Source organism: Impatiens glandulifera, chromosome 3 (genome assembly GCF_907164915.1).
Source record: "Impatiens glandulifera chromosome 3, dImpGla2.1, whole genome shotgun sequence".
Taxonomy (NCBI): Eukaryota; Viridiplantae; Streptophyta; class Magnoliopsida; order Ericales; family Balsaminaceae; genus Impatiens; species Impatiens glandulifera.
The window spans coordinates 58,636,731-58,708,512 of NC_061864.1; the positions used below are offsets into that span (position 1 = coordinate 58,636,731).

At 29.7% G+C, this 71,782-nt stretch overlaps 4 protein-coding genes across 4 annotated transcripts; 3 read left to right on the plus strand and 1 right to left on the minus strand.

Annotated features, from left to right (window-relative positions):
* The first annotated feature begins 24,927 nt into the window (after nucleotides 1-24,927).
* Nucleotides 24,928-28,724, plus strand: LOC124931516. The gene is made up of 4 exons (XM_047471998.1): nucleotides 24,928-27,250; nucleotides 27,824-27,884; nucleotides 27,975-28,198; nucleotides 28,350-28,724. Exons 1-4 carry the CDS (start codon nucleotides 25,368-25,370, stop codon nucleotides 28,405-28,407), a joined length of 2,226 nt encoding a protein of 741 aa, XP_047327954.1. The 5' UTR covers nucleotides 24,928-25,367; the 3' UTR covers nucleotides 28,408-28,724.
* Nucleotides 28,725-34,164: 5,440 nt separating this feature from the next.
* Nucleotides 34,165-36,857, plus strand: LOC124931965 (protein trichome birefringence-like 23). Its single transcript, XM_047472557.1, has 3 exons — nucleotides 34,165-34,670; nucleotides 34,793-35,070; nucleotides 35,997-36,857. The coding sequence occupies exons 1-3, from the start codon at nucleotides 34,202-34,204 to the stop codon at nucleotides 36,771-36,773; spliced, it is 1,524 nt and encodes a 507-aa protein (XP_047328513.1). The 5' UTR covers nucleotides 34,165-34,201; the 3' UTR covers nucleotides 36,774-36,857.
* Nucleotides 36,858-52,903: 16,046 nt separating this feature from the next.
* LOC124930483 lies at nucleotides 52,904-53,368 on the plus strand. The gene has a single exon (XM_047470822.1). It carries the CDS (start codon nucleotides 52,904-52,906, stop codon nucleotides 53,366-53,368), a length of 465 nt encoding a protein of 154 aa, XP_047326778.1.
* A 15,910-nt stretch (nucleotides 53,369-69,278) lies between these two features.
* LOC124932513 (probable WRKY transcription factor 53) lies at nucleotides 69,279-70,804 on the minus strand. Its single transcript, XM_047473159.1, has 2 exons — nucleotides 70,097-70,804; nucleotides 69,279-70,003 (listed from the first exon to the last, which is right to left on the minus strand). Exons 1-2 carry the CDS (start codon nucleotides 70,582-70,584, stop codon nucleotides 69,427-69,429), a joined length of 1,065 nt encoding a protein of 354 aa, XP_047329115.1. The 5' UTR covers nucleotides 70,585-70,804; the 3' UTR covers nucleotides 69,279-69,426.
* Between the last annotated feature and the right edge of the window lie 978 nt (nucleotides 70,805-71,782).

Sequence of the window (71,782 nt, forward strand, 5' to 3'; positions counted from 1 at the left end):
TTATTTGATTATAGGTTTAATTTTACCGAAAATAATTTTTTAACTAAAATTAGGGTATTTAATTTTTTTCCACATTTTTCTACATGGGGTGGGGTAGTCACTAAGGAGACACTAGTGTGATTGATGAATTCAATTTATAATTTAGTATGTAAATATATATTTTGTAACTTTTAACCCACAAACTGACCGTACATTGACCACCATGTTACTATAATACTCATTTACATTATATGTCCGTGTAAACTAATTTATTTATTTTGATTTTTTAGTTTAGACCTATCATTTTATGAATATAAACTACAAATATTTTGAATTTAATTTTTTTTATATATTTCACAATAGAACTTCAATCTATAGGAATATGTTACATTTTTTTTCAAATATAAAATAAATTATTTATTCATTATCGTGTCAAATAATATATATATATATATATATATATATATATATATATATATATATATGCAGGGGCAGAACCATGATGAAAAATTACATGGAATTGACTCTAACTTACAACTCAGATTTAACTTTCTATGTTCCGTTTTTTTCCCTGTAATTGATACAATAAATTAATAAATTCAAACATATAAAATAAAAGATGTATGAACATTTACTTTATAAAATTATGAAACAAAACAGTACATTCAAAACATTTAGCATACACATTATTGAAGTTATGCCCTTCTATTCTTTTAGAATAAAATTCTTTAATTATTGTATTATGTTGGAGAAATCGAATAATAGCACCTGTTTAGCAATTCAGAAATAAACAAGCTACAACAAGGCCTAACAATTCTTTTTCCCTTTTGTGTAATCAAATAGGCAGCCAAAACAATTGAGCATCAAACAATCAAAAACAGAGAGCAGGACACCAAAATTTTACGTGGAAAACCCAAATTAGGTAAAAACCACGGGACACTTCGGACACTTAAATCATCCACTATATCAAATGGGTATACAATGTAGTTCAATACAAGCTTAGAGGTAATCTAACAAAAGTTATCAATTGACCTCATCCTAACTTGTCATTCACATACATTATCATCATCATTAAAGATGGCTAACCAAATGGAGAAGAGATAAAGGAAATCAGAAGAAGAACCTGCTGCTTCAATGGAGGAAGAACTGCTGGAAGAGAGAGAGAAAAACCAATCTAAAACTGATGTGTTTTTTTTCTTAATTAAATATGCCCTAATGGGCTTTATTAATTTGTTAGGCCCAGCTGCCAAATGAGCTGACCCAACAAATCTCCCCCGTCAGCGCAACTTCGCGGGCTCCAATAAACCCGCTCTCTCCCGACAATCTTCAAACTTGTCCTTAGGCAAGGATTTCATAAACATATCGGCACCATTCTCACTTGTATGAATCTTCTCCAAGTTCAGCTCTTTTGCCTCAAGCACATCACGTATCCAATGATATCTCACGTCGATGTGTTTGGATCTCGAATGAAAAGCTGAATTCTTTGAGAGATGAATGGCACTTTGACTGTCGCAAAACAAAGTAAACTTCTCTTGCTTTTGGCCCAACTCTTGTAGGAACTTCTTCATCCATAACACCTCTTTACATGCCTCAGTAGCTGCAATATACTCAGCTTCTGTAGTAGACAAAGCAACACACTTTTGTAACCTTGACTGCCACGAAACAGCACCGCCTGCAAAGGTAACCAAAAAACCTGATACAGATTTTCTTGAATCAACATCACCCGCCATATCAGAATCTGTAAAGCCTTCCAAAATAGGAGTATCACTTCCGAAACATAAACGTGTTTTCGAAGAGCCTCGAAGATATCTGAGAATCCACTTAACAGCCAGCCAATGTTCTTCTCCCGGGTTGGAGAGATACCGACTAACAACACCAACTGCGTGTGCTATGTCCGGTCTTGTACATACCATGGCATACATAAGACTACCAACTGCAGAGGCATAAGGTACATTCTTCATTTCATCTTTATCTTTCTCACTTGTAGGACATTGTTTAGAACTTAACTTGAAATGACCTGCAAGTGGAACTGAAACCGGTTTTGCATTTTTCATTGCAAACCTCTCAAGTACCTTCTCAATGTACTTCTCCTGTGATAGCCAAAGTGTTCTGTTCTTTGTCTCTTGTGATTTCCATGCCTAGGATCTGCTTCACTGAACCCAAATCCTTCATCGCAAAAGACTTGTTCAACTCCCTTTTGAGCTTCTCAATTTTCGCAATATTTTGCCCAACAATCAGCATATCATCAACATAGAGCAGAAGAATAACATAATCATCAACACCGTATCTCTTGATGAAAACACAATGATCAGAAGTAGTCTTACTGTACCCATTTGCTTCCATGAAGGAGTCAAATTTCCTGTACCACTGTCTAGGCGCTTGCTTGAGCCCATACAAGCTTTTCCTCAACCTGCAGACAAGATCTTCTTTACCTTTAACTTTGAAACCCTCAGGTTGTTCCATATAGATCTCTTCCTCCAAGTCACCATGGAGAAATGCAGTCTTCACATCCAGTTGTTCAATTTCCAAATCTTGACTAGCAGCCAATGCTAACACAACTCTGATAGATGACCTCTTCACAACTGGTGAGAAGATCTCTTCAAAATCAATCCCCTTTTTTTTTCCAAAGCCCTTCACAACCAGTCTTGCTTTGTATCGAGGTTGTGAGCTATTCTCTTGATACTTTAACTTGAATACCCACTTGTTCTTCAAAGTCTTCTTTCCTTTCGGAAGTTTCACCAAGTCATAAGTCTCGTTCTCTTGCAAAGAATTTATCTCTTCTTGCATTGCCACCGACCACTTGTTCTTGTTTTCATGAGATAATACTTCTTGATAGGTTTCTGGTTCTCCCCCGTCAGTCAACATCACATACTCATTGGGAGGATACCTACTAGAAGGTTGTCGCTGCCTACTAGATCTTCTAATATACTGATCATCAGGTGGCTCTAAAGAACTATCATCATCTTGTTCAGCTTCCTCTGTTGGCTCAGCATCAACTAAAGGAGTCTCATCAACCTCAACTTGGGCATTCTCCACATCATTAGGCTGTGATTGTGGTGTACGAATCCTACCATTATCAGGAAATTCATTCTCCGTAGACTTCGGCTTTTCCTTTTTCTCAAAGTCTTCAATGGTTTGATCTTCAAAGAATACCACATCTCTGCTTCTAATGAGTTTCTTGTTAACCAGATCCCAACATCGGTACCCAAATTCTCCGTGACCATACCCAATAAAGATACACTGTCTCGTCTTACTATCAAGCTTAGCTCTCTCATCTCGAGGAACATGAACAAACACTTTACAACCAAAAACTCTCAAGTGATCATAAGAGATGTCTTTACCTCTCCAAACTCTTTCTGGAACGTTGCCATCTAAAGGACTTGAGGGTGAAATGTTTATCAGATCAACCGCTGTCTTCATTGCTTCTCCCCAAAAGGATTTTGGCAACTTAGCATGAGACAACATACACAAAATCCTCTCATTGATAGACCTGTTCATCCTCTCTGCAACTCCATTCTGTTGAGGTGTTTTTGGCACAGTCTTCATAAGCTTGATCCCATGACTTTTACAGTATTCCACAAATGGTCCTCTGTATTCGCCACCATTGTCCGAACGAACACATTTCAACTTCTTCCCAGTTTCTCTCTCCACTTCAGCATGAAACAACTTGAAGTCATCCAATGCTTGATCCTTAGTCTTCAAGCAATATGCCCACACCTTCCTTGAGCAATCATCGATAAAAGTGATGTAATAATGAGCACCACCTAAAGTCAAGGAATCCATAAAACATATGTCTGTGTGAACCATATCTAGGATATTGGGCTTCCTAGATGGAGAGAAACTTTTGAAGGAAACTTTATGTTGCTTACCAACTAAGCAATCTGTGCATGTCTTCAAATCTGTGGACTTTAAGCCCTGAAGATCGATTGTCTTGGAGAGAACTCGCATTCCATTCTGACTTAAGTGACCAAGTCTCTTATGCCAAAGCTGTGCTGAACAATCATTAACTGCATTTGCTTCTCCCCCGTAAGACTTAGTCTCTGTCACATAAAGAGAACCGACCTTCTTTCCTTTAGCTATCACCAAAGATCCCTTAGTGAGTTTCCATTTTCCTTCACCAAAGTAACTATGATAACCCTCATCATCAAGAATACCAGTAGAGATCAAATTCATTCGAATATCAGGAACATGTCGAACATTCTTCAAAAGTAGCTTGCACGAAGTGTTAGTATCCAAACAGACATCTCCTTTTCCAACAATCTTACACGTAACATGGTTTCCCAACGTCACTGAACCAAACTGTCCACTAGTGTAAGAAGAAAATATATCACAACGATTGGTGACATGATAAGAAGCACCTGAGTCTACCACCCATTGTGTATCTTGAGAAACAAGGTTGATACTATCATTGTCGTAAACAATATCGATGTCGTTACCACCCACATCTGCAACCTTACTACTTCCATCTTGCTTATTCTCCTTTTGTTCCCGCTTCAAAGATCTGCACTGATACTTCTTGTGTCCTGGCTTGCCACAATGATAACATGTAATCTCTTTTCTCGAGCTGGATGTTCCCCGTGACCTGTCTGAACTGCCACTGCGATTCTTTGGAGTTTTACTTTTACTTCTACCCCTTTTCTCAGTCACGAACACCTGACTTGAAGTCGAGAAGCCCTGTTCTTTTCTTCTATCCTCTTCATTCAGCACGCTCTCTTTCATCATTTTCAAAGTGAGTTTACCTTGTGGAACAGAATTGGTAATTGAAACCACAAGTGTTTCCCAACTATCAGGCAGAGAATTAATCAAACACATAGCATGAAGCTCATCATCAAATTTCATTCTTATCGCAGCCAACTCATTTAGAATCCCCTGAAAAGCATTTAAATGCTCAGACATAGAAGACCCATCTTGATATTTCAACGAGCAAAGCTTCCTAAATAGAAATGTTCTGTTTTGAGTGTTATTCTTCTCATACAGCTCACTCAAAATAGTCCACACCTTATAAGCATTAACTTCAGTAGCCACATGCTGATACACACTGTTGTCAACCCATTGCCTGATTTTACCAACTGCCTTTCTGTTCAGCTTCTTCCAATCTCCATCTGTCATAGCCTCTGGTTTGCCTTTATCACCCAAAATAGTGTCTTCATAATCATAATTACACAATAAGTCCTCCATCCGTGACTTCCAGATTGTGTAATTGGTAGCTGTGAGTTTGATCATCGTTCCATTACTGCTCAACGATTCTTCCATTTGAATTATACAAGAATCACCACCAAACGAACTCAGCTATGATACCACTTGTTGGAGAAATCGAATAATAGCACCTGTTTAGCAATTCAGAAATAAACAAGCTACAATAAGGCCTAACAATTCTTTTTCCCTTTTGTGTAATCAAATAGGCAGCCAAAACAATTGAGCATCAAACAATCAAAAACAGAGAGCAGGACACCAAAATTTTACGTGGAAAACCCAAATTAGGTAAAAACCACGGGACACTTCGGACACTTAAATCATCCACTATATCAAATGGGTATACAATGCAGTTCAATACAAGCTTAGAGGTAATCTAACAAAAGTTATCAATTGACCTCATCCTAACTTGTCATTCACATACATTATCATCATCATTAAAGATGGCTAACCAAATGGAGAAGAGATAAAGGAAATCAGAAGAAGAACCTGCTGCTTTAATGGAGGAATTGCTGCTTCAATGGAGGAAGAACTGCTGGAAGAGAGAGAGAGAAAAACCAATCTAAAACTGATGTGTTTTTTTTTCTTAATTAAATATGCCCTAATGGGCTTTATTAATTTGTTAGGCCCAGCTGCCAAATGAGCTGACCCAACATATTATTATCAATATTTTCAGACAGCTCTCGTTTAATATAGACGATCATAAAATCTGTTAAAAACTCTTCTTCCATCTTGTTACGGAGAGTTGTTTTCACGAGCTTCATAACTGAAAAATGCGTGTTCCGTTGTTGCTGTAGAAACGGGAAGAGTTAAAACAACACGAATCAACCTGCCAATAAAATAAATATATTAGTATAAGTAAACAATATAGCTATATTTCATTAATTATAACAAATGATAAAATTACCTATCAATCAAATTGTAGGTTTTTGACTTATTTGTCTCAACTAATCTTCGACATAATTCTGAAATAGTTGATAAATTCTGAAATCTTTCATTGGCGGGCATGTCAAGCTCATAGTGAGCCAATTATGTTCTCAAGTGGTGTAAATCTTGTGCATCAAAATCTAGATGATAGAATTTCTCAGCAAGTTGATAGATGTGATCAACATTAAGAAGTTTAAAGTTGTCTTTAGGTTCCAAAGCACCACTGAGCTTAAGAAGTTCGACTACCTCGTCCTTGAATCTACTATTGAGCTCTCTTCAATTTGAAAATCTATTGCAGCAACAAATACATCAAATTGATAGTGGTGCTTAACTGTAATCAAATCCTTTTGTTGACAAGAACGACTTCTACTAGATTTGTAACGAGCTTCCTTCTGAGGTATCTCAATGTCATACTTTTCAAAAACTTATTCCATGCAACTGAGTAAAATATCAAACCCTTGCTCTCTCAAAACATGAAGCAAAGTTTTAGTAGTTGAAACATGTTCCATTGCATTTAAAATATCTAGAGATCTCTCTTGTAATACTCGTCAAAGTAGATTTGTTAATCCCATTATCTTTTTCATTAAGTGTAGAATGAATATGAAATCAAAAGACTTCATCGCAATCAACAAACCACTAGCTTCACCACGAATGGAGTTAGAAGACCCCTCATCCACCATATTTTCTAACACGGTGATCACAGAGCCATACATATCAACCATGCTACGAAGTGAGTCAAAATTAGAACTCCAACGAGTCTTCCCTGGCCGTAATAAATTTCCAATCTAATTACAACCTCTACCGGTATCACGTTCACCAGTAGCTACCATATGTGCAATTTCATTTTTTTGAGCAGAATGTAACTCGGCATGACGTTTAGGAGATGCATTAATAAGATTACATATGGAATTCAATTTCGAAAAAAATAACCAAATAGATACCTCTTTTTCGGCAGCCGCAATTAATGCTATTTGAAGCCGATGAGCAAAACAATGTACATAATATGCAAATGAACATTCTTTCAAAAAAAGAGCCTGTAATCCATTCCAAGAGCCACGCATATTGCTAGCACCATCGTATCCTTGTCTCCTCATGTTATGGATATGCAAGTTATAACGACCAAGAGCATCATATATTTCTTTCTTAAGTGTTGTAGTAGTTGTATCAGCCACATTTACAATGGCAAAGAACCGTTCTCGTAAAACTCCATCAATATCCACAAATCTTAACACAATAGTCATTTGCTCCTTGTTAGATGCATCTCTTGCTTCGTCAACTAAAATGCAGAATTTGGCATCCCCGATTTCCTGACGAATCTTTGTTCTCACTTGGTTGACAATAACATTCAATACATCTTTCTGAATATCCGGAGAAGTATACTTTGCATTTTTTTGGAGCTTTTTCTAAGATAGTGTTTCCAATACTCTAATTCAATTTTCCCATAAATTTTATCATCTCAATAAAATTTCCATGATTATTAGAAGATGGAGGCTCGTCATGCCCTCTCAATGCACACACTTACAAAGTGAGCCACCGAATGCTTTCAATAGTTGATGTAAGCCATAATCTGTTCTTTTGTTTTCATCTAAAGACTGTGCATTCAGTACTTTGTCAATATGACAAGGGATATTCATTAGATTATCAAGATATTCAACTGCCCTATTATGTGGTGAAATATTACATCCTATATGCATAACAAAAGAGCATATATCCCCATCATTAACTCGCTTCCAATATTTGAATCCATCTATTGTAAATGTAGGTTTTTGGGGTTGCTTATGTTCAAACAAGAAATATGAGAAACAAAAAGCAGCATCTTTCAAATGAGAGTATTCTAACTAATTAAATTTCTTAAACCAATGACTTTGAACCGTCGATTTTGATTTCCAAATTTGGTCGGCGGGTACTCATCCTTAATAGGTTGATATGGCCCCATCTTGATATAAGCTCGTCTAATTTCATCCATTTGATTAAAATGATATTTCCACATCGGAATACGTAATGCTGGATCAAATTCAAGAGAACTTACATCAACATCAATTCTAGGAGATTTGTTAGGTTCTTGAGCAGGAATACTTGAGATATCGATAGTTGATTGATTACCCCCTTGACTTGGACATGACTGATCTTTTGGTTTAAAAAATGAGTTAATAGTTTTTCTTTTAACTTCCATAGTTGATAGTTCCATTATAACCCTAACAAAATTTAAATAAAACACACATAACATAATTTGAAATATAACAAAACATATTACATAATACTTCGATCAGTTTGCGATTGATTGTTGATCAGAATTTGAAATATAACAGAACATATTACTGATAAAAGAGATTAAGAGAATGAAACCTGTAATGGAGGAGGAGAGTTAAGTCGATCTTGCAATGCGTAACATTAGTTCAACTTCTACTTCCTCTAGTAACGATTATCGATCATATGTGCTCAGAAGATTTGATGAATGTGTTAGACGTTTAAGAGAAATAGAATAATTGTATGCATCTTTATTCAATACAGTAAACATATTTGAGTTACATTAATAATATAAGGAAACTATAATATAATATAATATATTATAGAATATAATATATTATATTATATAATATAATAATATATTATTATTGAACTAACCAGAGGAAAGAAGTTCGATATTTGATCAAATGGATAATGTTTAAAAAGAAAAAGAGACATTTGTTTATTCACTTTGTCTTATTTTTATTTTATTTTATTGGGGCTAGAGTCCACCCTAATTTAAGGATTATTTTAATTTAGGTGGGGCTGAAGCCTACCCTAGCCTAGCCCTAGCCCTATCCCTAGCCCTAGCCCTAGCCCTAACCCATGCGTGGCTCCGCCTATATATATATATATAAACTCAAATATATATCGTTAAAATGAATTCAACTTTATAACTTTCTCAAATTCGCACCATCTATTATTTGAATCTTGTTCTCGGGTGTAAAATGCGAACATTTTAACTATTATATGCATATATATTTTGAAAACCAGTTTTTGACCATTGATTGATCTGTATATATATTAACTCACGAGTTATCCATATTTATTTACATTAGTTGCGATTACATAACCTATTGATCTTTCACTAACTATTAACAATATAACAATATAACGTAACTTATATGTCGGTGTTAAACAATGTATTTATTTTGACTTTTCAATTTAAATATACCAAACTTACATGTGAGAGATTACATTTATGCCCCCATGAGAGGGAATAGAGGGAGCAGATATAAATTGGGAGCAGAATACCTCAACCATATCGATATATAGTGATTATCGATATATAGTGATGTCATGACAAAAATAAAGTTAGAATTTATGTCAACCAAAACAAATAACTGTATCACATAAATTACATTAATGAAGATAGAACGAAACGGTCTCTCCTCTATATTTGGGTAGTGATCTCTAGTGTGACAGAAGATGAAAGTTGACTCTTTAAGAAAAATAAATAAAGTTTCTTTAATAAAAGGATTTCAAACCAAAATAGCAAGGTTGAAGCCATTGCATTTAGTGCACTCTATTTCTTTTTCTTCCTTGCATATATTATTGTACATGGGACCGAATATGTTCACACCACTTGTTAGTTGTTCCATTACATTCATATTCTCCAAAACACTTTAAAAAAAAATAAAAAAAATCTCTCTTTTGATAGAGAGTTTTTCCTTCTCTATATAATTTTGTAGTGTTTTGATAGATGAGACATATAGTGGGACAAATTGTGAGATAGCATATCTTGACCCTGATTTTTACAAATAAAAATTATTACAATTTTTTTGTTTTTCTTTTCTTTTGCAAAGTTCAATTGATTAATAAGTTGTTTTAGTTATACCCAACATTTTTTTTTTTAAAGATATCCATATTTTCATTTTATAACTATCCACTTCCTCTCTAAATTTATAAATTATTTAATTTATAATAAAATAAATATTATAATTAAAATTAAACATATAAGATTAAATAAAAATATTATATATTAAAATAAAATATATTATATAAATATTAAAATAAAATACATTACATGATAAATGACAATTTAGAGTGACTAGTCAATTTTATCTTGTTAAAATTTTGACAATTCAATTATTAAGTTAATAATTTATATTAATTTTTTACTAAGAACTCATAACTTAGTGGTAGATCACCTTAAGATTATGAGTTCGAGTTTTCTTCTCAAACCATTAAAAAAAATATTTATAACAACTTTTCAATAATATATTTTTAATTCAAATAATTAACCTAAAAGTAATTATATTTTTTTTTATTTATGTTGTCTATAGCTTTTATTTTATTTTATAATTTATCATTAATAAATTTTTTTTAACATGTGGATAATTATTTTCTCTCAATCAAATTACAAGATGAGATGAAATGCAATATATATATATATGTGTGTGAGAAGTGCGTCTTATTTTAATTTAGATTAATTTATTTTATATTAATATTTAAGTTAAATTTTATTTTAATTATTTAATTTAATATGTTTAATTTTAATTTTAATTATATATATATATATATTTATAAAATTAAATAATTTGTGAATTTGGATAGAAAAGTGTATAATTTAGAAATTAAAATGAAGTTGTATAATAAAATAAAGTGGATGAGAATGTAGTGAAAATTGGAATGAATCATGTGTCCATTTGTAAAAGACAAAATTAGTTTCCTGTTTGAAGAATGTGATCAGTTTATCCTGGGAAAGGGTAAGAATAAAGAATGGGTAAAGAAGAGAAGCCTAAGGTACTTGAAACTGTGTTGAAGGAAGCTATGGATTTGGTAATGAATCTAACCTGATTTAGAATTTTCCTGTTTTTTAAGGAGAAAGTAATGAATATGGGTTTTGAAATTTTGATTGCAAGAGAATATTTTAAGAGGTTTTTGAGAATACGATGGTCAAACTTCTAATTTGATTTGTTTTTCTTGTAATTTATATAATTATGTTTAATAAACAAATGTAAAAACTAGAAATGATGCTAAATGATTTTCTTTTTAAGTTTAATCACACAAAAATTATAAAAACTAACTTGAGTAATTAAATCTACCAAATTTAAGCCAAACATAATTGTCTAAAAAAAATTACCTGTATTATCTAATGTTATCGGCTTGTCTTTAGAAGGCGGTCAAATCACCTATAAGAAAGGTAATGACAATGAGGTTACATTCATTCTCGTATTGATATATTTTTAATTAGTGAATTAAATTTTCGAGAGATTACTAATACACTTTTTTTCTGCCTTGTTTTACCAGTCTCTTTTGATCATTTATAAGATTCTTCCAAATCTTTCCTCGTGGGAGAAGTTGAATCGGAATCTCTGTCACTCAAAGAACGCTCTTTCCTTCGCCATTTGAATCTATCTATTTCGGTCCGTCTTTGTCTGGGATTCCATACATTGGGGCTTTATGTTCATAATGATGTCATGCTTTCTTTTGGTACTCTAGAGAAACAAATCTTGTAGTCCGTTTTAGAGATTGATGACTTACCCATTCAATATTTCAAAAGGTCCTTCTATGGAGTTATTCAAATCACCGACCGATCTTGATGGAAAGTCGAATGATGCAGAGAAATGTTGACCATTTAGATTTAAAAATAAATGGTTGATCAAGAAAGGCTTTATACCGCGTGTGTAAACATGGTGAATGTGTTAGACATCGGTTGAGTCTCTGTCGAGTAACCTCTTTGTGAACTTAAGAAATCTGCGTAAGCTTTTCATAAGTTATTTTTTTGAGATTGTGCTTTTTGTGTTAAAATCAATGACTCGTGGAATGAAATTAATGTTATTGATGGAGCCAAAAGATTTCTGAACTCTCCAATGATGATGTTAGATCTCAGATTCACATTGTTAGAATGTTTTTTGATATGTGTAAGGAGGAAGAAATTGGGGCACGTCGGCGAAGTAGAGCTACATGGTTAAGAGTCGGAGATAAAAACACCAAATTTTTTCATTGGATATCTAATGCACAAACAAGAAATAATGTGCTTAATTTGATCTCGATCAATGGGGAAGTTAATGATAGTGAACTAGCTAGAAATCTCTATTAGTATTGTTAAATTTTATAATGGTTTGTTTGAGGAGACTTTAAGGTCAGACCTAAATTGAATGATATTACTTTTGATTCAATTAGTACAACTCAAAAAGATATGTTAGAGACCCTTATTTTGTTGAAGGAGGTTGAAGAGGTCATTAAGGGGTGCATAAGTGATAAAGTGTCGGGTGCGACAAGTTTACTTTGGCTTTTTTTAAGAAGGTGTGACATTCCTTAAGATTTGAATAATGGAAACAATTGATCTTTTTTATCATTTTCATCATTTGATAAGAGTTGGAACTCTATTTTGATATGTCTCATTTATAAAGTTTTAAGGACTATTGATGTGAAGGACTTTAGAACTATAGTCTCGTTTCATCTTTCTATAAGATTGTCGCAAAATGTGAACCAATAGGTTTAGGAAGGTGTTAGAGACGATTATATCTAGTAATTAGATGACGTTCATTAAATGTCGTCAAATCTATGATGTTGTATTAATAGCTAATGAGTGCATAGACTCAGCTAATTTAAGAGGTGACAAATGTATTTTGTCAAGTTAGATATCGGAAAAACTTATGATAATGTCAATTGAAATTTTTGTTTGATGTAATGGATAGAATGAGAATGAGTGCAAAATAGATTGGTTGAATTATATTTTTCCTCTCAAATGTTACGTTTTTTAGTCATAGGAGTCCTCATGGATTTTCAAGAACTCCCAAGGGATCAGACCGGGTGATCCACTCTCTCCTTTTTTGTTCATCATTGTTATGGAAGCCCTCTAAAAAATGATAACTTTTATAGAAAATTCGGGACTCATACGTGAAGTGAGTTGTGGGTCAAAAAGATATCATTTTGTCAGATCACATTAGTTTTTCCTTAATGACACCTCTCCATGGTTCAGACTATCTACATAAATTTAAAATACCTTCGAAATATTTTATGTTTATTCTATACATGCTACGATCTTTGAGTTAATCTTAATAAATCAAACATTTTTTTCCACAGAATTTGTTGAGGTTCGGAATTTATGATCTTCCATCAGCATATCTTGGTATGTCATTAGGTGCTAAATTACGATCCAAGGTCTCTTAGGACTCGATTATCACTAAAATTGAATATATAAACCATTTAGATGAAAAAGTAAATAATCTCGAAAGGGGATCGATTAATCTTCATTAAGAATGTATTGTCATTTATGCCCACATATATATGATGTCTTTATTTATTCTTCTTAAGAGTGTGACGATGAAAATGGAGAAAATGATGTGTACATTTCTATGGAAATTTTCTAACTCATTTTTTGTTATCTAGTTAGTTGTGACAAGGTTATATGTTTTAAAAATTAAGGAGCTCTAGATATTCGAGATCTTATTTCATTTAACAAATCTCTTCTATCAAAATAGTGTAGTAGATTTTGTAGCAGAGCCGAATAGTCTTTGAGCATTGATGATCAGATGTAAGTATGGTCATTATTGGTATAGTAGGTCCACCAAAATGTCTAATTATCCAGCGTGGTGTAGCATTTGGAGGGTAATTTATTTTATGTGGAAAAGTTTTCGTGAGCAGTCTAAATTTATTGTGGGAGATAATTCTTCGATCAATTTTTTGGACGACATTTGGTATAGTGTCTTAAATCTAGTTACGACATATCTTGAGTTTGCTTCCATTGCTATATGTATAAATGTCATAGTTAAGAACATGTTTGATTATCGGTCTAGTGGTTTCTCTATATAAAAGAGGATTAAATATTAGAGAAAGTTCATCCCATAATAGAGTTTATTTTTGGTAGGACGCATTAAAGTATCCATGTCTGAACAAAACGTTATGCGTTGGCAAAACATGTAGGGTGTGTTTGATGAGGGGGAATTGTAATTGGAATTGGCATTGGAATTCTAATTCCAATTCCATGAGAATTGGCATTGAATTACAATTCAATTCCTATGTTTAGAAAAATGATAGAATTGTAATTCAATTCCAATTCCTATGTTTGGGAAAATGATAGAATTGTAATTCAATTCTAATTCCAATGTTCGTAAAATAAAATATCGGTTCAAAATATTAACTTTTAAAATATGTTTTCACGTTTTGGCACATTTAATACATTTTCCACACGTTTTTCACGTTTTTCAAACGTTTTAACACGTTTCACACGTTTTTCACACGTTTTTCACGTTTTTCACGTTTTTCACGTTTTTCACGTTTTTCACGTTTTTCAAATGTTTTTCAGGTTTTCACCCGTTTTTCACATTTTTCACCCGTTTTTCACGTTTTTCACACATTTTTCACGTTTTCACGTTTTTCACACGTTTTAACACGTTTTTCACGTTTTTCACACGTTTTAACACGTTTTTCACATTTTCCACACGTTTTAACACATTTTTTACACGTTTTCACACGTTTTCACGTTTTTCACACATTTAAACACGTTTTTCACGTTTTCACACGTTTTCACATTTTTCACACATATTTCACGTTTTCACACGTTTTCACATTTTTCACACATATTTCACGTTTTTCACGTTTTTCACGTTTTTCACGTTTTCACGTTTTTCACACGTTTTAACATGTTTTTCACGTTTTACACGTTTTTCACGTTTTTCACACGTTTTTCACGTTTTCAAACGTTTCACGTTTTTTACACGTTTTAACACGTTTTTTACGTTTCTCACACGTTATAACAAGTTTTTCACATTTTCACAGATCTTTCATGTTTTTTACATGTTTTTCACACGTTTTAACACGTTTTCACGTTTTTCACACGTTTTTTTACACGTTATAACACGTTTTCACGTTTTTTCACACGTTTTCCACATTTTTGGCACATTTAACTTGTTTTTGACATTTTTAATATGTTTAACATGTTTTTCACACGTTTTGATAGGTTTAAAACGTGTTTAACCTATCAAAAACATAAAAACGTGTTAAACGTATCAAAAATGTGTTAAATGTGTCAAATAAGTGAAAAAATTATTAAACGTGCCAAAACATGAAAAACGTGTTAAACGTGTTAAAACGTGTTAAACGTGTTAAATGTGTTAAAAATGTGTCAAACGTGTCAAAAATGTAAAAACATGTGAAACGTGTCAACAACATGTTAAACGTGTTAAAAACGTTTTAAACGTGTTAAAAACATGAAAATCATGTTAAACGTGTCAAAAACGTGTTAAAATGTATTAAACTTGATAAAAACGTGTTAAAAACGTGAAAATCATGTTAAACGTGTCAAAAACGTGTTAAAAACGTGAAAATCATGTTAAACGTGTTAAAAACGTAAAAATCATGTTAAATGTGTCAAAAACGTGTTAAACATGTCAAGGACATGAAAAACGTGTTAAATACGTCAAAACGTGTTAAACGTGACAAAAACGTGTTAAACGTGCCAAAAACGTGTTAAAAACATGAAAACCATGTTAAACGTGTCAAAAACGTGTTAGACGTGTCAAGGACGTGAAAAACGTGTTAAATGTGTCAAAAACGTGTCAAACATGTCAAGGACATGAAAAACATGTTAAATGTGTTAAAACGTGTTAAACGTGCCAAAAACGTGTTAAAAACGTGAAAATCATGTTAAACGTGTCAAAAACGTGTTAAAAACGTGAAAATCATGTTAAACGTGTCAAAAACGTGTTAAAACGTGAAAATCATGTTAAACGTGTCAAAGACGTGAAAAACGTGTTAAATGTGTCAAAAACGTGTTAAACATGTCAAGGACATGAAAAACGTGCTAAATATGTCAAAATGTGTTAAACGTGACAAAAACGTGTTAAACGTGCCAAAAACGTGTTAAACGTGTTAAAAACGTGAAAATCATGTTAAACGTGTCAAAAACGTATTAGACGTATCAAAGACGTGGAAAACGTGTTAAATGTGTCAAAAACGTGTTAAGCGTGCCAAAAACGTGTTAAACGTGCCAAAAACGTGTTAAACGTGCCAAAATATGAATATATGTTAAACGTGTAAAAAACGTGTAAAACGTGTTTAATGTGTGAAAAACGTGTTAAAATGTCAAAAACATGAAAAACGTGTTAATTTGGAATTACAAATCCGACCTAAAAAGATAGGAATTGAGAACTATCAAATTACACTATATTGAATTCCATTGGAATTCTAATTCCAATTCCAATTCTTAATATTAAAGTGTCTAACAAACATAAGAATTGGAATTGGACCCTCCAATTCCAATTCCAATGCCAATTCCAGGGTTATCAAACACACCCGTATAGTTTTCATGTGGGCATTGCTATAAATTGTTCGCTAAGATGATTTATAATTTTTATTAGGAGAAAATTTGGGAGACAAAGATTCTATTTAATATCTCGTTTTTTGGATGAAGTATTATTCACAGTGAAATTCTTACGAATGAAATATGTATTAAAATGTTGTATTATGGTTAATCATTGTGTGTAACAAGAATGTTGAATCGACAACTCACTTACTTTTGCATTATCAAGAGGTGACTAGTATCTAGATCTTTTTGTGGAGTATTACTAAGATTGGGTGATATTTGAGTCTTTGGTTAATTGCTGAAAAGTTTAAATTGATGAAACTGATATGTCAGACCTACATATTTAGGTTACCATCCAAATTATTTTTTAATGGGCTATCTAATTTGAGAAAAATTATCGAATTTTCAATAATCGTAGTTATCCAATGAATATCATTTATAATACTATTATTATAATGGTTTTTAAGATTCGTTCCAAAAAATTAGTAAAGTCAGATGATTAATTATTCTTTTAGAGGAGTACGAGTTCAATAAACTATTGAATTAAGGTTTTTGAATTGCATATAATGATTTGGTGTTGTGATTAAACTTTTTTTTTTTTCATTTTTAATACACATAAACCGTTTAACAAAAAATTAAAAATATAAAATTATTTTCACTATAATTAAATCAATTTTGTCCTTAATGTAATTTCTTTCTTTGAAATTTAATGTAAATCATTTAAAATATATATAACCAAGAGTGTATCTACAAAAATATTTCACATGTAAAAAGTAAAACAACAACACATCACATATAAATAAACATAACACATCCTAAATATTACAAATAAAACACTCTACATCCTATATATAATCAACATTCTACATAAAACAATAACAAATTGATCAAGAAGTGGAGTTAAGAAATCCAAATCATTTCTCCAATGCCAGAATCATGAAATTCACTAATATTAACACTTAACAAAGTATATGATAAATTTACACCAAAGCTTATATGATATTTTATTTTGTAATTTCTTTATATTAAATGAAAAAAATATATATTTACTTATATTTGTACCTTAATTCTTAACTTTTATTTCTTTATTTATTTTTGTTAAAACAACATCATAATAAATTTATATAACATTTTATTATGTGTCCAAACTCAGCTCATACTAGTGGAACAACAAGTTACTATAAATTATGTTGTATTAATGTTTATATATACAAAATTTCAATTTTCACAACAAAATTCAATAAATATAGACTTATTTGAAGAGATAAATAAGAGTTCATTAGATTTAAAATAGAAATTAAATTTTGATTTTAAGTTAAAACATAAATAATAACATTATGTCATTTTCAAATAAGCTAATTTAAGTTTGATGATCCCTCTTCTAGCCTAGCGGCAACAAGAGATAGATATCCCCAGGCCTCCATGAGGTCCTGAATTCGAGCCCGTCAAGCGGCAAATTCTGCGTCTGATTAAATATGTTTGCGGGCTATGTACTTAACCCGCGGAGATTAGTCGCACTCTATAGAAGCAGCGGAACCCAGCGTTTTAAAAAAAATAAAAAAAAATTGATGATGATGAAACCACTCAAAATATAACATATTAAGAAACAATGGTAACAACAAGTCCTAAATTTATACCACCCTTTCTAGAGATCAAGTTCAAATATTGTTTATCTCCAAAACAAAGCTCAACCAAATTGCATGCACACACCCACATAAATTTAGCATTCGGCGAGTCAAAAGGGTAAAAACAAAAAAAGTTCTTAAGTTTTCTCACAAGACAAAAGGCGTCTCAAAGGAATGAATGAGATAGGTGAGAGCTAGTGCCACAAACATGAGTACATACGCAACCCCTTGGTCAATCGATGTTCCTGAAATCAAACACGACAAAAATATTCACTACTCTCGTAGTCTCATCCTAACTAAGTTTTGGCTAATTGCTTAGTTTAAGCAACTTTTCTTTTGTGCATTATTCAATCTAATGTCAATTGAAGGGATACACTAACTCACTAACTTGAAAGCCTATGTTTATGAATCTAATTCGAACTCCACTAGATTTCTTAGAGATCAGTCACTAAGGTAAGATTTCATATAAGAAAATAACAATAAATTGTGAATCAAAAACACATTATAATTTCAATTTTGGTAATCAAACCTACCTCAAGAAGAAATACAAAAAGGCTCAAGATTGAAGCTGTTTATATTCAATTCTTATAACTTCTATAATTGTTATGTAACAATTCCAGCCACAATCAACTATAGACACTAGCAGAAGTGACATTTCATTTCAAAGAGCAGAGGATTTGCTCTTTTACATATATTACCAACAAAATTACAAGTCAGACATTCAATGGACAGCTGTTTGAGACAATGTAGTATAAGTTAGGTCAAAAGTTGCACATATTTCCAGATCCTAAGTGAAATAACAATGAGAAAGCATTATCAAGGCAGCGTGGATCTATAGAGAGAAATCAGTGAAGATTTCGATGGAAAGAGGATCAGAAGAGTCGAGAATCGAGATGAACATATAATTAATCTCGTTCGTTCCTCCATCTCTTATTAATCTTAGCAAGTAAACTAAATATATTAGAATGACTGAAAACTTACCGTCACTGGTCGGAGAAGGAGCCGGAACGGAAACCTGAGCGTGAATCGCCGGCAAAGCAAGAGCGAAAACGAGAATGCAAACTGCGACAACGCCAGATGAAAGCCTAGAAACCTCCATTTTCGCTGCAGAAATGGTGAACGATGTGGAATTGATGAACGATCACAGAAAATATGACGAAAACTCAAAATCTCTCTCCCTCTACGAATTCCTCTCTGAAGAAATCTCCGTGAATTTGGTCTCGAATGGCTCAGGAGAGAGAGAGGGAGACTGAGGAGAGAGAGAGAGTTTTTTGCGGACTGATTCTGTTAGAAATGGCCGGAAATGTAAACAGTAACGGTTATTCCTTAGAAGTTATTTTAACCGGAATAGTCGGTATCAGGTAAAAGAAACGTGGGGCCTACGTGGCGTGCACACTTAGACCAATAAGAATTCAGCTCCCACGTGATTACTGAACTGGCAATTTGATTGATCAGCGTTTCTTCACCCACCAATATTAAAATCTTTTTTTTTTTAAATTTAAATTCAAAATATTATTTTTTTAACTTATTCTTCTTTTTATTTTATTTTTCTGATAAAAAAATGTGAATTTTGGTACAAGTAGGGTTTGAATTTATTTATTTATTTATGGTTAGACTGGTATAGTAGATTAGATAACATTATAGTGTATCCAAATGTAAGAAAAAAATATCAAATTAGTGAAGATTCTTTAACTTATTATAAAAAAATCAAAAAAAATGTCTTTTTTTTTTTTTTTTATTTTGAGTGCCATTACATCTAAATAGATTCCTAACTTTATATATATATATATAGGGCCTGACACTAGTCTAAATAGATTCGTCATTTCATATATAGGCTAGACATCGATATGTTTTTGAAAAATTTAGGGAGAAAAAAATGATAATTTTGAGGAGATAATTATTTTTGGTAAAATGATTTAAAAGGTATTCATATATATATAAATACAATAAAAAATAATATTTTAAAATATAATGTATTTTAGTATTTTGATTAATGAAATGAGTGATATGATTTTTAAGAAGTGATTGATTGGAAAATTGATTTTGTTTGAATATTTTAAAAAATCTAAAGAGAATCGGACTTAAATGATATGTTCTATTATGTATCACCTTTACGAAAATTAATTATTTTAAAGAATAAATCAAAAATAATGAAGAGAGAAGAAAAAACACACATATTTTGTGAAAATGGTACAAATTGGAACATAAATTTTGGAAAGCAGATATCAAGAGAACCGACTCGTTCTAAACTCAATATATAGCTTCAATTATTTAATCAATTTCTTTATTTATTAAAATATCAAAATTATTTTTTATATTTTTTAATATAAATTAATTATTAAACAAAATAGAGAGAAAGGATAATTTGTTTAAAAAAAATTCAAAAACCAATATTTTACAGTTTTAATAAAAAAAAGAAAAAAAAAAAGAGTTTTGGGATAAAACTAAAACGAAATCTAAAAAACCCACCTCCTCAAACAAGACCTAAACCAAGTCTAGAAATAGACTAGGGCATAAAAAATTAGTATATTTAAATGGTCAAAATTTATATTTTTTTAAATTTATTATTTAAATAACTTTTCAATCTGAGATATTTGTTAAAATAGATAAATATATAAGGCAGTCCAATATTCATGATCGTCACTATGGTGTAAACAGTTTAATTAGGTTCTTCATCAAAATAAAAATCCAAATCTTATGTGTTAGTTAACTAAATTACAAACCCTCGATTTGATCTGTTTGTTTAAATAGATTTGATAGGTTAGAATATTAATTTGGTGGATTTAATAAATAAGACAAACTCAATGAAATCTGCTCAAAGCTAACTACAAAATAAATTTATATACTAATTTAAGAAATACCTACTAATTTCAGTATGAATATAAATAGTTTATGGGTTTTAATAATTGGATGTATTTCGAAAATAATTGTTATTATTATAACATCCTTTCAATGGTTGTTAGTTGTTACTACTTGTTCAATTATAGGTTGGTTAGACTCAATATTATGCTTATTTGCATAAATATATTTTGTAATAAAAACATATTTCAGTGAAGCTTCTCATTGTGTCATTATATTTGTTTGTCCATATAGTAGAGATATTGCCAACTTAATTTAAGCATCTTTCTTAAATAATTGTTTGTAAACCCTTTCAAGTGGCGTGTACCGATCAACCTAATTATTTGAATCACTTCAACGAAAGAAAATGTAATAAATCCGGTTTCACCCATTCAGATTGATATTTTGTTTGATTTTATCGAAAATCATACACATATTCAACTTTCAACTTTAAATTTTTTTTCAAATGAACGAAATGAAAACTCGTCTTTGGGAAGACACATTAGTCGAATGAGTTAAAAAAATAAAAAAGTTTATTAACCAAACAATTGTCTTTTGTAATATAATCTAAAAATTTGTTGAAAATTATTTTTTCTTTTATATTCATTTTATATTTATATAATTTAATTGTATATTTACACTAAATAAATTTAAAAATTAGTTATAACAAAATATCTGTATAATGTAAAACTTAGCAAGAATCAATATTAAAAAATGGTGTTGATGATAAAGGCAAATAAGCAATGTACACAAGAATCAGAGAAAAAACGATAGGAATATGTAGATAATTTAATACTCGTCTACAATGAATAAAATAATCTCAAGGAAGGAGTCCCTTTGAGATACTTGACAACTTGTATAATAGCCTCAAAATGGGACTTAAATGGTTTATTAATGAATTGAATGTTGGGTTATTTTGATTGGGCTCTCAACTATGAAATAAAAAGCCTAGTACGTTTAAGAAGCCCAGAAGTTTAAAAACCCAGAAGTCCAGAAGCTCAAGAGTCCTTTTGTATTAAATTGAGGCAGGGTTGTCTTATTGGAAAAAGACTTTTGAGCTGTCCATGTTCTACTATCAAAGGAAAGGATGAGGAAGTGGCTGATCAAAATACATCTGAAAGTCATCTAGCATACACTTGTAGAGAGATAGTGAAATCTCTTCTTTGTTTAGCTCTTATCTTCATTTGTTTCGTGTTTAACATTTAATTATAGTGAAGCTTCTTTTGGACAAAAGTCACGTGGTTTTTACTCCTTGATTTGATGAGGTTTTCAACGTTAAATTCTTGGTGTTCTTGTTTCATTTATATTCCTTTTATGTTTGTTGTTTCTCGCTCCTAAAGATCCAATCAAGTGGGAATAGATTATTATCACAAGTTTGGTGATTATTCCGCTTTATTCCCAACATAGTGGTATTAGAGCTTGGTTATAAGCGAGTTTATTTTCGATTGGTTTATGGAGATTAACACAAACAAAATGATTTTGTTGAATGGTTCAAACTATCATATTTGGAAGGGTAAAATGAAAGATCTTCTATTTGTGAAGTCTTTACATTTACCTATTTTTGGTAGTGAAAAACCTATCTCCAAATCTGAGGAGGAATGGGCTTTTGAGCATGAACAGGTATGTGGTTTCATTCGACAATTTGTTGAAGAGAATGTTTATAACCAAATACAACATGAGACAAATGCACCTAGTTTGTGGGGTAAGCTTGAGAATTTGTATGCTTCAAAGACAGGAAGTAACAAATTATTTTTGCTCCAAAAGATTATTCATTTGAGATATAGTGATAGTGTTTCTATGGCTGATCACTTGAATGAGTTTCAGGGTGTTCTTGATCAGATGTCAGGAATGGGTATAAACTTTGAAGACGATGTTCAAGGGGGCTTTGATTATTGACTACTCTGCTTGATTCATGGGAGACTTTTAAAGTTTCTCTTTGTAACTCTGTTTCTAATGGTGCAGTGACATTGGAGATGGCCAAAAGTGGTGTCTTAAATAAAGAATTGAGACGAAAATCTCAATGCTCTTCATCACAGTCAAATGTGTTTGTTGCTGAAAACCGGGGAAAACAGGATAGTAGAGGCAAGAAAGATAAGTCGAAACATAAGGGTCAGAACAAGTCTAAATCAAAATACAAGTCAACTGAATGTTACCATTGTGGAAAAAGTGGACACATGAAGAAGAACTGTTATAAGCTCAAATATGAAGCGAACGAATCTAAGCAAAAGAAAGATGATTCTGAAAATTGCGTCTCAACAACTACTTATGATCTCTTCACTGTTCACGACGAGAATACAATTAACCTTGTATGCGATGAGTCAACTTGGGTGTTTGACACAGGAGCTGCCATACATGTTACATCAAAGAAAGATTACTTTAAATCTTATACTTCTGGTAATTTTGGAGTATTGAAGATGGGTAATAATGCCGTAAGTAAGATTATTGGTATTAGAGATGTTTGCCTAGAATCTAGCAATGGGTCGAAGTTGTTGCTTAAAGATGTTCGACATGCCCCATAAAAAGCTGTCAATCTCCTTCGCATTCCTCTTGCCTAAATACGTTGTAGGCCTTAGAATGTCTATCCTTGTCGGATTGAGGACTCTTACAGACGCACATTCACACTCTTGTGCAATCGTCTTCTTAAGTAACGCCACATCCTCTTCGGTGCTTATAATTTATATGTCATTACCTCGAGTTTCTCGGTCAAGGTACTGATTTCACCAAAGAGGGTCTGCTCCACGATTTGAGTTTGCTCTTGACATTTGGACAAGCCCTCGTTCAAGGCATCTTGCATTCCTTCTCGGAGCTCGTTTCTCTCTCCTTCTCAAGCTCGGTAATGCGTTTCTCTAGGTCCCCGACATTATCTTATCCGTACGCCATGGTGAGTTCTACTTTCTCCAACATTGTGATATGTCAACGATATCGTCTCTTGATCTCTCTCTTTCTTTGGTAACTTTGGATCCGCCTGTTTGAACTTTGCGAGATGTCCTACCATCTTCTCTAGTCCCGTGGGGAAGATTCTATACTTCGTCCATTACCTTTGAACTTTCATCCGATCTCTTCGTCATTTCTGCTCTGATATCAACTGTTACGGGCTTAGTCTTTCTCTTGACGATCCGTGCGGAATTAGTTATGATTTTCGTAAGAACAAGTAACTAGTCAACATTTCTCGAAGTAAACACTCGATGTTTGATTGAATGGATACAAGAATTTTAGAGAGAGAAAGTATCTCGAGTAGTATTATATTAATTGAATATTTGGTGATTTACAAAGGAATATCTCAAAGGTATTTATAGGGCTATCCCTAACTACTACATTAATTACATAACACTTAACTGTCTCATTAATAGTGTGATACCCAACTATCACATTAATAACTTACTACCAACCACCACATTAAATGGTCCATTAATGTAAGACATGCTTTCTTACAAGGTTTCTAGAATGTTCATTAGCTTGGGCTTTCATGAATAATTAAGCCTCTTGAATTAGGAAGATAAGGGAGTGTGACAATAAATATAAGTGAACATAATATATAAATACTAGTGATATTATCATTCCCTATAAACATTTTCTATGAGTTTTTTTCTCAAATACAAAGTTAGATTGATTGAGTTTTGAATATAAAAATTAAACTAATATAATTTATTAAATTTATAATATTTATAGTAGTTTATTTATTAATAATAAAAAAATTAAAAAATAAAGCTAATTAATAAGAAAATATCTGAAAGCTAAATTAGGAGATAATTAAAATAAAATTTATTTGACAACATTTTTTTAGAATTAATCATTAATATTTATTATATCATATGATTGATGACTCATATCAATTCTTATTGAGAAGTATATGAATTAATTATATATAAACAGTTGTGATTGTTAACACTTTGATTATAATTATATATATATATATTTCTTGGGTAGAGACTTTATCTTCTCCAAATTATTTTCTTTTATTATATTTATTTTTGTTAAATTAGACCTTTTCAAAGTCCCATATAAAAACATAAATAAATTGTAGTTTATTTATTATATGTCTTTTTCAAATATGGACAATCCAGAAGAAACGCGTTTCTCTCAATTTCTGGAGCCGTAAACATTAATGTCAACGACCGGCGTTCAACTTCTTCATTAAGGCTCAAGCAATGAACCAAATGGAGTTCATAGTGATGAAGACTTTCTGAGCAATTTCAGCCACTGGAATCCGGTCTATATGAATGAATGATACTCGTTAACTACAGGAAATTCAAGCATGCATGGAAGGAAGATGATGAAAATGTACAGTTAATTGCAAATCCTGATTCCTGAGCGGCGAAATCTCATCTTCAACCACTCTCACCTACCGTGTATGATTCTTTCTTCTTCTAATGTGTTATCTGCTTACGTATATTCATTAATGTCTAGTCCAACCTGTTTTTGAGAATTTTTATGACGCTGGATTTGATATTTAAGCAAACCGAGGGTTTATGACTGGTAACATTTTGTCGTAGGGTTTGATATAAAGCTGTTTTGTTCTTGATCTTGTAGTAGCTTGTACGATAATGAATTCTATGGTTGATTACGGAAAGGATGGTAGAAAATCAAGCTATTACGATGCTAGATTTGAAAAACCTATCAAGCCTCTCGATGACGATGAGGATGATAGAAAATCAAGCTATTACGATGCTAGATTTGAAAACCCTATTAGAGAATCTAGAGATGGTGGTACATCGCGACCTAGGTCTGCCATGGAAGATTGGAGTGTGAGGAAGAATGATGTTGTTAGAATTCACGGGAGTGGAAGAGATTCTGTAGGAGGAAGGATGAGGTTTTCAAATTTCCCTAATTCTGCTGATGATCATCGAGTTGGTTCGAGTTATCAATCAGGCTATGATCCTTCCTATATGAAGAGTGCAAATGTTAACCATATGCATCCTGACGAAAAAGACGAGCTTCTGAAGAAGATTGATGAACTAAAGGATCAAATTATGAGATCTTGTGATGTAGCAGAGAAGCCAAGGCAAAGATTCCAAAACAATAGAATGATGCCTACTCCAATGCACAACACATCATCATCTTCTAGGACCAGCCCTTATGCTGGGGCAGGACATGGATACTATTTGCCAAATGTTTCAAACAGTCCACAGAGGCATGTTCCTCGAGCCTATTACGGTGAAGATAATCGGAAACCTCTTCCATCAACCCGCAATTTCAATGGTCCTTCTCCACTGGTTAGAGAACGTGGGAATTATTGGTCTCCTGAATTCAAAAGTATAGAATCTCAATACGCAAGGAGGAGTGTTGATGGAAATCATGTGAATGAGTGTAAAGCTTTTCCTCATGAGCTTGGTTGCTCTTGCTTGAATTGCTATGTTGATAGTTGGCAAATTCCATCAAGAGATCCTCAGTCAGTTTCAAAGAATAAAAGAGCATCCAATGATAGTACTCCGGTTACTTCTGGTTCTCTGAGAGGACAATCCAAAAGGAATTCAGAAACTGGAAAGAAACAAGTTTATAAGCCTATCGCTGGTGGTGCCCCGTTTATAATGTGCACAAATTGCTTTGAGTTGTTGAAATTGCCTCTAAAGGCTATCAGGAAGGACAGAACCGAACATCAAGTATGTTGTGGAGCATGTTCTTCTATAAATATGGTCGATGTGAAGAAAAACGGGCTTGTTCTAAGTCTTACAGCAGCCAAACAAGCTTTAACTGAAGTTGTTGAATCCTCAGGGACAGATGTAATAGATTATAACCATGCGAAACACGATACGAAAGAGTCCTGGTCACTTGATTTTGATAATTCTAGCTGCAATTTCAACTTGACAGATACTGAATCATCCAACATAATATCAGTTGATGAGAGATCGAATTTGGGTTGCAATGATGAGAAACAGGATGAATGTGTTTCTTCCACTTCCTGTCATTTGGTACATGATCAGAAAACGGACATCTCAAAAACTATGAAGGATAGCTTGCCAATGCCTCTTCCATCCTCTGATTATATATTGGGTGGAAACAGAAAATTTGAGGATAATTCTGAAAAGAACATAGTGGAAGATGCTTCAAGCACATCATCCGATGATGATATTGGAAGCAAATGTGGGGAAGGAAGCCAGAAGGAAACCTATAGTCAAGACGAGGTAATTGAAGACAGGAAGAATTCTCACGAAAACCTGGACGGAAATGGGTATGTGGAAACTGAATTGGATGTTACCTTGAATCCTGAGGAAGATGCATCCATGGCAACTGAAATCGATGATTCTTTTGTTGGTTATTCTAATGCTTCCGATACTGGTTTCGACAAGAGAATTCAAACAGACCTCTCAAGTTCCAGTCAAAGTGTTGAAGTGAAACCAAATGTATTTGTTAATGGACATCCTTTGGCAGATCATATTGTTAAGAAAGCTGAAAAGATGGCTGGACCTATTCAACCTGGAAACTACTGGTATGTATAATCGCACCCTAATAACACTCTTTGGCCTTTTCTTTTAATCTAGGAATATAATCAATACAAAACTAGAAGAATTTTTTTTCTAATTGTTCATCTACATGTCTTTGATAAACAAGAACCAAGGAAGAAAGAACACTCGATTTGGGGTTCACTGTTTGGATGAACTAGATTATGATCTCAAAGGAGATACATGAACTTTTTGTTAGATTAATCAAAGCTGAATTATAGGGATTTTTTTGTAAGTGAAGATCTTTTCCAAACCATTACAGTACAAGTCACCATATCATTTATCAAAATTAAAAAGCTTCAATTCGAGGTTATCAAATGATCTGGTTAACATAGGGCTGAACTTCTTTAGTGACATCGGGTTTGCTCCTTTTGTCTTTCCCCATCAAAGTTAACACCGATTAATAGTCTTTGTCGAGCTTTGATTTAGCAAAAGATCTTGAATCTTCCTTCTGCACAATCTCATAAATAATTTTTTTCTTGTCTTCTGATTGATTCATCATCGAATAAGTGGAAATCAGGTTGGTATTTGTTCAATGAATTATTTCTTGTTCTGTTCAGGTATGATTTTCAAGCTGGATTTTGGGGTGTAATTGGCCATCCTTGCCTTGGCATAATCCTTGTGAGATTAACTAACTATCATCTAATGAATGCTAATTGTTGGAAATTCTTTCATTTTGTTTCTTGTCTGATCTGTTCTTTTTGCGTGCAGCCATTTATCGATCAATTCAGTTCGCCAATGGAAGAGCGTTGTGCCAATGGAAACACTGGCATTTATGTGAACGGACGTGAACTTAACGAAAGAGATCTAGATTTACTATCTAGCAGAGGTCTGCCAACAACAAGAAATAAGTATTATGTCATTCTGTTTTCTGGTAGAGTTTTTGACAAGTACAGTGGCGAAGAGCTGACCAGCCTCGGAAAACTTGCTCCAACGTGAGTTTTTTACTGAAATTTTAATGTGTGGATTAAGATTCAAAACCGTGTTTCAACTTTTTCTCCCCAAAACAATAGCTCTAAGTGTTAAGAGTCTTGAACTAAGAGGTTGAGATCTCATATTAAAAAACCCCGACTTCTTTCTTAACAGAGTTGACAGACAAAAATGTGGATTTGGCATGCAAGTCCCGAGATTCCTGGCGAACTGACAATTCAAATGCTCATCGGGTCGTTCTGGTATGTGCCTTTCATTGATGTTATATTGTATTGTATATTGCAAGATGGTTTTTATTTATTCAATCTTGCTTTGTTATTTATCATTAATTGTTAATATATTGAGATGGTAAGATTTATTTATTGTAATAATTTTATCAAATAGTAGTAGCAGTACTAAGTATAAAAAAACTGTTTTAAGATGTGTTAAAAGGGAATAGGCATCTTAAATTTTGTAAATTTTAAAATCTGGTTTGAAATAAGTTATATAAAAGGTACTAGGTAAGTAGTTGAGGGGGGTAATTTATTGACAGTTGCTTAGGGACAGGTATGTCTGTGTCGGTGGATCTCTAATAATTTTGTATTTAATTTTGTTTCAAGATTCATTTCGTTTTGAACCCTAGCTTGCCAGAGTTCTGTCTTCTTGTTCTTGTTCTTGTTCTTGTTTTGACTGCAAATCAAGCGTTGGCGGGTCGATTCTATTCATTCTATTGAAGATCGAAATGCATAAAAGGTTAGAACACTAGTAGTAGTAGTAATATTGTTTATTTCATCTTTTGTCATATCCATTCTACTTTATTTCACTTAAGAAGATAAATGGTATGTCATTCAAGATCTAAAGTAAACTTTTAATAATGTTCAAGATTAATTAAGAAGAAAAAGGATGATGGAATCCAATGAATTTAAAAGGTTCAAGTCCTTTGTTTGTTATGATCCTTTAGTAAAAGGGTGTCGGACTTTAGATTAGTTAGATTATTGACTTTGGTGGAGTCGAGGATTAGTATTTTTTTGTGTTTCAAGGGTTTTTCTTCTTAGAAAATAGACTGTTTTTAATTAGACTTGGTCTTGTATTTTCAGGATATTTTTATGTGTTTCTTGTTAGGGTTTACAATCATGGGTTTGGATTAGGGGTGAACAAATGTTCAAATTGATACCTAATTCATATTAATGAATAATATAATGAGAAATGATTAGGTGAGGAAATTTGGTAAGGGAATGACGTGGCATAATCTTATTTGCTGAAAAAATCAAATAATTTCTCTATTTCCTCTCACTTTTACATTTCCAACCAATGAAGGTGATGTCACGTCATTCCCTCACCAAATTCCCTCAATAAATTCCTTCACTCTATCACTCATCTAATATAATATGTGTGATAAATTAAATTAGGTAATCCAAATTAAAATTTGTTTTTAAATTAAATTTATTCTACTTATTTTTCATCATTTGCATTTGTTTGACATGATTAACACTGATTTGACTTGGTTAATATTTCTTTTTTCTGAGTTTTATATATATTAATATATCAATTCAACACATTTTCTAGACAACTAATATATATATATATATATATATATATATATATATATATTATTTTTGACCAATTTAATATGTTTTTGATATATTTATTGGTATTATCACATTAATATTTTTTATTACATTAAAAAAAATATATATATTGAAATAAATTAATAAGTTAAAAATATATAATTTTAAATAAATACATTTATTTTTTTATACCATATTATTATAAATAAGTTTATTTAATTTTTATGTTTTTCTTAATTTATTATAATTTAACTAATGTTATTAAAGTTTAATTTAATATGATTTATTGTTTTATAAATTATAGCTTTATTTATATAAAATTATAATTATAAATATAAAAATTTAAAAAATTGTATCCTTTCAACAAAGAAAAAATGTTTAAATGGATTTAAACTTTTTCAAATTAATTTGGGTAATTTGGATCAGTATAGTTTGAAAGGAAGTATAATAAAATCATAATATCCTAGCACCTAGTTTAAACAATTTGCTATTATTTTAAAAAATAATAATAATTTGAGAGCATAAACAGTAAAAAAAATATGAATATGTTCTCTCATCCTTTAAAAATGATGGAAAATAAATTTATTAACTAACATGAGAAAAAAAAAAGTTATGTGTGATGGATTGTTTTTTATATAATAAGCAATCAAATTCAATCATACAACTATCCAACTTAATTTCTAGTGGCTATGATGGTTTTACATTGTAGATATTTTCTTTGAATTTGATCTTTGTTGACTTAGCTGCCCTTCTATGTCAATTTGGTGTACAGATAGAACCACCTTTTTCTGTTTTATTATTGTTATATTTGAAGTTTCTTATAGTTTAGATGGATTTAAATTTTAAGGGATAAAAATATACTTAGAGGGACAAAAATGTCATTAATTTGATTTTTAATAAGTTACAACTAAGAATTTGCTAACTTTCTCAATTAAAAATAAAAACATTTTAAAGTTTAAATGATACATAACATTGACATATTGAATATTTTTCATTTAACATATGTGCTCACACTTTAACTATTTCCAACTTGTTTATAATTAAATTAATTATTATATTTTTTTAGATATATATTAATATCTTTAAAATATTTTACTTATTTTTTATAATTCTAACATAACTAAATTAAAATGTAGTTAAATGGTAAAAGAAATATTCTTAACAAAAAAAAAATAATAATTCAACTATATTGACAATTTAATATTTATAATTTAAAAAGATAATTTGAAATTACATTTTAAAACTAAAGAGATGCTTTGAATTTGAAAATCAACTTTGAAATTTAAAATTTGCAAATGCTCCCAAACTGGGTTACTGACATTTAAACCAGTTTTGATATTTTTAAAGTAAAATTGGGTTACCTTTATGGGAATGAGATAAAAAAAATGAGAAAATTAGCATGTACTACAATCATAAATGTTTTCAACTTAAGATATTATAATATTGAATTTGAATATGTGTCCTTTGATTTATTAAACATTTTGATATAGGGATCTCTTTGATATATTGATAATGAGATAATTATATCATAAAACATTAATATCATATCTTTAAATGTTGTGTGTGTCCAATATGAAATGAAGATGTATGGGTGATTCAGCTCAGCATCTTTTGATATCTACAATTGAGAAATTTGTATAATCCTTAATATTGATAATTTTGTGCATTTAACCAAATTACATAATATGTCTATGAATTTTGTGAAATTTGTTTTATTATTTTGAGAGTAAGGCTAAGTTCATTTCGGGTTATTTAAATTATTAAAATAAAAAAATATTATCTCACTTTATCTCGTTACTATTCCATTTAATTCGTTAACCAAAATAATAAAATATCATATATTTTAAATTATTATTTTTATTTAATTAAAAAGAATTAATATTACACTTCACAAAACCATCTACTATATTTTATAAAAGAAAAAATTGGCTCATTTAGTTTATTTTAATAATCATGGTTAACTTTTATTTTTAAATTTATATATTTATTAATTAAATATTAATATATTTTTTCTCTCCTTTTTTTCATTAATTAAACCAGGTAATTTATTTTATTCTTAATTTTTTTATTATTTTAATATTAATTTCTCTTTTATATGTCATCTTCTTTTTTTATTAGTTTTTATTTCTCAAATTTCTTAAATTTTTTTTGAAAAAAATTTAACAACTTATTTATAAATTTTATATTTTACTGTAATATTTTTTTTTAAAGATTTTTTTTATTTAATTTAATATAAACAAAAATAAAATTAATAATTTTTTATTTAATTTTTATTCACGACTTATAGTACTAATAAGATGCATTGTTTTGTCTAATATTTGATTATTACTCTTTTGATGTTTAATGAATAAGTTTTTATTATTATTCAATTTTTAATTCTTAATTAATTTATTTTTTTATTGAAGGATTTTTATTTTTGAAAAGATTTTTATTGTTATTTTCAATCATTGGGATCAAACAATTTTAAAATAATTAATAATAAATATGAATATAAAAAAAATATATAAAAAAGAAGAAAAAATATAAAATTAAAATAATTAATGATGAATACTTATATATTTAAAATAAAATTTAAATAATCAATAAAAAATACTCATATAAAAATAAAATAAAAAATTATAAAAAAAAAATAAAAATAAAGAGTTATTTATTAGTACTAAATGAAAAGAAATGAGAGAGAAAATATATTAATATTTAATTTTTAAATATATAAATTAAAAATAAAAAAACTAAATAAATCATTTTTTTATTATAAATTTAAATGATACTAATTTATTAGTACATGTGTCTAAATGAGTTAATTTTACAATTACATTAAACTTTTTTTTCTTTTTATAAAAAAAATACTTAACTTCTAAAAATTATCACTAATTATTAATTTATTTTTAAATAACCACGCCAACCCTAACCCAGCTCAAGTCACTCTTCAAAACATGGGCTGGTTTCCTCATTTAAATGTTGTCTTTTTCAATTCAAATATCATTAATAATATATAATTATAACAACTAATATGTATTTAACCATATATTAATGATAGTTGAATTAAAAAGAAATTCAAAAAGCTTTAAATGAACATTTACTTCTCCTATATTTATAGATTATTATAACTTTATTCTTTAAGTTATTATTTTAATTTATAATTAAACTAAAACTTAAAGTAGAATCTCACATATTATTTTTAAACTAAAATAAAGCACTTAAATTTAGATGGAATTTCAGTATATTTTATTTCTAAATTCAAGCCAACAATTTTTATTTTCATGGGATTAATATTAATAAAGTATTAATTAATTAAATCTCACATTTAAAAATAAGTCTTTATAGTGTATCATTTCTTAAAATTTATTAAACATATTTTTTGTATTGAAGTTTTTTTTTTCAAACCCGGACTAAGTAACTTATGTGACAATAGTGGTTAAACGTCTTAAATAGAAGTGTGAGTGTCATTGTCTTATGTGTCACGAAAATGTGTTGTATTATGGCTTGTCAAAAATGTCACGAAAATGTTGAATTGACAATTCACTTACTCTTGCATTGTCGATGAGTGACTAATATTTGAAGTCTTTTAATGAGTAATATTGAGATTCATTTAATGATGTTCGAGTTTTTAGATAGTTGTTGAAAAGTTTGAATTGATGTAAATGATAATGTCAGATATACATATTTGAATTATAATACTAATAACTTTTTTTTGTGAACTATCTAGTTGAAGAGAAATCGCCGAATTTTCAATGATCGTAGTCGTCTGTTGCGTATCATTTATAATGTTATTATTATGACGTTTTTTTGAAATTTGTTTAGGAAATTAATAGAGTCTGTCGGGAAGTTAATTGTTCTTCTCGAATATTTACGAGCTCAATAACTTATTAAGTATTGTTTTTTCTTATTTTTTATTTTTTTAATATCATGTTTTGTTGTTGTGTTTAATCGTTTTTTTATTTTTGATATACATGAACATTTTTAAAAAAATAAAGAAGTGTGAATATCACTTAAACGTCTTAAATAGAAATGTGGTGTCATGTTAATTTTGTATATTAAAAAAAAAAATTCAAATAATTCTATTTAGGGTGTAAATCTATACTCTTTCAAACCCACTTCCATTGACTTGAATTCAAACTTATTTATTTTAAAATAACTTCCTTTTAAATTCCCAACAAACAAACTCAATTAACTTAAGATTTAAGCAAAGGGTAAATTCTTTTTCAAAATTAAATATGAGATCAATCTCTTAAGAAACAAGCAATTATTATTTAAAGTAATTATATATATAATAAATAGTTTCACTAATATTTATAATAATTAATCTCCATTTTTATTACTATTATGTCGGTTTACCAACTTTCTTAATTACTTTAATACAACAAAAATAAAATAAATATATATATATATAAATATTCATCTTCTTCCATTAACAGTCAAGCTTAAAACCCTTCTAGAGAGAGAAAGAGGAGAGAGAGTACGATGGTGCAGAGAACAAAGCCAAAATGGGAGAAACTGTGGGGTTCATTTCAACGAAGAGATTACATACTTGCTAAATTGATCGTATTCTTAATTTTAATCGGTCTTGCATTTAAGATAATGTACCTTGATTCAACTGGTTTCACAGATGGCGAGACTATTCCTTTTATCAATCAGACGGTCAATCTAAATCCGCTTGTTTCTGGAGATTTATCAGAAAACGGACAATCCACGAACAACACTCAACCTTCCAACCAGATTTCGCCGCAAATTTGGACCGATTTGGACGAGACTACGAAGCGGATATCTGTTAATGGAAGTTTACTAGAACCTTCAGCCGATTCTCCTGGAGATTTGTCTAAAGACGGTCAATCGAGTGCGAATCGGATATCTGTCAATGGAAGTTTAGCCGATTCGCCGGAAAATCCACCGTCAGTTACTGTCGATTTGACAGATCAGAAGCCGAATAAAGGTAATTTATTACAGTGATTGTGTTTGAACGAATTGATTCATTTTGCATTGAATATATGAACAAAATGATGGCAGTTTCTATATTATGTTCAATTTTGATGAGAATTTGGCATTGTCCTGCAGAAAAATGTGATATATTCAGTGGAGATTGGATTCCAAATCCATCTGGTCCTCTTTATACATACGAGACATGTCATTTGATAACTTCTCATCAGGATTGTATTAAGAATGGAAGGCCTGATACTGGTTTCCTTTACTGGAAATGGCGTCCAAGAGATTGTGATCTTCCTTCTTTTGATGCTAAGAAGTTTCTTGAATTGATGAAGAACAAAACATGGGCATTGATTGGGGATTCTTTGTCAAGAAACCATGTTGAATCTTTGCTTTGCATTTTATCCCAGGTATGTCAAATTGAATCCTTCATTGTTCTTAAGCTAATTGTGATATAGTTTTTAGAACAAAAATTACTTTTTAATGATTATAGATAGCTTCAATGATACATCATGAAACTCGTATCTACTTTACTTCCAATGGTGGAAAACAAGTCATCCTTTTTTTGGGTCCCATCTTTCAAACCTTCAACCACAAAACTCTGAATTCTTTAGGTTTAATTATGTATAAACAAATTCATGGTGAAAGATACATCTTTTTAGTAAAACATGGGGATAAAAAGATTAAGTAAAAGTAGATTGCATGTCAATGTCAATTTACCCAAAAAGAATTTATAAATATCTCAATTTTGGTTCTTACTAAGAACACATTTTGTTGAAAATAGTTTTTGTTTAAAATATCTGAATTTTAATTCTCATTAAGAATACATTATGTTGAAAAGAGGGTCATGACTTAGGGGTTTCGTGTTCGGGTTTGAACTCTCAAATGGAATTTAACTATATATGAAATATTATTGCAATCCATGCCTTCTTCATTTTGGGTTATTAAAATAAAATAAAAACAGTATTTTTCTCCTAATTTCATCAAATTATTCGATTCATTTACTAAAATACATTTTATTTCAAATTATTATTAATACCTATTTTATCAAAAAGGAATTATTACCTTTTTAAATTTTCTTTTTTTAATAATCTGGAAGAAGGCCCAAGTGTGTATGGTACTAGAATGAACTTTGAAATAAATTATTTATTTATGAAAAAGTTACTTTTAATGTATTTATTGACATATATTATAATATAGATTATAGAGATTGTGATAATATCTATAAAATCCACATAACATATAAAGTAAATTATTGTAATTTTTTGTCTTTATAAAGTAAGTGTATTTTAATTGAAGTAAATGATGAAGGGATATTAATATGTTCATTGATCAGGTGGATCCAGCTATTGAAGTTTACCATGACGAAGAATGGAGATCAAAAAGATGGCAATTCGCTTCATATAACTTCACTATTTCGGTTATTTGGTCACCTTTTTTAGCCAAAGCTTCAATTTTCGAAGATTACAACGGCGTTTCATCCGCTCCTATTCAACTCCACCTTGATAAGCTCGACCAAACATGGACAGATCTATACCCGAGTTTAGACTACATGATATTCTCTAGCGGCGAATGGTTTTCCAAATCCGCGATCTACTACGAGAACAACACAATCTTAGGAGGTCACAGTCTCCCAAACGAAAAGAACTACACTAATATCGCGTTCAATCTAGCTTATCGAAAAATCCTCAAAAACCTATTCAACTTCATTCTCGAGTCGAACCATAATGGCACGATCTTTTATCGAACAACGACGACCGACCATTTTGAAAACGGCGAGTGGTATAATGGTGGGAGTTGTCAAAGAACCGAGCCCGTTAAAGAGGGTGAGTTGAAAATAACCCAATTGACAGAAATTCTTCGGGTAGTTGAGATAGACGAGTTTGAGAAAGCCCAAAGGAAGGGGTTTGAGAAGGGAATGAAGTTGAGGCTTCTTGATGTGATGTCGCAATCTTCGCTTAGGCCCGATGGGCATCCGGGGTTGTATAGACATGCTCATCCGTTATCGAGTAATAATACGAAGTATTACGATTGTCTTCATTGGTGTTTGCCCGGTCCGATTGATTCTTGGAATGATTTGATTATGGAGATGATTGTAAATGGATTAAAATGAAAGAATGTATTGTAGGCTTCATTAATTTTTTATTTATTTTTGACAATTTGGAGGTATGATTCATTGATTTTCATATTTTTGGAAGTTATGTATTGTTTATTGTGTTTTCTTTATAGAGGAATACCCTACCATTGGCTTTTTGGTGTCATAATTTTTGTCCAAATAATATTTTCAATAAATTGTATGAGAAATATTAATTATTTTGATAAATTGAATATGATACTTTTGTCGGTTTGTAATTTGTATATAAAAAGTGTGAGGGATTGATGTTGATGTGTCTTTTAATGGAGACAAATTTCTCTTTCAATAGGGTGAGATTTTTAAGAGAAAACAAGAGGCAATGATTAACAATATTTAAATAGATGACCATAAGTTAGGTTTAATAATATTATTTGAATAAAATTAGAATAATAATTTAGTGTTTCAAATCATCTAATTGATAAAAGTGACTAGTATTTTTAAATAATTATAAGGTGAAGAATTGGCAAACCATTTACAGTGAAATATAAATATAAATATAAATATATTTTTATTTTTATCTTTTATGATCCAAATTTATTCAATTACGTGTTATTTTCACAATAACGATCTCTTTTAAATTAACGTTTTTATTTAAAATTTTATTAATTAAATACAACATCTACTGTTAGCATAAATAATTTAACAAGTAATAAAGAATGGCTCCACATTTTAATTAATATATATTTAGTCCTAAAAATGTCAATAAATTTTACAACAGATCTAAACTAATATATATATATATGTAACTTTAAGTGCTAAATTTAATGAAGTGAATTAAGTTTTTTTTTCTTTTTCATGTTTATTGTTTATCTTCAATATTTTATTTTTGTTTTTTAGGACCTCTATAATGTTTACTTTTTAAAAAGTAATAATATTACATATGCATATTGGGCTTAGCATTATAGCCTAAAAAGTAAATGTGATTGGGTCTCACTTAGGCATTAAAAAATGAACGAAAATAACAATCATTAAAAAAATTGAAAGAGTTTCATTTAAGTATTTGAAGTCTTTCTTTCTCATATTTCTTTATTTTTTCTTTTATTCTTGATCAGATTTTTTTATAGTTAATTTTTTCATGACTATCAAACACTAATTATGTTGTCTTCAAAGTGACTGAAAGTATGTTTTTAACAAACAAACAAAAAAATATTTAATTTTGAGAGTTGTTGATTTTAAACTAGTCATTGTTTTCTTAATAAAACGATAAATAAAATCTCTTTGTAATAGAATATTTACAAATGCAAAATACAAAAAAAAATGTCTACCAAAAGAAAAAATTGTCGCCAATAAATTTTCTTTGTTACTATGTTTGGAAGTAATTTTGACAATTTTATTACAATTATTGAAGTTTTATGAAAATGTCAAACTAGATATATAACTAATAAACATATTTAAAAATACTTTACTCATAGTTTGAGGTTTGAGTATGAGTTTGGATGAAAAAATTAGATAATTTTGAGATTGAAATAATTTTTTTTTTGTCAAATATCTCATATGAATGTTTATTTAGTTGAGATAATATATATTCTAAATTAATATAATTTATTCAAAGTTAATATATATTTTTTTGTCTATATATACATATAAAATGTAAAGTATATTAATTATTTTATACTTGTAGGGCTTAAGTTATTTTAATTATTGTTATCCTTTTTTGGTATTATCAATAGATGTATTTTTGTCCTCTTTCATTTGTTTAGTTGCAAAGATTCACATGGGAAGAATTGAATATATTTGAGATTCCCATCCAAATTAAAAATAAATAAAAATATTTTGAATGCTAGCTAGCTATTCATTGTTTTTATTAGTAATATATATTTTTAAATTTTAATTTTGAGTTATGTAATAATTTGGGTTTTATATAGAATTGAATGTTAGATGATCAAAAGAAACCAAACAAATAAATAGCAATTGGCAGCATTTATTTGTCGGGTGGGTCATTGTAGCAAGTTGAGATATATAAAAAAGAAAATGTCTTATCTGAAATAAATTAATTTATATTTTATTATGCTGCCAAAAATGGGACACGTGGGACAAGTGTTATTTTATTAAATGGGATTTTCTTGTTGGTTCAATGATTTATCCACCAAATTCATTATTAACTTGTTAAAAATATTGTTTTTTAATAATAAAATTGATTAAATATCTCACATGAAAGAATTTTATCTAAAATATTTGATTTAACTAAAAAAATAAATTAAATTGATCCTAGAATGAGTTCAATAGAAAACCTAAGGTCAACCAATTTCTTTCCGAATTTAAAATAATAAAAATAAAAATATTTAAATTTGAACATAGTCCTCTAATATGTCTAATAACCTACATAAATATGCTAATATTTAATGGTCTAATATTATATACTTCAAAATTTCCTTAAAAAATATTTTTTTTAAAAACTTTAAAATAATGTGGTTTAAGTTATTAATTAACTCTTTGACTGATACTGATGCTAACTTACTCAAAATAATAAATTTCAGCTTAAAAAAATAATACTTATTTTATTACAACTGGGAAATGTTTTAGTTTGGTGATAGATTATGGGCTGATTTTTCTGTTTCTATAAATGGGCCGTGGGACTTGAGCCCCTCCATTTTTTCTATTCTCCTAAATTTTAAGTTTTATTTATTTTTTGAAAATTTGGGAAATTATTTTAAAATATATGTATAAAATATTCAAATAAATAGTATTGGCTGGGAGATTTTACATTAAGTTTTTTGATAAGTGAATTTGAGGATAATCTACCTTTCTCATATAGGGGCAAATTTGCATTTTTACTTTTGTTTTAATTAATTAGTAGAGGGATAAAATCAAATATTATAGTATGATTTTTAATATGATATTAAAGCTAATTTGAAATATTTTTTAATATATATATATATATATATATATATATATAACTAATGTAATTTTTTTAATGTAGTGATCTAATTTTATGTAATAAAAAATGGAAAATTATTGTACTTAGATACAAATTAATAAAATGTGTCAAAGTTAAGAGCTAAATATATTCTGTATTGCAAAAAATCAACCATTTTCGAGAAGGTCTTTTTTATTGGATAGTCGCACCCATAACTCACATTATTCTCGAGTGAGACGGGAAACCAAAATGATATCCTTGACTATAATTCATTTAAAAATATCGATTTATACTAGCTTTGACTTTTTTTAGAGTTGTCACCTAATTGATTACTCGAGAAATTAGTACAAAAAAAACATTTTACGTGTTCAAATGCATTTTAGAGATTATATTCTTGGTTCGGTGCTTGATTAGTTACAAGTGAAAAGGCTCACGTGTTATGTCTCATGTGTATGTCACATTACAATTTTACTTAAATTTTTTGACCATTTAAAATAATATTATTCTACACTTTATTTATTTATTCAATCATAATCATAGTGAATGCGTCTAAAGGTGATTAATCCAAACTTAAACATATGTCTAGTTTTCTATCATTCTGTTCTAGAGCATGTGTCTATGTCATGAGTCCTAAATTTTAAAATAAAAATGCTAGTACCTATAGACAAGTAGTAAAGTTCAGGGAATGGTACCTGCAAATGATTACAAATGGGCCTCGAGACAAGGCTACCTACGTATCATTTGATAGAGGAATTAAGTCGAAACATACTTCAAAGTGCAAAAGTGTCAATTTTATTTTGGAAATGCTCCTAGTATGAACTATGATTTTTTTTAATGCCCTTAGTGTGAGCTAGGTTCCTTTTCTCTCTTTTTTTGAATGGTTTAGAATGTGCTACTTGCGATAAACGATTTACGTTTCATTACCATTATTTTTTTCAATTTAAGATGGCTTACAACGTGTTATCAAGGATATATGTTTTACACCGTATTTTTTTTTGATGATTTAAATGCGTTATCAAGGATATACGTCTTACAAAACATCTATTTTTTCCTTTTTTCTTTTTAGTTCGAATGACATATAATGCAGTATTGATGATAGGCGTCTTACATCGCATCTTTTTTTTTCTTTTTTTGAATGACTTAGGATGCGCTATCAATGATAAACGTCTTAGATCACATCTTTTTTTTTTACTTAGAATGCGTTATCGGGGATAAACGTCTTACATCACATCATTTATTTATTTTTTAGGTTTAGACATTTTATTAATGTTTTTCAAGGAATGCCAGTCTTAACATAGAGAATTTTTTTTCGAAATTAGGAATATCGTCTTTTTTGTTTTTTTACAAAGAATTAGGTCATTGACGTAGTTCGTGGTCATTAATTTATTTTCCTTTTGTTTGTGTTTTCATTTTTTCCTCTTGAAAATGTCCTAGTGTATGAATTAAGATTTTATTTTATTAGAAGATCCTTTAATATGAGAACTAAAGTTGCATTCCTTTTCTTCTTTTTTGTTATTTTTTCTTTCATTTATTTATAAGTGTCTTAGTGTATAAAATTGCGATTTTATTTTGGTTGATGTTGTTATCATCATTTCAATTTTTTAGGTTTGTTGATACAAATATTTTCAATGCAATGATTTTAATGCATGCATATATAAATGCAATCCTACGAAGGGTCAATCATTTCCAAATTCTCTATTCATGACATTTTTAGACCTCCAAATGTACCATCAATCAAGTATGGGAAGGAATCTTGTCCTCGGGTTGTCTAGGAGATCCTTCATTGTCTTCTATAATTTACCTTGAATGTTTGACTCACTAGATCAAGTAGACATTAAGATCATTCTTTCATGAGCATCGTTCTTGAGCCCGAGCTTCAGTCGCGTTCTTGGACCTAGAGTCATTGCTTATGATCAAGAGATAATGTCCTAATTTTGTGCTCAGGTTTTTCAGGAGGTATTTCATCGTCTTTTGTGAATTACTCGATAGAGCCACGTCAAAACAATAATATGACTCACATTAATGGAGTGTATCATCTCTCGTTTTATATACCGAGTTAGCATTTCACACATGCTTGCTTATCTGCAATGCATTACTTCAATTACATGGTTGGTTGGTCTAACTACCCTTTTTTTAGAATGGAATAAAAAATTCTTCAAGAAGATATGACGAGGTCGCTTCAAGTTTGTTAAGCGTACCACTATAGACATTTGAAAAGTGACATCCATTATCGTCCTTGTGTTTGACTTCAGCCGAGCTTTTAGGATTTAAAATTGTGGATTATGATCGAGAGATCATGTCATGAATTAAAAGTTGATGAATAAGCGTGACCATCCTAAATCATGTATTTGTCCTTAACATCTTCGCATACTTGAGTTGCTTCAAGATGTCATCATTTATACATATGGTAGTTTGTCAAGGCTTCATCAAAATATAATAGGACTCACATCAATATAGTGTATTATCTCTCGATTTTTACATCGAGTTAGCACTTTTCGCATGCTTGTATATCCATAATGCATTGCTTTATTGTCGTGTAGTAAACTTTTTTAGTTACTTTTTTTGTTTGAATGAATTCAAAGATTCTTCAAGAGGATAAAATGGGCGTAACATATAGGAATTTGAGGACACGATTTACATTCCTGTCATTGCGTAATGATCGTTGTGTGGATCAGGAAATATCTTTGTCCAGATGACATAATCATCCTAGTCTCGAAGCAAGGGAAAGTCATAATATCATGAACACGTCTTATGGAGTGATGATCCTTCAATGCCTATATGTAATGCAAATGTTGTGCATGTGAAACATAATCAATTATGCTATTTTTGTGATGTTTCAATCAATGGATCTCGTTTTTGGTTCATCATGAAAAATCTATAGATCTAGAAAATTTATTAAGAAAAAAATCCACATCAATCATATGATAACACGCGTCATCATTTATGCATGTACGTGTACTAAGGGGAAATATGTGCACACTTTGCAACTCGTTTTAATTTAAAATGAAAGTATTAAAATATGGGTTAGTAGTAAACAAGATAAATCATCACATTTATTCAACCCTCATCACCGCCTTACCATGTCCATGATGTTTTGCAAAGTATAGGAAATATTTTACATTGAATTGATAGAAAAAAAATTCGAGTCTCCTTCGAGCTCCTTCTCCCCTCATCATTTGGTCTTTCGTCTTTTTCGTTTGTCTTGGCTTGACTCTTATAGAAATATAGTCATAAAGGTCAAACTTTTTTTTTGTTAAAACTGTAATTGTCTTTGTATTGCTCCACTTAAAGAGTAAAAGGCACATGACATGTGGTTGATCGCGACCTTTATGACTAAGTCATTTTCTTAAAGGGTATTATCACGCTTATCTTGAACATCTCGTGGTGAAGCCCACAACACTTGTGATTGGCGGTCTAAATGGCTAGCGTCATGGCATTAATCATAGATCTACCTCCAAAACAAACACCAAAGACAAACAAATGTTGTATTTTTTTAAATCCAATATGTACTTATGGGAGCCTATCTCAACTATAATGCATACACATATTTACATAAGTATAGTAGACACATAAAGGCTTTAGACGCTTGACCGTTCGGGAACAACGAATGACTAGGTCTTAGGAATCATAAATGGGATTTTGTTTCTATAGAGAAATCAGAAGAGAGAGTTCACTCACCCTTGTCGGAGAGCATAAAAAATCACCGACAAGAGGAAGCGTCGTCTCAATTGGGAATTTCTCATCATCTCCCCACAATCCATACCCCTCAAAAGGGACATCATCGTCAGGGAGAATGATCGATATTGTGTACTTAGATTCATCATCTCGCATCATCGCTCAAATTTAAAACATATCGCAATTCTTCATTGACTAATTTTTTCACATAATACTATATGTGTACAGATGACATTGCACAATGCACATCGTGTACTACCTTAAATAATATGGCGATGAGTCCAATATTAGAATCAATGCACGTAGAAAGTAGAAAGGCAAACCGGGTGATGTACATTTTTTTGCCTTTATTTATTATTTTGTTTTTTTTGAGTTTTTTACTTTTTAGATTTGTTTTTCTTAAAGGTGTAAAACATTATTCTTAAGAATGACCAAAATTTTATTTCAAGTTAAGCATGGACTACTCCATAGCAGAGTCATCAGAAAAGTTGTTACGCCAAAAATCGATCCTTTTTCCGGGAAGGTGCATGTTTTCGTTACTCAATAGTCGTGCCCCTTAACTCACATTTTCCTCGAGTCTCGAGTGAGACGATGAACCATAATGGTAGGCTTGACCATAGTACATTTAAAAATATCGATTTAGACTAACTTTGACTTTTTTTAGAGTCATCACCTAATTTAATACTCGAGAAATTATGAAAGAAAAAAAATATTTTGCGTGTTCAAACGCATTTTAGAAATTATGTTATTTGTTTGGTGATTGGTTACACGTGAGAAAAGGTTCTCGCGCTATATCTCACGTGTTTGTCATATTATAGTCTCTATTTTAAGTTTTTGGTTATTTAAAATATTATTATTTTACGCTTTATTTATTTATCCAATCCTAAGGCATTCGTCTTAAAAGTAATTCAAGCCTAAAAATGTGTCTAGTTTTGTATCATTTTGTTCTGCAACATGATTCTATTTCGTTAGTCCTAAATCTAAAAATAAAAATGTTAATATCTGTAGACAAATAGCGAAACTCAAAATATGGTACATACAAAAGAAAATAAAAAAAATGTTAGTTTACAGGAAAGTAAAATCCAAACCCACCCTTATTAATTTATTATATATATATATATTTGTTTTTATTAGAAATATTTTATTTTATATTTTATATATTTTTTGGATTTTCTTAATAAATTTATAAAAATAAAAGGAATAAGAAAATAAAAGAAAGAACCGAACGGGTCCCTAAAAAACATATTTTTTATTTTGGTTGAAAACAATATTTGGGTTTTTTATATTTTATGGATTTTTTTTTTGATTAATGAAAGCAGTCAAATATCAGGGAAAAAAATGAAAATTAAATGATCCAAAACAAACTGGAACTTTGTAATGTGACTAAGCATTTGGGCAGTGGATCTGCAAATCTGGACACATGCGGATGTTTGACATAGATGGTTAGGTTGGTTAAATGTTTGAGACTATGAGAAGAGACGTGTTCAAAAGAGGGGATAATATAAAGGAGGAAATGCAGGAGCCAAACAGGTTCATTCCTTCCAAGTCTTTTAGAGATAAATAATAAATTAATCTTTATCAACATATTACTAGCCGAAAAAATAATAAAAGGTGAGTTGAGAGAAAAAATTATTATTTTTTAACGAATTAGACTGTGTCACGTCATTTTCTCTCTTCAATTATTTTTTTAAATAGTTTTTTTTTTTTTTTTTACTGTATAGAAAACAGACCCGATTTCAATCCCCAATGCACATAATATATATTTCATAAACACAAATCAATCATCATGACAACATTTAGACAAATGAAATTTGATTTTTAAACAAAGAAAAGTCACGATCTTTAGACAGATACATCCATATTACATGTCTCATGTTCTAAACATTTCTCAATCTCATTTAGACCATGTTTAGTATAATTAGAAAATAGTCAGAAGCTTAGACACATAACCTGCACTGCCAAGTTCTACAATATTTGGAAATCATTTTTCTTTTCAGTTTGTGCCACCTATTCTCATTCATCCAGATACAACACCTAATATATTTGGAAACATACTACACATAGCATTAACATTCGATTTCCCCTTTTTCCTTGTCTTAGTCCTAGTCGCAAAAGGGGATCCCTCTCAATTTCTCTCTTTTTGCTCTTTCGTCGGTCTGGGCAAGGGACGCTCAGGCTGATCATTTTGGGGAAGGGCCAGTTTTGTTTGGGGTCTAAGTGTTTGTCTAGGCTTTGTTTGGCCTTGTTTGTTGTACATACACATTTTTTTTTTCTCTAATCTGTAAAATAAAATAAAACAAATTAAAAGATAAATATTTATTTTAAATTTTTTTTAATTTGTTGATTGTTTTTTTGATGCTTTTTATTCTATTAAAATAAAATCTAAATATTAGTTATAAATAATGTGGTCTAAATTTCTGTAAAATTTTATATTTCTAAAATATCATTGTACAACTAGTACTATTGTTTATTTATTAATTTATAATATATATATATATATATATATATATATATATATATATATTACTACTTCAAATTAATAATTTTATTTTAAATAATAAATTATAAAATATTTTGAAATTATTATTTAATTTAAAATTTGTAAATAAGATTAATAATTATAATATATATACATATATATAATCTATTTATAGTTATTAAATAAAGATATTTTCAAATAAAATATAGTAAACAATAATTTTATTTTGAAATTTTTAATAATATTAAAAATTTTAATTTATTTATAATGCATTTAATATTATTAACTTATAAAATATTTTAATATAAAATTATTATTTTAAAATATTTTATTTGAAATATTAGAATCATATATTTTTATTTATTATAACTTTCAAACTTATATTTTAATTTATTTATTTATAAATTTGAATAAACTAATAAATTAGTTTAAGTTACAAATCAAATATTTAAAAACTTATATTATATAAAATTTAATAACTATTTAAATGGAATTAAACTTGAATAGAGTTAACTTTGTTCTGTCATTAACTTTATTTCTTTTATTTTGAAGGAGAAATGCTCGACTAATGTCATGTTAATTTTTTATATCTAAAAAATGGTCCAATTATTGAGCCTCGAACTTGGAGCATTTTTATCATAGGAGGCTCGAAATTTGATTTGATCCATATAGGGCTCGAACTATCAAAATTTTGTCCATTGGGTACTTTTTACTAAACGGACGTTATGTCCGTTAATTTATTTCTTCATCTTCTTCAGTAAGTAATCCGTTCAATCAGGGATCCATGTGAATATTCCGTGAAATATCATGATTAACCATTCCGACAACGAAGGTTAGTATTCTCCACTCGTCTTCCTCTCTCTCGATTTAGGGTTTGATTTAAGAATATTGAAGACGTATTTTAGGGTTTATAGCGATCGATCCGTTTTAGGTTTTACAAATTGTTTGAGTAAAAATCATTTTTCCCTTTTCAGCTCGGATGAGATTTTATTCTTAACACTATTTTAGGAGAGTAAGTCTTTTACTCATGAACAACTACGATACTATTATATGATTTCGGCCAATATGTTATATTTCTCGTAGATGCTACGTAGTTTATATCTTTTATCTATTTATTTTGTCTTTTCCAGGAATAATGAAATAAGTGTTTCAGCGGGAAGAACGTATGAGGTCTGGTTCATTGTTGGTTAGGTTTGTATTAAATTCCTAAGAACTCATTGTTTGTTTAAGGATATGCAACCATTTCCATGTTATTTATTTTGAAAGGGCCTTAACTGATGAATTATCCCATGACCTGTTCCCATATAAATTATACAAGAATATTTATGATCTGAAAAATTTTAGCATGTTTTGAAATCATTAGGATATTTTGAAATCATGTCTCAATTATAGTTGTTCTTAGACATATGTATTTACTTTTTAACTTGTCTCGATTATAGTTGTTCTTAGACATATGTATTATTCTTGAGGTAAATAATTTTTCTTCTCAAGGTAACTACTTTATTTTTTAAACTATTTTTTGTGAGAATTGTAATTATAACCGTTTTATTTTTCAGATTGCAAAAATAATGTTACGTCGTCTTCTCAAGGTTCGTATGTAGGTTTTTGTCAATGTGGTGAAATATGTCCAATTTGGACATGTTTGAAAGAAACACATAATTTTGGTTGAAGATTCATAGGTTGTCTTAATTACAAGGTAATTAATATTTATTTCAGTATGCTTCATTAAATATATATATATATATATATATATATATATATATATATATATATATATTAAATTTTCATCATTTTTGATTATCTTATTTTAAACAAACATTACAGAACATCCTTCTTTACTACATTTTACCTTCATTCTATAAGAGTCTTGTTTTATCCACTTTAAGCTCACTCTGTAATCACAAGAATAATCTATTATAGCATTCTTTATCATTTGTTTTGATTCAAACACCATGCCTACAACGAACCTTCATGCACCATCAATAAAAGGGTTGAATTTGAAATGATTAGTTTGTTGTCTCTTTACTTGATGAGATACTACATCCTCATCAAGCCCCTCATAATCACTTTCTTCACTACCACTCCACAAATACATGCCCGGGTCGCTTTCATCAAAATATTCAGAAACTTCATCTTCATCATCTATATCTTTCTCATCTACCTCAATTGCATCATCAGAATCTAACTCAACTTGATTTTTAATTTTAACTTCCTCTTCTTTTTCAAAAGTCATGTCATCTTCTTCATCATCACCTTGATATTCACTTTCAATCTCAAAATTATCCACTGAATTGGGACATCTTCAACACTTGTCTCAATTTCAACATCTTCTTCAAAATACTCTTCTTCATTCTCCACTTCTTCAATCTATGTCTCTTCAATATATAGTGGTACAAGTGCACAGCTATGTTGAACTTCATCAATTAAAGAATCATCTTTTAGTTCAAGATGAATATCTACCTCAAGACACGTCTCAAAAATCTTCAATAAATATAGAAAATGCTGATCATTGTTAAAAGGCATCAAAGGTGCATTTGGTGGACGATACGAGAATAGAAATTGTTCTTTATTTTTATATCCCAAAGATACCACAAAATCCATCACATCTCATAAACAAAATTGATCCAACATCCTTAATTGGCATTAGATGTTCTTTTTCATAGTGCAACAGTCGAACAAATCTACAAAAATAAAGTAAAATAAAATAATAATGTAAATATTAAGGTAAAAATGTTAAAAGTCATGTAAATTAATTGTATATGTTAGAATGTATTACCATTCCGAAATTTGTGAAAGTTTATCTGGACCAACGATTGTATTTTTTATAAGGGTTGTCTTTAGAGCTTTCACCTCTAAAATTCTTCATTTTTCTAATATAAAATAAATTAAATGTATGAGAAAAATACAACAATTTATCAATATCTAAATCAAATCAAATTATAAAGACGAACATATGAACACAACTCTTATTCTTTATCTCACAAACCATCAAAGTATAAGTTATGGATTGAGGCATAGATTGTCACTCCTAAACATCTTTGCTCCCATCATTTTTCCATAAAACCAAATTCTATTTCATTCCAATTGTTTGAATATTTTAAGAATAAAACCAAAGAAATCACAATGTATCTAATGTTAATGTTGATCATATGAAAACATTTGATTTTATTAAAAGAATTAGAATACCGGTAAATATATAACCCTAAAAAATTTTAGATCATAATTGACTGACATGTCTACTACTTACCAGGAAGATGTTTAGTTTTACTTATTGCAATAGAATAATTCGCATTCACAAGATTAGTGAGAAGTAGTGTGTTCTCCCTTATCATTATTATATCAAAATGTTAAAGTTATGAAAACTTTCTAAACATTATCTTGCATATGAAGTAAAAACAATTTCAAATATCAAAATACATTACAAACACAAATATCAAACATCCATTTCAATTGTTATGCTATGTTATAAATTCCACTAAAAGAATTCATTTTTTTTTCTAAAATAGTGTTAAGAATAAAATCTCATTCGAGTTGAAAAGGGCAAAATGATTTTTACTCAAACCATCTATAAACCCTAAAATACGTCTTCAATATTCCTAAATTAAACCCTAAATTAAGAGATGGAGACGAGTGGAGAATACTAACATTCGTTGTCGAAATGGTTAGTCGTGATATTTCACGAAAGATTCACATATATCACTAATTAAACGGATTACTTACAGAAGAATATAAAAAAAGAAATTAAGAACCCATGAAAAGAGAGGAGAGAGTGAAAAAGACTAATAAGAATTGTATTTTTTTTATTGTGCGCGGGGGAGACAGTTGTCACTAATCAAAGTTTGAGTCTTATATCGTAAAAATGCTCAAAGTTCAGCCCTAATTGATAATTGAGCCTTTAAAAAATTAATTGATTATATATATATATAAATATTAAGTGTTAAAAAATAATATATTTTTGTTAAAGATAACGGGCTTCAGTTAACTTAGTTAATCCAGCATTCAGTAACTAATAGCCTTCAGGCCAATCTAGCCCGGCCCAATTTTAAAATGTGTTTTCTTGATTTTTATTTTCCTTTTATTTTATATATTTTTAAAAATAGAGTTTATTATTAATAAATTAGTATTACCTTTATACTCATATATTTCACTTTAATTTAATATAAAATATTATTGAGAAACTCTTAACCAAATTTACAAAGATCAACTAATATTAAAATTGAGATTACTCAATTTCAATGCTCTAATTACTTTGTGTATTAATATAATAATTTTATACTATAAGATATTTAATTTAGTAAATTAAATATCATGATAATACCTTTTTTTTCATAATTTAAGGGTTTTGCATTAATACATATACATAGACATGATCATGTTCTCCCATTCTAACTATATTAAAGTCATCACCATATTCTTCTTGAAGGTTCTCTTATTTAAATTGCTTCCAACTGCCAATCTCTATACATTTTAATGTTATTTGTTCTCATTTCACAATATATTGATCACATTCAAAAACAAATAAAAATTTACCCTATTTAAATATTTAGCCAAAAAGAGGTTTTACTTAGAAAGACTTACCTTAGTAACAACTTATACCAATTCTCATTCAAAATAAATAGATTGATTCAATTACAGAATGTGAGAGGATCATTATCACAAAAAAAATATGTTACAGTGGCATTTCTCGTTGATTAGTCGAGATTAATGGGTAAGTAAAAGGATCAAACCGTTCAAACCGAATCGAAATCGCTCAACCAAACCAAATATTAAACCGAACCAACCAAACCGAAATTCATTATGATTTCTTTTCTACCAAACCGGTCGCAATGGTTCGGTTTGTCGTCAGTTTAAAATCGCTCAAACTATTTAAACCGACCAAATATTTAAAAAGATAGAAACAAAAATTAAATCTTAAACTATTAGATATAACAACCTTTATAATAATAATAATAATTATAAGAAGAAGAGAATATCATGAATATAGGTACTTGTTAATAGACTAATCAAATATATTAATTATTATTAGTATTTCACAGATTTATTGATTCATTTTTAGTGTGATATTTAGTAATAATATAACGGTGTTTTGAAAATTATACTAGTTGATTCATGAATTATTTTATCGGATTTTATTTAGATTATTTGTATTTGTTCATTACAAGAAAATGTATATATGTTGTTATTAATATATATTTAATTTATTTTAATAAATTTGGCAATGAATCAAACCGATTAAATCAACCAAATCTTACAGTTTGAAATTTAGTAAACCGGGATCAACGGTTTAAATTTGGATGTGCATTTCGGTCAATAAACCGATCAAACCGAACCACTAACTCTTAGTTGAGATATATCAAAGTTAATTATTTCTTGTGATCTAAGATTAACTTATTTTAGGAAAGAGTAATGAATTATTTTTAATAACTTTTATGTATAATTATATATTTAAAAAATAAATATATATATTTAAATAAAAACTTAAAAATAAAGTCTTATGGTACCATCAATGAGAATTAGTATTGAAAATGATATCATAACTATAACTCTCACTAATTAGATGAGATGTCTTATAGATAAAAAAAAAAACTATTTTTACTTAAGTTAATTTGGTTAGTTTAAGACTTTTTATTTAAAAAAGTGAGATTGATTAATTTACTAAATGAAAAGTTATAACTTAAATTAACATTAAAGAGCCTCAAAACAAACATAGATGTATGTCGGCATAAACAATAAAATAGTTATTTGCTAGTTTCAAATATATTTTCATTTAAAGGTTTTTAATTTTAATATACCAATTTGAAATCTCACTTATATATATATTATAAATAAATAAAATGAGAGAATGGAGGGTCATACCTTAATAAGTGTGACCAAATTATGGGACCCTCTTTCTTGAATGATCCTCACTAAGGAATACTTTAATGGGTTTCTGTTTTTTCAAAATAATTAATTTTTACTGGCCGAATTTTGCTTTTTTATTTGGTGTCAAGAATTGATTTTATTTTTTAAATTTTATTATTTTAAACTTTTATTTGTTAAAATTATACAAAAACGATAATTTGTCTTACATAATTTGAATTTAAACACTGTTTACTCATTATTTACGCATATATTCGATATTCAAAATTCTCGTTTAAATCTTTAATCGTCTCTCATTTAATTAAAAGAGAGTGATATATATATTAACGTACGTAACAAGTCTGTTGGCCATTAATCTCCTCCTCCCACATTTAATGTTCCAGCTTTTACTTTCTTCAACCAAACCATTAACTATCATTCAAATTTCAATGGTCATTATACAAGTTACGTGACTCTTATGCCTAGTTTGATTCAGCTAATAATCATACATATAGAGAATTTTCTATAAAAAAAAATTGAGTGGATTAAAAATCTAAGAAAATAAAATTGTCAAACGACCGAATTATCAATCCAAACTCCTCAACCGAATTATCAATCCAAACTCCTCAACCGAATTATCAATCCAAACTCCTCATTGGAGCTTAACTGAGATTTAGACGTCATCTTCTAAACCTCACAATTTGAAACTATTTATTGTTAAATTATACGAAACAACATTTTATCTTTAACGGTTTAAAGTCGACATTAATTTATTAAAAAATCAGTGCAATATGATATAAATAGTAGTTGTTTAAATATAATGAAAACACATTAGTATTCACCTTATCATGAAATACACTTAAATCACAAACTAGATTAATCATTTAAGATATTACATTTATTTATTATTTTATTTTTGAATTAAGAACAACTAGCATCACCTAAAGTTATAATGCGCGTTTACAACTTGAAACGCTTTAAGTTGAAATAAATCCATAACTTTAAGACATTACATTACATTTATAAATATATAAATATATAACATTCTTAAATAATCTAAGCTAATTTAAAACAAAAAAAAATATATAAACTGAAACAATTAAACCTAAAACCTGAGAGAATAGCTGAATCAACCTAAAAACCTAATTTACCATACTCTCTCTCTCTCTCTCTCTCTTCATACAACTCAATAAATACGTTATTTCAAACAAGATAGATTTACAATCACAAATCTCTTAACCTTTCTCTCTCTCTCTAGAAATGGAAAAACCTACCAAATCGCTTGATCTTGATCGCAAAATGAAACCCGACAACAATGTTTGGGACACCGGCAGCGATCTTTACGATTCATTCGAACTTAAATCCTTCCAAAACAGTCTAAACTCAGCCATAACCGCTTCTAGAACCTTCTCCATGCCGCACTTATCAGAACGCCAACCGCCGCCGCCGCCGCCGCAACGTCATCATATCGCTCCAAAAGAACCGGCTAAAAAATCATCTTCGAAATTCTCTAAACCGTTTCAGAAGTTTGTCCGTACGATTTTCGGGTCAAGACAGAGATCTCGAGCCGGAGACGAAAACCGATTTTATGTTGTTTTGGATAAGTCAGGTGTTCTTACTACTATTCCCGAGGTTCATGAAACGGCTCCCGGTTTATCTGTGGTGGACCGGTCGGTGTCAGAGCGGTTCGGTCCCGGTTCTATTGGTATGATTTCATGTGCTTGAATTATTATTATATATGTGATAACCACTTAATAAATATAATTAGTTTGACATATGGATTAATTAATAAACTTAAACTTTATTAAGTATAGCTAGCTATAATGTCTAGCTTGTTCAATTGTTTAATCAAATTAATTTGGTTGTGTATTATTATTATTATATATATTATTTGTCATGAGTACAAATATACAATTAATAAAACATGTTTATATATGTTTGGAGTAATAATAATGTAACGATGTGTTGGATTAATTTATATTATTTTTTTAATTTAATATTTGTAGATTTGTTTAATTTAGTTTGATTTGATAGTTTATTTTACTAAAGATATTTGTGATTGTGTGTTTTATACGTAAGATTTTTAGAGAAATAAATTTATAAGTTTAATTCTCACTTAAAATATTATAAATTATTTTAATAAATAATTATTCTAAAAACAAAAAGGAAAGTATTTATATATAGTATTGGGAAATATTAGCTTTTAATCTTATAATATTTAACTTAATAGTATCTTTTTAAAAATAATATGTAACTTAATAGTACTATCAAAATGTCTTAGTTTTGTGTAGTGATGGAGTTTTATGTATTTTTATTTTTTTGCTAATATTTTTTTTTTGAAAAATAATAAAGAGATATATAGATTAAATTGATTAAAAAACAATAATTTAATTTTGTTGGTTAGATATATTTTTATAAGTTTAAAGGTAAAGAAATATATTTTTATTTTGATTTTATATATGTTAATGTATATGTTGTACCTTTTATCTGTCAAAATTAATTAGGAAAATAAAAAGAGTTCTAAATTATTATAAGAGTATATCTCATTTTGTGGTTAAAATTTTAATAAAAAATTTTCCTAAATAATAGAGTCTACATAATAAGAATGGGCAAGAGGTTTTTTTTTTAAATTATTTTAAGTGTTGACATATCTATATATATTTCAAAACCTTATTAATAAGGTCTCTTGACAATTGATGATTTGATATAATTTAGTTTAGCCAGTAATTATTTGATTTAAAATACTAAAAATGGTGAATAATAGTATAATATTTGTAACTTTGTTTGAAAATAAATGAAAATGAAGTGAACTTTATTGTCTAGCTAAATTAATATAAACTAGCCTATATTCTGTTTATGGCACGAGTAATAATATAAAAAATCGTGAAAAAAAATATTACCATAAAAATGTTTATGTGCAGGTCAACCCACAATCCGACCCAATGTGCAGGTCAACCCACAATCCGACCCAAGTATCCATTTACTCTCACATATATATCCAAATTAACCACAGTCTCGACCCGGCAATCCGAACACTTTAAAAATTAAGCATCATTAATTTTATATATATATATATATATATATATATATATATATATATATATATATATATATATATATATATATATAAAATTAATTAGTTAGTTAAAAAGTTGAACTTATATTGTTAAAATGTTTCGCGTTCATCAAACTTGGTGTTGAATTTAAAATATAAAGTGTTATTGGTTTAGTTGTTAAAAGGTTAAACATCATTATATATATAGATAAGATATTTGACAAAATAAAATTTAAATATTTTTATTTTTAAATCAAGATTCAATTTTAAATTTGGGTGTTTACCAATAAAATATTATAATATCAAATTAATCTAATTGTTTTTGAAAAAAAGTCAATAAATTTAGGTTTTAATTGGTATGGGGGCATGTTAATTAGCAGGAAATCATCCGATTATGCGGGGATTTGGTCAACTTTGAGAATCGAGTTTACATTATACGCCCTGTTTGATTAATATTGTTCTAATGTGAACGTGATTTAAAAATACAAAAAATCCTTTATTTATGTTATGGATGTTGAATTTGAAACAACTTATTTTATTTTAATATAAATTTAATTTCATAATTTTAAATTATTTTCATTGAAAATAATGTTATAATTAAGAGGGATTTGTTAAATTATATACAAAATAAATTATAATTTATTAAAATAATATTAATTTAAATGAAAAGATAATAAATATAAAAATCAAATATATTTGACGAAAACTCATAATCGTTTCAATTTTTTTAAATTAAAAATATTTTAAATGAAATAATTACAATTAAAAATTATTGATTATTTTTCACAAGAATACTCATTGTGTTTGTATTACTGTTATATATATATATATATTATTTTGCGTGTAGTTTTATATATAAAAAATTATTCTAAACTATACATAAAAACCATAATTATTTCAAGTAGGCATTGCAATGGATACCCTAACGTTGAGTAGTGAAATATCTGTTTCCGAACTTGATTTCTATTTCACTACACGACCCCGATAGGTACATATTTCTATTTATATCTTAATCCTTGTTTCGTTGGATATCCGATTCATGACAAATTTCTCATTATCCGATCAAATACCTATAAAATTGTAGATTTAAGAAGAAAAACGTAACCATATTATGAAAATTGACATTATATACTTAATATTTGGACATGTTTATGGTTACATTTATGGTAATTGGAAGTGTAGTTTGATACTATATAAATACTTTAAAAATATATTTTTAGTTCATGATAAATATAATTTTCTATTATTTATTTCCAAATCAAAATTTTTTAAAGTGCCTACTTACATGTAAAACATTCTTCTTAATTTTTATAATTTAGTGTTTACTCTAAAAATAAAAAGGTCAGCTTTAAATAAAAAAAATGTTGATTTAATTTATTTTCTTATAACATTTTCAAAACTAAATTGAAAAAAAAAATTAAAATAATTCTACGGTCTTATTTGAATACGATCATAAATACATTTATAACTATATTAAAAATTATAAAACTCAAAGAAAAAAGAAAAAACAAATTAATATCAATCCAATCAAGCTTAAAATCATTAACTAAAAAACTAATTTAAAGTTTAATTATCAAAATATATATAAAAAAATATAAATATTAGATTTATTTCAAATAATTAAAAAAACCAACAAAATTAAAAATGACAACAAATAAATTTTGTGATTTTTTAAAAAAAATAATGGAAGTAAACAAAAATTAGGTTTTAGGTTTGGGATCCCAAATTCTCTTTTTTTTTTCTTTTTTTTTTTTCTTTTTTTTGGTTAGTGCCCATCTCTGAATCTAATTTAAAATACCTAAATTTGATACACGTATGTATTGCCATCACTACTCTAAATAGTCGATTATTGTCCATGCTAGTAAAGAGTCTGGAGAAATGAAAAAAGGAAGCAGTTGAGAAATTGATTAAAGAAAAATCTTTAATATAAATATTATGAAAAAATATTTTATATTTTTTTATTTAATATAAATAAATATTTTTTATTTTATTTTAAAAATTAATATAATCTCATCATTATTTGGTGTAATACAAATTTGTATTGCGATTTTCTTACAAAATCAGCTTACGGTAGTCCAGTTACTCCAGTCCTAGATATTGAATAAATTGTTGGCCCAACAACTTAATGCTACCGGCCCACTATATTTACCAAAGTTTGGGCTTTAATGGTACTTACCATGTATACAAAATAAATAAATAAATTCTATCCTAAAATCCAATGGGTCAAAGTTTAACATTAATATAACCTTTTTATATTTGTTTATATTTAAAATTATAAAAAGAAAAATAATTTAGTATTTTTAATTAAGTGATTTATTTATTAAAGACAAAGATGTGATATTAGAGTTTAATTTTCTCAAATCAAAAAATTCAAATCTAACAAACTTCAAAATAAACTTAAACAACTCAATGGTATTATGTTCTTATATTTCATTTTTCAGATACTTTATCGTTAAGTTTCTGTAACGAGTGCGAATTTACATGTAGTGAGTTTAAACCCCAAAAATTTTAAGTGCATCATAGTTTTAATTTCTATGTACATATTTAGAACCAAACTAAGGGATCTATACTTTTAAATTTATACCTACTCTAACATTTTGTTAAATTACAACTTAAAAGTTTTGTTCATATATTGAATATTCTAACACTTTTTATCATTTGGCTAGGTAGAACATAATACAATCCTTTGAAATTGGGTTTCTCTTTTCTTGTTGCTAAGCTTAATGTGAAGTTTTTCATAACTAAATTATTCATCTTAAACTTATATTGTTATGTAATGTTTAACTATGTTAATATTATATGCTTAATGTCACGTCCCATTTTTATGGGGTGCAAACATCGAGCCACGAGGTGTACTTCCATGATATTCCAGAATGCAAGTCTATGTAATATGTGCTCAAGGGGCTTGTGCACAGATACGAGGGACCGTGTGGGGAATGTTTCAAGGAAGAGGTTGAAGAGTATCATGCCAAGGTCGAACCGAGGACGGCCACGAATAAGGTGGGGGAGTATGTCACGGCCCATTAGAGTCACGACCCAATCCCGGAGGATGTCGAGGCTCATTAAAGTCTTGGCCTGATAGTGCGCTAATCTTCTTAGCCAAGGAAAGGCCCAGTTACCTACGTGGGCCCAGCGAATCTTCTAATCAAGGAAGTGATTGGAAGATAATCTAATTTAAGGAAGGGATTGGAAGATATATTCTAATCAAGGAAAGGATTATAATATATATTCTAATTAAGGAAGAGATTACAAGGGATATTCTAAATTAGGTAGGGATATTCTTGTTATGGAAGGAATATCCTAAATTAGTGTAATTAAATTGTAATTAGAAGTAATTCCTAATTTAATACGTGTAAGTCCTATAAATACCCTGAAGGTATTCCATTGTAATTATCAATCATTCTTTCAATATATTCTTATTCTCAAGAGTTTTCTCTCTCTAAGTTTTTTCTTGCGTTTGAGTTCTTCTTGCATTGTGTTTAGAAAGGCTTTCTAAGCTAGAATCAGGGTCGATTTAGCTTAGTGCCGCACGGGTCGAATTTTAGCCCGTGACAAGTGGTATCAGAGCAAGGTTGTACTTCCGCATTCAAGCTGCAAGAAATGGATTCACGAACTACCGTCACTAAGGTTCCGACCGGCCAACATAAGGACAAGGGATCCAAGAGGGATAAGTCCATCGAGAGAGGTGCTGCCATGGAAGCGCGGGTGACCCGGCTTGAAGAAGGCATGAGCGATCACCAAGAAGCTCTCGAAGTGTTTAGCGCGGTGGCCGAGAAGGTGACGATGTTGGACGAGGGTGCTGAAAAGTTGGAGAATGAGTTAATGGGGATCATTAACGGTTCGAATCGTAGCATTCGTGACGAAGTGCTGGGTTCGGTTCGAGGGGAGGTTAATGACATCTGCCAGAAGGTGCTTGATCCAATCCGGGGAGAAGTCCATGCGATGGTCGAGACCCTCAAGAGGGAGATCTTGGGGAGGCTAGAATCGATGGAAAGGCGGATTGCGAGGAATGGAGGGGAACATAGAGGTGCGGCACCTCAACGGATGGATGTTCCTAAGCCAACTCCATTCAAAGGCTCGAGGAGTGCAAGGGAAGTGGAGGACTTCCTTTGGAACATGGAGAGGTACTTTCGGGCATCAAGCATACTTGATGATCGTGACAAGTTGGAGACGGCACCTTTCTTCCTACAAGAGATGGCGTTGCTGTGGTGGAGGAGGCGAGAAGGAGATATTGAACGAAGGACCTTGAGGATGGAAACGTGGGAAGACTTCAAGACCGAGTTCAAACGCCAATTCTTCCTAGAGAATGCCGAGTACGAGGCAAGGAAAAGGTTGAGTCAACTTGTGCACAAAGGGACCATCAAGGAGTATGTGAAGGAATTCCAGGAGTTGATGCTCGAGTTACCCAGTCTAACGAAACAGGAGGCACTGTTCGCGTTTGTTAACGGCCTAAAGACTTGGGCACAGTTGGAGCTGCAAAGGGTCAAGGTGCGGGACGTTTCCGAGGCAATAGCGGTTGCAGAAAGACTGATAGAGCTCAAAGTGTCTGTGGACAGGCCAAAGTTCATCAGGTATGATGAGGAAGAAGAGACTAAAATAGGATCCTTAAGACTGCTCAATGATGTGAAGACTAGTGTTGCGAAACCGGACAAGGGAACAAGGAGGGGCTCTTTGTTTGTGGAAGCTTGGATCGGGGAAAAACGCATCAAGGCACTAGTAGACACAGGGGCTACGCACAACTTCATGCGAGAAGGAGTAGCCAATGCGTTGGGTCTGCGGATCAGCCCAACAAGAGGGACGGTGAAGTCCTTCGATGTAGCCAAGCCGGTAAATGGGGAGGCTAGGAGAGTGCACACCAGGATCGGAGGCTGGAATGGGACAGTCTCATTTACCTTGGTCCCAATGGAAGACTACGACGTAGTGTTGGGACTAGAATGGTGCGACCAGGTACGCGCTTGCATAATGCCTTATTCCGATTCTTTAATCATTTTGGATCACGGGAAGACTAGCGTGATTCCAACAAGGAGAGAATCAGAGGGAATAAGCAGGTTCTCAGCGATGCGATTCGTTCGAGGTCCCAAACGTGGTAAAGAGACATTTGCCACTTTTGCCAAGATGGATGATGGGGATAGGTCCAAGGGAAAAGAGGAAGTACCCGAGGAAGTCCAAATAGCGTGTGTCGAAGCCTTCGAGGGGCTCAAGGCCAAAGACAACACACAACCATCAGATCCACAAGGTTTGGCCACAGGCAACGTGGGCCAAAGTCAGTCTGCCTTCACTCACACCAAGTCCGTGGGAAAGGAAGCAGGTTGTGCTCAGGCATATTCAGAGGGAGACACCGAGAATATGAAGAGAGAGGCAGATCTGAGAGGGTGTGCAGTTACGAAAGGGGACGATGGAAAGGGGGAAGTGGTCCCCGCAATTGTTGAAGTTTATGCGGTCTGTGCTCAAGGGGCTTGTGTGCAGATTCAAGGGACCGTGTTCAATCGAGAGATGTGTGGGAAACGTCTTATATCGGTTAAGACTGACGACCATAAGTGCACCCAATGCCGTGACGTGCAAGGGGGGGGGGGGGGAAGAGCGCCCAGGGGACGCCAGAAAGAAGATCACCATGCACCGGTCTAGGGTCGTGCCGAGGACGGCCACGACTTAGGTGGGGGAGTATGTCACGTCCCATTTTTATGGGGTGCAAATATCGAGCCACGAGGTGTACTTCCATGATATTCCAGAATGCAAGTCTATGTAATATGTGCTCAAGGGGCTTGTGCACAGATACGAGGGACCGTGTGGGGAATGTTTCAAGGAAGAGGTTGAAGAGTATCATGCCAAGGTCGAACCGAGGACGGCCACGAATAAGGTGGGGGAGTATGTCACGGCCCATTAGAGTCACGACCCAATCCCGGAGGATGTCGAGGCTCATTAAAGTCTTGGCCTGATAGTGCGCTAATCTTCTTAGCCAAGGAAAGGCCCAGTTACCTACGTGGGCCCAGCGAATCTTCTAATCAAGGAAGTGATTGGAAGATAATCTAATTTAAGGAAGGGATTGGAAGATATATTCTAATCAAGGAAAGGATTATAATATATATTCTAATTAAGGAAGAGATTACAAGGGATATTCTAAATTAGGTAGGGATATTCTTGTTATGGAAGGAATATCCTAAATTAGTGTAATTAAATTGTAATTAGAAGTAATTCCTAATTTAATACGTGTAAGTCCTATAAATACCCTGAAGGTATTCCATTGTAATTATCAATCATTCTTTCAATATATTCTTATTCTCAAGAGTTTTCTCTCTCTAAGTTTTTTCTTGCGTTTGAGTTCTTCTTGCATTGTGTTTAGAAAGGCTTTCTAAGCTAGAATCAGGGTCGATTTAGCTTAGTGCCGCACGGGTCGAATTTTAGCCCGTGACATTAAGCCCTTTCAAATTGAATATTGTTTTGTTGGTATATGTTACATTTTAATAAGACACTAAAACCTTCTAGTGTAGTTTTTTTTTAAAAATCAAACTTGTAACATTAAAAAATCATCTATTGTTACAAGTTTAGTTTAACGATTCAAATTTAGTTTAAATGTTATATCGCTTAATGATGTTTAGCTAGGTAGAGCTAAATTGAAATTGAGGTTTGTTTTAATTATTCCTACCCTTAAATATTGTAATTTATGAAATCAAACTATTTGGCTTAAAACACGATGTCCTTTTGAAATATTTAGGTTACCTTAATTAGTTGTTGGGGTCGTCGTCCATTCGCGTTTAGATCAAATCCCGAGTTATTTCAAAATAAAAAATGATAATATGATGGAAATAAATATTCTCACATTTATTGCTATTGCCAAAGTTTCCCAAATCAATAAAAAAAACTTTTTTTTAAGTGTATACAACACAACATTTAATTTTAAACCTTTTGAATTAAAAGATAAAAATAATACTCCCTATGTCCCTTCATAAGTTTATTTCTCTTTTCTTTCTCACAATAACATTACATTTGCTTTATTAGTCAATATATACCTTACATAACTATCCATACTTTTTTTTTATACCACAATTGTCACTCAATTAAACAATTAATACACACAATTAAAACCTTAAGTACTCACTCACTTACGGTCCCCACTCCCTCTCTCTACTCAATTGAAAGTCTCTTTTTTCTAAATATCATTTGTGCACGACATCTTCTCTATATATACCATCGACGAAGGGAAGTCCGATTCATATGTAATTCTCACTATTAGTGACATCGATTCGTTCTCGCATTTTTGGATTGAGCCAAAATCAATCGATTTCTTGCTCGATTAGTGGGTTCGCAAATGTGACATCTGCCAACAGTTTCTCATCGCTTTTGATCTGGGCGGGAAATATTTGCAGCGGGAGATAGTTGTATAGATTTTTGCACTCCCTCTGCCCATCATGGGTCCCTAAGAGTATGTCGGAGTCTTTATTACCTACATGGTCGGATTGGACGCCTAGTGGGTTCAACTCACTTTATTCATCGGATATGGAAAGTATTTCATCGATGGTGGTTGAATCAAAGACTTTGGCTCTAATATCCGTTAAATTGGACTCCCCTTCGTCGATGGTGGTTGAATCAGATTCGTTGACCATTGTACTGGACACCGATGCAATGGAGAAACATAGGTTAACTGTGGAAATTTTGGATATTTATTATCCTAACATTTTTTGGATCAGGTGATATCTGATTAAAATTATTTATTGTGAAATATATGATGCCTTAGACATATTTATGAATGAAATATGTGAGATTTTTTGGATGACTTATATATATATATGTGGGTTGGTGGGTTTATGACTGAAATCTGTGATGAAAATACTTATATCACCGTTATGTTTACAACTAAAATATACTCCATTATTTGGAGGTATTTTGTACCTATAAACATACAAAAATTGTTCTACATTCATAAAAAACTGACTTACCTTCATTGCTACTGCCCTTTCTTTATAAAATCTAACATACCTTCACAAAAATTGACATGTATATATCCTCCCTAGAGTGCACCCTCCATCTGATCAATAGTTGTGATGAGATCTTCCAGTCCATCTATCTCATTTGCTTCCATCAAATAGTCCATACATTCTTTTACTAAGTGTAGATTCACTTCTAGGGTATGTGGAAGCATGCCTGCCCTAAATTGTGAATATTTTTTTATGTGCAAGAGTTTGTAGTAGTTATGGCCTTTTGTTTTAATAATTTTCACCATGTAAACTTATAAACACATTATTGAGGGTAGTCTGTGATAGTTCATTAAATGATGTTTCAACTGTTATAATTATCCGATCAAGTGTAGGCTGATATTTGTACCTGCAATGCTCTAAACAATCTCAAATCATTAATGTTACTGCCAGGACTATTTGTAATTGAAATACAATGTGAATTTGTTGTAACTCTTTTCTTTTTCTTATTGATTACTATGTATGGGCATACATGCTTGTAGTTGATGCCTTGTCACTGCCCAAATAGCACTGATTGTTTGACGACTGTATCCATATTTTGAAGCTGCCTCTTTAAATTTGTCCCTTCGAGGTTTTCCTTCATTTTCCTGTCTTTCAAAAGAAACTGAGCAATTGAATTTCTGATTTCATCACTGGTGTTTGTCTTTGAATTTGGCATTTTTTGAGTGGTTAAATATGAATTTATTGCTGTAAAATGACTATTTATTAGTAAGTGATTTTTTTTTTTAAATTAAGAAAGAGATCTTTATGTATTTTAGAAATGAAAATTTGAGAGAAGTTTAATTCTTGCAATTTAATTTTAATCTTTAAGAGTAAATATATCTTTTGTTTTACTTTCACACTTTTTAACCATCCACTATATAATATTATTATTTCTTAGAAATTGTGCCCCTAAAAATATGACCGGAGTAATATACTAAATTGTATGTCATTGTGGTACTAATCTAAGAGTGAAATTTAGGGACGGTAATGCCAAAGAGAAGATCAATGTGTTTATCTTCCACGTCACACTCTATTTTAGATATTTTTTTTACTACAATTTACATTCGGTTCGATTTCGGAAAATCAATGTAGAGATGTGATATACCATATTCTCTACATATATTTTATTTTAATAAAATTTTATAAATGAATATATATATATATATATTAAAAATTTATATTATTATATACATAAAACTCTTATAATATATATATATATATATATATATATTTATAATGATATTATATATTTAATTATGTTTATTAAAATTAAAAAATTAAGAATAGATGTCCATCCACGATTACCTACGATCAAACTTGAAAAAAATACCAAAACAATTCAAATCCAAAATCAAGAGACTATATGATATTCACTTATCTTACACTTTTGTTATAAAGAAAAGTTAAAGATGTTATAAAGAAAAGTTAAAGATTTTGTTTGGGCCTTTTAATTAAAAAATGACCTAGGTTGATAACTTTTTTGGGCTAATTGTTTTTTTTATTTTACCTGAAATATTTTACTAAGAAATTAATATTAAAACATTGATAAATTTATATATATTTAAATTCATTTAAAAACACAGGCTTTCAAAATATTTTTTTTTAATAAAATTAGTTAGAAACACAAAATTATCATTTTGTTAAAAAACAAACAAAACTTTATTTTTGTAACATGGTTTAAATGTTTTAAAAAAAAACTTTTATTCTATTTTTTATTTAAAAGTATTTTATTTTATTTTATTTAATCATATCTTTCATAACAAATAAAAATAAATTCAATTTTTAGAAATAATTATACAAAATACTAATCGTATTCATCTATACTCTTCCATAACCATAAATGATTTGACTTGGTTATCTAAGATCAAGTTTTAAATAATTTGTTTGTCAATCAATAATAAATCAAAACATTAAATATATATAATTTTATTTTATTAAATATATATATGTGCCTAATATTATTATTTTTTTTTTAAATAATCAATCAATAAATAAATATATATATATATATATATATATATATATATATATATATATATATAAAGAAATGGGAGTGTTTTAAATATGAAACTAAACCTATTCTATACCTATAATAATGCTTAATATATAAGATTCGAGGTGACATATACGCCCTCCACGTTCATTCGTTTTTTATTATTATTATTATTTATTTTTTAAATTTGCGGGTTTTAGAGCTGGTAATATTTAACTATAAATGGTTCTTTAACTCACTCTAGGGATTGATTAGAGAGAAAAGCTCCTTGACGATGGATATTCTTTATTCAGATCAGAGTCGTCTTCTGTTGCTTTGAGCTTTTGGTTCGGGAGATGGAAACAATGCAAATCTCTAAACCATGTCCTTTCTTCAGATCAGCGACGATAAATCGCGTCCGATGTCTTCTGATTTGAGCTCTCTCTTTAATCTTCTTTTATATAAGTGAAGACTAAACTGCTTTTGAATTTGTTTTTGAATTAAAGAAGAATTTGAATTAAAGAAGAACTAACATGACACTCCATATGCACGGCCCTTCGCTTAAACTCAGAGTGTTTCCATATGAAATCGAACTTATGACATTTCTGTCTTATTCACTGAGCTTTCTATTTAGTTTTCTTTTATAATGGTGACGACTAAACTGTTTTCTAGTTTGAGCATTATGTTGTCTTTTGCTTTGAGATTTATGTTTAGTTTTCTTTTGTACATGTGACGATTAAATTGTCTTCTTTGAACTTTCTATTTAGTTTTCTTTTGTACAGGTGACGAATATGAATCCACGAATATGGGTAAGCCACCAATACCCAAAATAGCCGAGTGGCCTATCATTTAAGCTGTAAGATTGTAAGAGTTTGAGACTTTAATTAATTTAATATTTTATCTTTACCTTTTTATGTCATAAATGCAATCGTTAGTTTAAATGATAAAAATCATATATAATTTTAAACGTATTATATTTGATTAAAATTATAAATGTCAATAATGAAATAGATTATAATTGTTAAAATCATATTATCTTAAATTAGAATTATATATATATTATTCTATGGATGTATTAAATATGTAGGCACATTCCCCTTCCTTCTTATGAATAGGATAATATGATTAAACCTCCTTCAATCCATAACATCCATAATGTGTACATATACAAAAACATAAAATGACAATAAAATAAATGACATTACAAATAAAATTTTGCATTTACAAAATTATCTATATTGATTAAGATTGCACTTAAAAATCACCTATTTAATATATATATATATATATATATATTATATATATAATATTAATATTTTTTATTAAATATTTTAACCCTTCAAATCAAACCAACTTTATTCATTTTCATATCAATAAAACTGCCATATTAAAAATTCATTTATAATGATGAGGTATATATTAAATATTAAATATTAATTACATGTACAAACCTAAAATGAGAACAAAGTAAATAACATTATTTTCAACTTTAAATAAAATATTAGAATATGAAAAGTTTATAACTTTCTTTTATTAATAACTGATTACTTAACATCTAAATATATTTTAGATGTCTCTGTGTTGTTTATTATATGTAAATTTGAGAGGTGCTTTATATATTAAATTTTTATTAGGGTGTAATATTATCAACTTCGGACAATATTGTTGAAGAGATAATTTTTCGTTTTTTATCAAATAATTTGTTTTTCTATCGTTATTTAATATTTTAATGTCTTAATTAATTAATTGTTAAAAATACAAACAAATTTAGAGATGTAACTCAAATGACGATTAATTATGACATAAGATTTTTTTTTTTTTTTATTCTATATTTTTTAATTTTATTTTATTCAAGCGGTATTTTATTAATATACATCACGTGTCAATTTAATTCAACATGTATTATTTTTTTTATAATATATGATTGGATTTCAAATTTATTTTTAATTATAGATGGTTCAATATATTTTTTTTAATATTTTATTATTTTTTTTATAATATATGATTGGATTTCAAATTTATTTTTAATTATAGATGGTTCAATATATTTTTTTTAAATATTTTAGAACATAAATCATGGTGAGTAATTTTTACCGTTTAAATTTTTATTTTTATTTTATCTTTCATAGTATTAAATTAAATCAAACCAATTATACAATTAATTGTCAACAAGGTGGAGACAAACTGTATTGTAAGTTCTTTTGTATGTTTATTATTATTATAAAAACGAGCATGAAAGTTCAAGATTTCAAATATTTGATTTTAAAAAACGTCATATTAATAACTTTGGAAAGAACATAGATATTTATATTCATGATATAATTCACTACAATATAATAAGATAGAAACTCAAGTATTCATTCTCTTATATATATATACATTTTAATCAAAACTTCTCAACTCGAACTCACTCATTAGATCTCAGTTATACTATCACACGGGATAATGCAAAAATGTGAAACATGAATTCAATCTCATACTTCAGACAAAGGCTAACCTATCTCATTTGAAAATTTCATTCATTTTAGGTTAATAAATCTATATCATTTGAATATTTATTAGTTTTGTATAAAAATAAAAATAAAAGAAATATATATAATATTATTTTGAATTATATTTTAGGCTCAATTGCTATATTGGACTCTATTAATCGACCAGAGCTTTAAATTGTATCACATGATATTTGAATTATCAAAACTAGGAAAATTCCCATGCGATTGCACACGGATAAAAATATAAAAAATATAAAAAAATAATAATATTTATTCAATATTTAAATTTTTAATAAATCACGAAAAAATTAATATTTAAATTTTTAATAAATCACGAATAATATATTAAAATAAAATAAAAATAACACTCTCGTCTAATTAGTTATATATTAGTTATATATATATATTAATTATATATATATATATATATATATATATATATTAGTTAAAAAGTTAAACTTATATTGTTAAAATGTCTCACGTTCATTAAATTTGGTGTTAATTTAAAATATAAATTGTTATTAGCCTTGTTGATTAAAGGGTTGTACGTTGTAAGTTGAAACCCTACTTAATTTTATTTTTAGGATTTAGGGTTTCATCTAATTTGGTGTTGAATCTAAAATATAAAGTGTTATTAGCCTAGTTGGTTAAAGAGTTGTACTTGTTTTGTTAAGTTGCGAGTTCGAAACATAATATAGAATTTTAAATTTTATTTTAATCCGTTTTAAGGTTTATGGGCAGGTCAACCCACAATCCGACCTATGTATCAATTTACTCTCACATATATATCCAAATTAAGAACTTATATTGTTTAAATATCTCGTGTTTTTCTAATTTGGTGTTGAATTTTAAATATAAAATGTTATTAGCTTAGTTGGTCAAAGGGTTGTACTTGTTTTGTTAGGTTGCTAAATTTTATTTTAAACTATTTAAGTTTATGGACGGGTCAACCATAATCCGACCAAAATATTCATTTACCCTAACATATATATTCAAATTAACCACGTATACATCATTATATATATTTTAAACGTTAGAATAATTGAAAATTTGTAATATTCCATTTATATAAAACGTTAGATTTATAACTGCTTTTTTTTTTTCTTTTATAAACTAAAATTGTAATATTCCATTTATATAATCATTCAAAATTCTAGCTTAAATTCGTAAATTCGATTCAAAATTGAGTATCTATTTATTACTAAGAACTCGGCTGATTATAAAATGCGAAATCGGTTCAATTATTTAGGGTTTTGTCTGCACCTTCCAAACTGCTTCTCGATTCATCCTATCTCCTCTCAATCAATCTTCTCTTCATTAGAGAACTCGAAAACGATTGTGAACTGCAGATTTTCTGCCCGTTGATCCATAACGTACCAGTGAGTTCTAAATCTAATCTATTTCTTCAACCCTAAATCTAATGCTTATTTCTTTGGGAATTAATTCGTATATGTTCTTGGTTCGTAACATTGAAATACGAATTTGAGATATCCGATTCTGAATCATTGAACTATTTTTTCTATGCTTTTATACAAATAATTAGCAGGGTATATGTTCTTCAAACGACTCCTGCCGACTGACTATCCAACAATTTGATTAGCCTGAATTTTGTTCATCTCTTCATCTTTATAAACAGGCGTATCCCAATTTGTAGTGACATTTGTATCAGATTAAAGTGAAATTCCACCCTGATCAATTAACACAATAATCTGATTTTTGTTTGGAAATTACATCTATCAAATAGATTACCCCTGAAATTTGTTCAGTTTGCAGATCCTTTTAAGAAGAATCTTGTAAGATTTCAATGAGCATTTCAATTATTTGTATTTATTTAGTAAATTTGAATATCTGAGTTTTCTTATAATAAACCGCCCAATTATATATCGGTTAGGATTCTATATTTATATTGGGACTATTACTTTAGAAAGTGAAAGTATTTTTCTTTAGAGCATCGCTTCCAATCCAATTTTGTATTCGATAGGGTTTCAAGAGACCGAGTGCTATATAAATTAGTGGCATAACCCTTGAATGTTATGACGTAATTTTGTTTTGATCTCCTTAATAATATTCATCCGTGACTTTCTTTGTCGTTTTTTTATTCGATATCTTTCGCAATCCGTTCTCAAGGTAGTTAAATCTAGGTCAAAATAAAGTGAGATAAGAGTAGAGCAATTCTAAGATATCATAAGAACTTAAATTATATTGAATCTACAAATAATAATATGATACAGAAGCAGAGGAGCAAAATCCTCCTTATTTGATATGCAACTCTCTCAATTGTGTCAAATCATATTTCAACTTTCCAATTACAATCATCTGAAAAACCCAGAATGATCAAACTCAAAATCATCAAGACCAATTCTGTCAATGGAGAAATCTAAGCCTACCACAGGCGAATTGCTAACGGAGGAATTGTTTGAGATATCATTAACAGCTCCAAATCCATTCCTTTCACTTGAATTATCCGAGAAGAAGTAGTTCGAATCTGAATTGGCTGGTGACAGAAACTTTGGCGAATACCCACCTAACAGATTGTCATCAAAGAAGGTAGAGAATGTGTAATCGAGTGATATTTGATCAAATGATGTCGAAGGGAAATCAGATGGGATCGTGTGATCGTTATCGTTGTTGGTATCAACTCTTAAGTTTTTTCTTAAATTCAATAACATTTCATTGTCATGATTATTATTATTGGGTTGTTTGTTGATTTGTTTTTGAGGTGTTCTTGGGGAATTTGAAGAAGAAGAAGATTGAAATGAGTTCCTCATGGTGCAGGTATGTTTTCCTTTATAATTGATTTCAAATAAAGTTGGATCTTCATCTGATCTTTGCACTTGTTTTGTTGCCCAACAGTTTTGAACATTTCTGTATGTGCATCTGTAGTAGCTTCTGCAAACACAAACATTAAAAAAAATTCAATCTTTACTATTTATTAATATGTTTTTATCAATTGGATTAGTGATTGTTGTTATGATAACTAACCTGGGATATTTAGCTCCAAGAATATCCTTCTGGCCATACTTTCTCCAACTATGGCCATCTTCACAAGGGCTTTCAAGGCCATTTTCAGATCGAATGGTAACATTATTAGTCCAATTGGATGATGCCTTTCTTTTTCTAGAGACAATTGCCGAAGAAGGAGGAGACTTTGGAAGATCCTCCTCCACCACCAGTCGAGGGCTGATCTCCGGGGAAGAAGATGACTCAAGAAGAGAAGGTGGTGGTGGTGGTGGTGGTGGTGTTGGTGGGCTAATCTTGTTGTTGTTGTTCTTTCGCCATTGTAGGATAAACAAGGCGTTGTCATAAGAAGAGAGGATTCTTTGAAGTAGTAACTGTTGAGACCCATTTGCAATTGAAGAAGAAGATGATGATGGTAAATTGAGATGGAGATTAAGCTGGTTAGCTAATTCCATTCCTTGTTTGAGCTCACTTATGAGTGCTGTATGATCCCATTTACATTCATTCTCCATTTTTTATGATGAATGGGAGAGAGATTGAGATGATGATGATGATGAAGATGATGAATGAATTTGAAAATGAAAAACCCATTTGAATTTAAAGGAGGGTTCGAGGAATTGGATATGGTGAGAGAGAAAAGATGTGGGGGTGGAATTTCAAGTTTGACTGAGAAACCGAGTTATTCAGCTTAGACCGGTCTTTGGTCATCTAGAAGAAGGATCTATCACTAGTGTGTGTGTGTGAGAGAGAGAGAGAGTGTAGTGTGGAAAGTCCACAGCTGACTGATTCAAACTCTCTTTTTTGTGATACAAATAATATATATAATTTGATGGATGAAAATCTTGAGTGGTGTAGTTTTTAGGTTAAATTTTCTGAATAGATATTTGGTTATTTAGAATTTAATATGTTTATAAACTATATTTATTATTGTTATAAAGAAAAAGTTAATGGGAGTGCTCTCAATATAATCATAATTTAAATAAATTATTAGAGAAGGATTAAAAAAATCATTATTATAATTTTATATACATTATTAATATACATAATTATTTAAATAATAATGAGTTAAGAACTTATATTTTCGAAAAATTAATATCAACTATTTAAGTGCCTTACTAATATTTGTTATCTCTAAGTATTTTAGACTCAATAATAATTATCAACCTCTTAATTCTCATTTCGATCAATAACTAAGTATTTAATTTACATATTAATATCAATTATTTCCTTATCGGTCGTGACCTCCCAAACCTTTTGCACTCAATCATCACATTATCTTACTCTCATTTCGACTAAGTAATAATCTCATTCATGTACCAATATACACTTGTTCTCCAATTGAACTTCATTACTAATTTTATGACCTTACCTCGAGCATTTTCCACTCAATCATTTTATTATTATCGATATCTTACTCTGACTCCTCAGGTCAACTAACAATCTCATTCATGTTTCAATAATAATTTTGTCTTTAATCTACCTCATATTACTAATCTAATAACATCACTTCGATTAATCAACCATCTTATATTCACATATTTAACAATCATTACTCTTTCATATAAATATAAATTATCCGTCTTTATTATGTACTATACACATTTTAATCATTAGACTTCTTAAATTTATTAATTTAAATTTATAATTGAATATATAAATATATAATTATCTGACTAATAACTCAAAATAAATCACCTAAATCATATTAAA

What these genes read in the sequence shown, in the direction of transcription:
- LOC124931516 (XM_047471998.1), top strand. Translation starts at nt 25,368, where the DNA reads ATGAATTCTATGGTTGATTACGGAAAGGATGGTAGAAAATCAAGCTAT. An exon ending in CTTGCCTTGGCATAATCCTT is followed by an intron (nt 27,885 to 27,974) that starts GTGAGATTAACT and finishes TTTTGCGTGCAG; the next exon opens with CCATTTATCGATCAATTCAG. An exon ending in CTCGGAAAACTTGCTCCAAC is followed by an intron (nt 28,199 to 28,349) that starts GTGAGTTTTTTA and finishes CTTTCTTAACAG; the next exon opens with AGTTGACAGACAAAAATGTG.
- LOC124931965 (XM_047472557.1), top strand. Translation starts at nt 34,202, where the DNA reads ATGGTGCAGAGAACAAAGCCAAAATGGGAGAAACTGTGGGGTTCATTT. An exon ending in AGATCAGAAGCCGAATAAAG is followed by an intron (nt 34,671 to 34,792) that starts GTAATTTATTAC and finishes ATTGTCCTGCAG; the next exon opens with AAAAATGTGATATATTCAGT. An exon ending in TGCTTTGCATTTTATCCCAG is followed by an intron (nt 35,071 to 35,996) that starts GTATGTCAAATT and finishes TTCATTGATCAG; the next exon opens with GTGGATCCAGCTATTGAAGT.
- LOC124930483 (XM_047470822.1), top strand. Translation starts at nt 52,904, where the DNA reads ATGGAAAAACCTACCAAATCGCTTGATCTTGATCGCAAAATGAAACCC.
- LOC124932513 (XM_047473159.1), bottom strand. Translation starts at nt 70,584, where the DNA reads ATGGAGAATGAATGTAAATGGGATCATACAGCACTCATAAGTGAGCTC. An exon ending in CTTGGAGCTAAATATCCCAG is followed by an intron (nt 70,004 to 70,096) that starts GTTAGTTATCAT and finishes TTGTGTTTGCAG; the next exon opens with AAGCTACTACAGATGCACAT.